At 40.4% G+C, this 71,598-nt stretch overlaps 5 protein-coding genes across 6 annotated transcripts in view; 4 read left to right on the top strand and 1 right to left on the bottom strand.

Moving 5' to 3' along the window:
• slf2 (SMC5-SMC6 complex localization factor 2) overlaps positions 1 to 2,832 on the top strand; it is a 15,612-nt gene extending 12,780 nt beyond the window's left edge. The window contains exons 20-21 of the mRNA XM_053333430.1: positions 911 to 979; positions 1,122 to 2,832. Of these exons, the coding sequence (XP_053189405.1) occupies positions 911 to 979; positions 1,122 to 1,589 (537 nt within the window). The 3' untranslated portion in view covers positions 1,590 to 2,832. The remainder of the gene's footprint in view (positions 1 to 910; positions 980 to 1,121) is intronic.
• A 10,743-nt stretch (positions 2,833 to 13,575) lies between these two features.
• Positions 13,576 to 15,410, top strand: LOC128372525 (free fatty acid receptor 4-like). The gene is made up of 3 exons (XM_053332619.1): positions 13,576 to 14,115; positions 14,198 to 14,329; positions 15,024 to 15,410. The coding sequence occupies exons 1-3, from the start codon at positions 13,576 to 13,578 to the stop codon at positions 15,408 to 15,410; spliced, it is 1,059 nt and encodes a 352-aa protein (XP_053188594.1).
• Positions 15,411 to 16,959: 1,549 nt separating this feature from the next.
• LOC128372524 (cone cGMP-specific 3',5'-cyclic phosphodiesterase subunit alpha'-like) lies at positions 16,960 to 22,493 on the top strand. The gene is made up of 22 exons (XM_053332618.1): positions 16,960 to 17,427; positions 17,696 to 17,848; positions 18,270 to 18,359; positions 18,469 to 18,609; positions 18,725 to 18,799; positions 18,902 to 18,966; positions 19,091 to 19,157; positions 19,269 to 19,316; positions 19,468 to 19,617; positions 19,889 to 20,032; positions 20,129 to 20,194; positions 20,303 to 20,449; positions 20,579 to 20,686; positions 20,783 to 20,892; positions 20,975 to 21,062; positions 21,212 to 21,312; positions 21,457 to 21,564; positions 21,659 to 21,722; positions 21,809 to 21,883; positions 21,975 to 22,058; positions 22,206 to 22,356; positions 22,453 to 22,493. Exons 1-22 carry the CDS (start codon positions 16,960 to 16,962, stop codon positions 22,491 to 22,493), a joined length of 2,544 nt encoding a protein of 847 aa, XP_053188593.1.
• A 4,964-nt stretch (positions 22,494 to 27,457) lies between these two features.
• LOC128373158 (leucine-rich glioma-inactivated protein 1-like) lies at positions 27,458 to 31,616 on the top strand. Its single transcript, XM_053333434.1, has 8 exons — positions 27,458 to 27,690; positions 27,862 to 27,933; positions 28,514 to 28,585; positions 28,676 to 28,747; positions 29,614 to 29,685; positions 30,120 to 30,289; positions 30,380 to 30,544; positions 30,678 to 31,616. Exons 1-8 carry the CDS (start codon positions 27,494 to 27,496, stop codon positions 31,493 to 31,495), a joined length of 1,638 nt encoding a protein of 545 aa, XP_053189409.1. The 5' UTR covers positions 27,458 to 27,493; the 3' UTR covers positions 31,496 to 31,616.
• Positions 31,617 to 32,932: 1,316 nt separating this feature from the next.
• Positions 32,933 to 63,444, bottom strand: LOC128373157 (serine/threonine-protein kinase MARK1-like). Of its 2 annotated transcripts, none has more exons than XM_053333431.1 (18): positions 63,311 to 63,444; positions 60,441 to 60,641; positions 54,848 to 54,901; positions 45,324 to 45,372; positions 44,683 to 44,748; positions 44,246 to 44,316; positions 42,045 to 42,101; positions 41,267 to 41,503; positions 39,694 to 39,813; positions 38,937 to 39,036; positions 38,655 to 38,767; positions 38,360 to 38,564; positions 37,473 to 37,654; positions 37,183 to 37,274; positions 36,728 to 36,868; positions 36,283 to 36,534; positions 34,714 to 34,758; positions 32,933 to 34,604 (listed from the first exon to the last, which is right to left on the bottom strand). In XM_053333431.1, the coding sequence occupies exons 1-18, from the start codon at positions 63,359 to 63,361 to the stop codon at positions 34,259 to 34,261; spliced, it is 2,382 nt and encodes a 793-aa protein (XP_053189406.1). In that variant the 5' UTR covers positions 63,362 to 63,444; the 3' UTR covers positions 32,933 to 34,258. The 2 variants fall into 2 exon arrangements, with proteins under 2 accessions (XP_053189406.1, XP_053189407.1); XM_053333432.1 differs by having other exon boundaries at positions 38,411 to 38,564.
• Between the last annotated feature and the right edge of the window lie 8,154 nt (positions 63,445 to 71,598).

Here is a 71,598-nt window from a genome sequence, read left to right as displayed (position 1 = left end):
TGCCAAATTTGAATGATTAAAAAAATCCCTAAATATATGAAATAAGGCTTCAAAGTTGTATAAAAAATTCTTCTGCTCCCAAATGCTGTGGGCATGCCCGCTGAGTTTGCTGAAACCCCGCCCCCTACCAAGTGTCATCTGTCAATCAAAGTCACGCGAAACATAGACGCTACATTTGAGAGCTTTCTGCCGCTAACTCAGCTGTTAGCTCGGCAGCTAACTAGCTAACTGTAGACTAATAGTAGTAGTAGTGTTAGATAAAGTAAGAATAACTGGCCACTAGGCAGGTTAACCACTGAGGAGAGCGGCCTCTCGGTCTTATATAGTGGGGGAAGGGCCAAGGTCACGCGGCACGCCACTACATTAGCCCTTTTTTGCAGGCTCAGAAAATCAGGAAAAATGAGAGGATGAGAAACAGTTTAAGGCTCTATCTCCACAATTCAGTACTGCACAGTTATCAGCCTTTTCACATGTTTTCTGTAACCATTTTCCAACATGGATAATATGTTTAGAAGTACGGTAAATCAATGACTTGACTTTACACAGACTTTAAATACACGAATCACAGAAATACACTGATGACTACAGACAGCAAATAACACAAGTCAAAAACATAATGTATGAAAAACAGAAAATTGATAATCAATTCATAATTTCAGTCATTTTTCAAACAAAAATAATAAACAGTTTCTCAAGCGGGTGGGGATGCTATTCTTCAACAACCATGACAGTAAATTCAATATCTTTATATTCTGGACTGAAATTGAGGACATCAGCTTTTCCTCACTTTTTTCTAACATTTCATAAACAAGATTTATTGAGAAAGTGAAAATTGTGAAAATAATTGTTAGTTGTGGTGCAACTCCAGATGCAGTGTGGTATGACTTCTAACTTCTTCCTCTTGCTCCAGGTAAAGGATCTGGTGGCCAGGATCTACACCAAATGGCAGATGCTCCTTCAGAGGACCAGGCCTCTCCATGTACAGTAGTCACACATACACACACATGAAAACTTTATTTATTTATTTATTTTTTTAAACACATTGCCTCTTAAAAAGTGATGTCAGTAGTAGTCAGTTAAAAGAGACTACTTATTTACAATGCTGTACTTTCCTCCTGCAGGGTAAGCTGTATGATTACTGGGAGCCTTTGCCTGTGGACATATTGACCAGTAGCCAAGAAGAGCAGGAGATGGACAACAGTGATGGAGAGGGTAGTGTGACAAAGGATAATTCTGCGATGGAGGAGGAGGATGATGAAGAGGAGCAAAGCAGTGGAGTTCAAGGGAATGAGGTTGCAATGGCTGCTGAGAAGGAGGCGAAAGAAGAAGAAAACAATGCAGTAGATCACACAAACAATACGGAGGGCGACAGGACCCAGGATGAAAAGCCAGAAGAAATGGAGGGAGACAATGCAATAAACAACACAAGTGTCACAGACAAAGAAACAGAACCAGTACCTGAGGAGTTGAACCAAGAGATGCCAGAGATGGAGTCTCAAGCAATAGATGAGCAAATAGTTGCTGAGAACGTCGAACAATCGGAGGGGGAGACTGAAAATCTGGTTGAGAAGGAAAACCTGACATCATAACAGGTAGCAACATGTGATTTTGTGTCAGACTGTCTATTTGTTGTCAGGACATTAATAGCCACTGCCTTAATGTTAAGCTCAATTTGCACCCCAAGTTTTATAGTTTTCCACGATAAACAAAGACAAATTTTAGTTGTATATTTATGAATATAACAATCCTCTTGAGGGCTGGAGCCTTACCTACTTTTGGTTAGTAAAGCAGAAGAAAGAACATATTGATGTGTAATGTCTTTTTTCTGAATCTTGCAGTTATGTGATGATGTTTTATAATTTCTCATAAATGGTTCATAATTTATTGCTGTGGATGTTTTTTAAAAAAGCTGACTGTATATATAATAAGTGTAGTTATATTATGATGCAAACTTGCATCCAAAAGAAACATGCATACATCTTTTTTAGCTGGACCCGCCACTGACCAGCCACGTAACCCAGAACACCTGTCAATCAGCAGTCACACGTTTTTCCATTACTGTTCAGTGTCGTCTCAGGTTAGGCTAACCCATAGTTGCTAACTTTGGAGCTAACCCCTTTCACTTTTTGAACAGTTGGGCAAACAACAGACTAGCACAATACAGTGATATTGTGATGTAAGACTAAATAATGTCATATTGAGCTATGGCGTATTTGTTTTTCCTGGTTTGAAGGCTGCATTACAGTAGAAGATGTTATTGTCTGACATTTCCAGACTTTTGTTTTTACCCACTTAGTCATTATATCCACATTACTTCCACATTATAAACCAAAAATCTCATTGTGTAAAAAATATTGTGATATATTAAGATTTTGTCCATGTCGCCCAGCCGTACAACAGATGTGATACAGAGCCTCCCAAACGATATTGATTTCTTATTTAATTGATATTTGGCGTCATTGTTGTGGACTAGCAGAGGGTCTTGTTGTAGGGCAAATGCTGCAAAATGTTTACAGAAAGTTTTCAGTTCAGAAATAGTGATCCAGTAAGTCATTACAGTTAAGCTTTTGTTAATTTTATTATTTACACTTGTGCACTTCCTAATATTCCATGTTAAAAATATCATCTCTGAAAAATGCCTATTTAATTAGCTTTGTAAATAATTTCCAGCTGCATATTATCTGATAAGTCTTGATCAAGACTGTTTGCTGACTTGTTGTATTGTAATTGTTCTGTTGAATTTGTGCATCTTGTTAAATTTCCCTTTGGGAAAATATTTTTTTAATGATTAAAAACTTTTTTACAGCTGTTGCCAATATAGAAAAATAAACATCTCACCAAAATACTTCATTTCCTTTTATAAGACATCTCAGGTAAAATGTAGTCTACTGTAGTCTGACGCATAGGTGCCTAGAGCAAGTGCAGTAAGTGCAGCAAATGCATCCCTGTTATGGTTTTACAATCACATTTTTTGTCTTTTTAAAAATACATGTCCTCATACAGTCCCTCATATCAGGTGATTATTTTTAAGCAGTCTATATCAATGTCATTTTACTATTTGTCACTAACTGACAAAAAAAAAAGGCAATTCTAACACTTTGGACCTTTGAGTTGGTTCAGTCAAATCCATTGCAGATCGGTCGGAGCAGACTGACAGCTCACTGACAGAATATGTCTTTAGGCATTTGCATTGACAGGAGTGACACATCTGCACAACTATCCTATTTGAAGTTTATGTTGTTTTTGTACCTGTTGTTCATTTAAATGTATGCAGTCTGGTGACCTTTGCTCCACTTCAACTTGAGCAGATGTAAATCATAAAAACTGGAAACCCCAGTGTGGTTGTGCAGAGTTTAAAAGAGTGACTTCATACAAGACTATTAAGTGGTACTTCCTCTACTGACAGGGTGGACAGTCAGACTTTACTCAGTGTCTAACCAAAGTTTCAGTTCTACTGTATGACTGAAATTAAGGCATTCATGATAACTGTAAAGAGACTATAAGAGTATTTTTATTATAAGATTATAAGAGACTACAAGAAGTTGAACTGGGTACTGACTTTGCTATAGTGGAAGTCATTTTGACAAGTTTGCTAAACTGCTGCATCACACAGACAGCATTTACCAGGCAGTGTGGGTCAAATGTCATGTTGTTATTATGAGCTGATGTGTTCACGTCAGTCTCTAACCTGTAATGTCACCGCTACAGTAGCTCCCATTTTGCAGAAACACTTCCAACAAAACAAGTGCCAAAATGGCTAAAATATGCCATTGTTGACAGTTTAGGTTAATTAAACCTGATATTAATACAAATACACAAATACAATTGTGTTCTTTGTGCAAAAAACAAAAAGCCCTGAGTTGTGAAAAGGCTGCTGCTTTAAAACATTCAGAATATACACATTATTTCTAAAAAAAAAAAAAAGCTCATTTTAGTCAGTTAGTGGAGTGATGCAAGTTTGTTACTTTTCCAACAAAGTTCCCTAAAGTTATCTTCAAATACATAGGATTGTACTACTGTGACAACAGATTATTGCTGAATAGAAAGACTTCACTTTTCAAGTATTCACAGATTTAAAATTGAAGGTTCACACCAAAATACATCAATTACTCTCTCCTATCCATATACACACACCGTACAATAAAAACACTACAAAGCTGACATGTAATGCTGGCATGTGAGCCTACTCTACTGCATGAGCATAGGGGACAGTCTTTGAAAACTAATACCAGTGTGAGTATCTTATCTTGAAAAAGCTTTGTCAATTTTTGTGTGCCATTTGGATAGGATTATTGTTTTTATCCAAAGATGCACTACCTTCTCAGCAGTATAAGCTCCACAAGAGTGTTTTTTCAGGATAACATACTGTACCAACACCTGCATGATTACACTGTGAGCACTGTGTCATTTACCATAGTTTTCAGAGACTGCTGTGTATGTCCATGGCCCCTCCAGTGTTACCAGAAGGGGGAAGCAGCCAAGTTCTGGTTTCTACTATTAGCTATCGTGACCAAAAGGATGTCATTTGGGCCCAGAGTTCAAAATAGCAGCTACATTTAAAGAGAAATTTCTCCATATTTACACAATCAGAGATTTAAGTAATGAACCAGTTTTTACATATTCATTGTTTAAATATAGGTTTGAGGATGTACAAATGTTACCAATTATTGAAAAAGTAGTACTGTAAGTAATTCATACTGACTGCAAATCCTTATTTTCAAAATTCAGAAAATGTCAAGATGCTTAAGAAGTGAAAGTACATCACAAATTCCTTTTGAAAGCAAATCTTTTCATATTAACAGTCTTCAGCTAACATTTAGTCAACTAGTCAGACAACTAAGCATCATGTGAAATCACTTCAACTCATATTCATATACTGATGGATGAGTTTAATTTACCAACATGGATGTCCACCTCCTCAAACGAGCCAAACACACAATAAACCTCCAAGCTTACTTTCAGGAGGAAAACTGACAGCAATAGAAAACAAAACAACAACAACAAAACAATAATAATAATAATAATGAGGTAAAACATCAGAAAAGCAGCGCTTATTGTCGAACACCTGACTTGAATGTGCCTAACAAATGAGATCAGACTAAAGCGGTTCCGTAAAGGACCGATCCACATTCTAGCAATCAAACTAATTCAAGACAGGCTCAAGTATTCCGACTAATTGCGTGTGCACGCCATTCATGAGCAGCCCACAACGTCGAACACAGATCAGACGGATTCACAATGACAAAATCCACCACAAATCTACCGCTGGAGACTGCTGCTCTGTGGCTCACAAGGCTGGCAGGAAGTTGCTGATGGATTGAATGGGTCTGATCTGTCTCTGAAGATGCACTCTTGTTGCAGTGCCCTGTGTACTATGACAGCTCTGTCATGTAAAAGCTCCTCAATCAAGGGACACACCTTGACTAAGGGAAACATGCATGTTGTGCATGGGTTGTGGTCTTTATATAGACTGGACCTTAATCAATTATAAGAAAAAGGGAAACGCCTAGACATACATCCACCAAACTTGTCTTAGTTTACTTTTTAGACATTTTAGACAAGTCGACTTCATGTGAACTGATTTTCTTTTTAAATGATGGTGATTAATGAGGCCATATAATATAGTATTAAATCATCTCTTTTCTTTCAGGCTAAACAGCAACTCAGGCTAAGCCTGACAATTAGCCTGGTCCAGACCAGGTTAGTCTGCCAGCATAAGTTGCTGTGGTAACTGAGCTTGAACTATGCTGAGCTTGCTTTATGGGAACCAAATCTGCTGGAAAATGAGCCAGACTAACGAAAGAAGCCTGGCTTATTTGGTAATCCTGCTTTATGGAAGACGGCCCAGGCATGAACAGTTTGAACTATCACAGCAAGCCAGAAGGAGTCGGAAAAAATCTCCGCTCCTTGTGTCACTGAGGAAAACATGAAAACATGTAAAATCCAATAAAAATGTGTACATCCTAGAGAATGTGATGTTATCACATACATCATAAGCATTATTGTAATGACGTGATGTCATCACATAAATCAAATTATTCCTTTGCAGTATATGATGTCATCACATAGAACGTTGCATAGATACACATACATCAAACATACACAATACCAAGAGAGAACACAGAAGGCAAAGAAACTCCAACAGATAAGAGAAAATGGCCAGCATGAATACATCTGTAACCAATACTCAGCCTTTAATTGAGTTAATTTGTAAAGACCTCAATGACCTTCATCAAAAAGTTCAAAAGGTCAGAGAACAGTTATGTAAGGAGATGGCCAACATAGTCCAACTTTGCCAAGAGGTCAATGAGACAAATAAACAGTTAAGCCATGAAAAAACCCTCACTGAAATGTATAGGAAGAGTGAACAAGAACAAAGCAAAGTGTTAGACTTGCTTTACCAAGAACTGGAGATGAAAGTTCAAAAGGATGAGGAAAACCAAGGGTATGACAGTGATGTGTATCTGATCCAGAAATCGAGTGCTAAGCAGGAAACCCTCCATCCAAATCATCATGGAGAGACAGCCTGCAGAACCCCACATTCCCAAGAGATGGAAAAAATGCAAACACAGTTGTCTTACCAAAAAGACCTTGTGGACATACACGTGAAGAGAGAAATAGAAACACAGAAAGAGTTACACTCTCTTCGCCAAGAACAGGATGATATCAAAGCTACATATGATAAGGAATGCCAGGCACATATAAGTGTCCTGCAGCTGATCCAAGAATTGAGAGCTGAGCGGGAAAACCTTTGTCAAGAGATAGTAATCTTGGAAAGAAATGCCTGTGCAAAGGACGAGTCTCATTGCAGAGAGCTGATAAAAGTGGAATCTCAGCTTAACTCGCAGCTTTCACTCAACCTTCGGTTACTAGAGGAGAGAGAGGAAGATGAACTCATCAGGGAGGTGTGTGGAGAGAGCCCACGCAAGATTTCATTTTGGAAGAGAGTCCATCACTTCCTGAGGTTGAGGAAGTAGATAAAGACACACACACACACACCTGCGCTCACTCACGCACACACACACACTAATTACTAGAACTAGTTACATCCACTCACCCGTTCACTCACTCTCTCTATCTGTCTCTCTCGCTCTCTCTCTCTCATACACACACATACACTGTCGGTCTCTCTTCCTCATTCACATGCACATTCACACTAACACATGCATCAAACACAAAAGTACACCCATTAACACACACACACACAACATACACACTTTCACACACAAACGCATACACAAGAGCCAGGAAAGAAATAAAAAGGCATTAAAGCAAAACAAACTTTGAAATAAAAACATTTTTCAAACCACAACCAAGTCGTTTAACACATCTGCAATTTGTAAAACATTTTGAACTTGACGTCTGCCAAACAAATAACACAATATGTAAAATTTAGGGTTGTCAATCGATGTCCTTTTGGGTTATACACAAGGGCTGTCCATCGATTCAAATATTTAATCATGATTAATTGCAAGATTTTCATGAGTTAACTCGCGATAAATTGCAAATTAATCGCACTTTAAAATTATTTGCTAAATGTACTGTAACAGTATTTTTCAAGTTATTATTAACATGGGAGTGGACACATATAGTTGCTTTATGCAAATATATGTTTTTTATTATTGAAACAATCCAGAACAATGAAATATTGCATGCTCCAAAAATCTGCTGTCAGTTATGATATTAGTTAGGAACTAGTTACACTCACCCCTTCTCTCTCTCTCTCTCTCTCTCTCTCTCTCTCTCTCTCTCTCTCTCTGTCTCTCTCACACACACACATACACAATCTGCCTCTCTCTGTCCCTCGCTGACACACAACCTAAGGTATTCCATGGTGGTGGCATGTAAAGTTTAGGTTAGTAGTAGGCTACCACAGAAACAATACCAGTGTAAAGTCAATTAGGATGCACTGTCGTGGTGGACACATGGATTACCTGGTTGAACAACGTCACTCATTTAATATTGTTTACTAATCTTTTATTTTAAAGTTATTTTTAATCATCATTTAACTTAACAGTTTGACTATAGAAATCACGTGAATACTCCAGTGTCAACAGCAGTCAACATCAGTGTTTAGCGGTTGCCTGTACATCGTTGCAAGGCTGATTTTTTTTTGTTTTTTCAAAGGTATTTTCTTGAGTGATGCTTGAGTGTCAGTCAAGAGTCAGTCCTTACCACATCACCGGACTGGGAACACCGCTGTACAATAAGCTGTATAGTTTTGATTTGTTTGTTTCGTTTGTTTCATTTTCCTTTACTAACTATAACTGCTACATTTGTATCCTTGTTGAGTATCCATCAGTCCCATGGGCAGATCGGATAACCCGTTGCTTGAAGTAGGTTATTTTCCTCACTTTAGATTTCAGGTACTTTATAAAACAAATATAATTCTCAAGTAAATTAATTTCTTAAAATCTATTCCTGTTAAATTTGAACAATATTAAAAAATATATTTTTTTATGACAGCTATTGATATTTGTTGTATCACTACTCAAGAAGTAAACCTGGTAATGACCAGAAGAAGAATGACAGAATGAATAAACATGGTGTCTAACTAATTACAGTAAATCACAACAGCTAGTTTACAGTTTAGTTGCTGTTCTATGGCTGCACTGATTGGAGATTAGACCTTGGATTAACCTGCAGCGAAATCATGTTAATCCCACTCTACAAGAAACTAATGTGCTGTAATTAAATGGAGCCAGCCCTAAGGAAAGAACCCTCAGTACACAAGTGTGTTTGATGTTGTTGTGAAGGTCCAAAATGAGCTATGAGCGTCAGGGAGCCGCTATCAATAAGCAGGAACTTCCGGGAGAGTTGGGATGTCTGCGTGTATTTTTACTACAAAGTAGCCTGGGCTATACGAAGTGTTTTCAGTTTCATTCATTTTTTAAGGGTCAGAAGTGTATTTCACATTTTAGCTGCCAAAGCTCTGCTGCCTTAGCTTAGCCTGGCTAACGCCAGACCCTACCACACTTGAGGTAGGGAATAGCGGGGAGCTGTTCATTTCCTCGTATTTGAGGCGGGATCAACGAATGTCGATCAAATGCTTCTGTACGCCACTGGACAAACTTACAGCCAATCATATCAACTATAGACGATGACGTATTCAGAGCGTGTAGGGAGCAGCGCGAACACATCCTTTTTATGAAGGGAAAATCATGTAGCGTAAGTTTTTGTTCTATTTTGAAATTGAACTTGCCTTCCAATTTATTTAGCCCACAATCTACTGCTGCTTCGAACGGTTGCTGCACCTCCGTGGCCGCCATGCTGGATGTAAACAGAGTCGGTCGTCTTCGCCTTGAGCCCGCCTCCCCGTTCTGTGATTGGTTCCCTATGTCAGGTGAAGATTTTGTCTTGGTGGCCATGCTAACTTTCTGAGCAAAGTGGAATGTCACTGGAAAGAGAGCATGGGTTTACCCTTTCGTACAGTCTATGGGTTTACCCAGGCTACTGTTGCTTTACAGCCTCTCTGGTCTTGCGCTGTGCTCAGTGTGCTGTGTGAGAGGGGGAGTGGCCAGCGGCTGCGGCAACAGCAAATGTGTGCTTATTTTACATATTTTATATATATTTATAGATATCTTTTACATTTCTTATCCAAACAACATAAAACTTGGCACTGCACCTACTCGTGCCCGTAGCAAGACATCTGTCACGTTTGAAATCAATCGGATGAACAGTTAGAGAGATATGCGAATAACAGACAGAAGGACAGACGTTCCTGTCATTTATAGATAGATGTATCGCTGTCATGATATTACTGAAAGTACCGAATGTCGTGAATTGACAAATTTATTAGAATAAAATATAGTCTGATTTCCATAACCAAACACACATAATGGAATAGCCTACAGAATTGGTCATAATTTCCAAATATGCCAGCCAATGCACAGAGGTTGGTAATGTTGAAAAAATATATACCAAAGCAACTTTTTCCTTTGGTCGACATTGACATTTCACTTTTTGCATTGACCTCAAACAGTGGTGGTTTGCCTCTTGGTTCCCACTCTTGCCTCTTACTAGATTTACACCACTAGATGGCAGCAGTTATTTTTTTGTGATATCCATATGAAGTAGTGAGGAACTCAACAGAAGAGGGGTTCATGTTCTCTTTAAAATCTAACAAACAAAATAAAATATCCTCATACATAGCATATCAAAGCTATTACTGTGACATTGTAGATATTTCACAGGCTTGCATCTTGAATTTATTTGAATGTACTTATTTCAAACATGAGAATACAAACAGATAAATAAAATGAACAAACAAAATAATATATGTGCAAAAAGGAGTAGGAAGAAGTATACCTATACATTCCAACTCCTTACTCACTGTTCCGCCATTAACTCATATATAATTTTTCATCAACTATCCCAAATTTATTTACAACCCAAATATTCACCTGGTGTTTAAATAGAAATACAACCAATCCATTAACACAACCCTTCCTCATCCATATACATCTTAAAAATATCCTTTTATATATGTTTTTGAACTGATTTATATGTGTGCTTAGTTTTAACTCCATATCCAGATCTTTCCACAAATACACTCCACAGATTGAAATACACACACGCTTCACTGTTGAATGAACACTTTGTTGTTGTTTGTGTTTTATTTAAACCTCTTTAATGCTCTTAAAATTATAAACCCCCTCTCTGTCACAGAAAAAAAGTATATTGCCTGGAAATTAATTATTTCTCACTTATTGTTCTTTTTTTGTAGTATTCATAATAATTGTAACTTGCTTTATAGGTGTTAGCCCATACTTCCACACAGTGATTCAGGCATCTCTTGTTTTCCCCAGAAATGCAATGCTCCTTGCCAGCTTTGTTCTTGCATAACTTACGTTAGGTTTTAGGCAGATTTTGTGGTCTTATATCATACCCATACATTTATTATCATACACTCTGTCAAAATTAAAATTGTCCGTTATAATTTAGATGCATCTGACACTCTTGGGTGTCATGCAAATCTGCAGGTATGCATGACTGTGTTGTATTTTGCTGTTGTATAATAGGACTGCACTTCAAAGAACAGCTATCCACCAGCTATATAACAGACCTCCAAATTCATCTCAGAGCTATAAGTGCTGTTTTGTTGCAACATAGTTAGCTGGAAAAGTTTTCCTCTGTTGGTGTTTGTCCATCATCAACTAATCCAGCTTCCAGTCATACTTTATTTTCAGTTTTACTTTCTATGTTTTGTGTGTGCCTGTGTATAATATACTGTACAGGCCCTGCTGGGTGTTTGTGCTTTTGAGTCATCCTCTTGACACATCTGTCTGTCTCTGTAATGTGCCTTTCATTCTTTTATTCAATCCCCCGAGGCCTTGGAGAAGAACAAGCTGTGGCTGGAATATGACCAGCAGAAAGAGGCCTACATGAGGGCACTTCTGGACAGAATTTTATGGCTAGAGAAGCAGCTGAACAAAGCAAATCAGGCCTGCTCACAGCAGCACAATAAGGACCATTCAGATGGTGAGTTAGAGGGGCAGTGGGCAGTGGGCACTCACCACTGTGGCAGCAAGGGGCAACAGACTGTCACAACAAGGGCTTTAAGAATTTTAGATTTCTCTGGAGCAGCCTGCTATGAACCAATCTGGTATTGCACTGCATTTTCAAAATCATATGATTTATTACTGCATGGTGCATGTGTAAGAGTATATGTAACATCTTTGCCCCCTGACACTACATTTAATAAGCTCCTCTTCATGAACACCATTGGTGTGTGGTAAGGCTCAATGAAACATTAGAACAATCCAGTCCAATTGTAGTTTATTATAAGTCTTTGTTGCAGATGATATTGATGATGATTTTTTTTTTAAGTCCCACTGTGCAGACCTGCATTATACATGGTAGTGAACAGGTTTTGTGACTTAATCAACATTTAACTATGTGATGACCTTTTCTGCTTCGTCTTCTCTTATCTTGCCAATAATTGATGTAAAAGTTAGTGGGTTGTATGAAAGGATAGTGTTCACAATTGCAGTGTGGGGGTTTGCAGCTGCATCACTTGAATTGTTTTTATTCAAATGGTTGATGAAGCTGTGTTTATATAATTATTGATTTGTGCAGCTTTAAATTTTAGTGGTTAGGAACAATGGTGATTTAATCACCCAGAATTTTTATAGCGCAACTGATGGATGACATCAGCTGCATTATAAAAACACACCCACCACCCCCGCAGCCCATTGGAGACAACATGACATCCTCCCCTCACAGCAGTTTGCTGAATGAAAGCTTCTTGAAGTGTCTCAACTGCTGGGCCAAGTATCCTGCCAGTCACCACCAACAACTGATGAACCACCTAGAAATCTGTTTAGAGTGAGATGAGCCTCGAACCTCTTTGTTTCTAACCCATACTGTGAAATCATTTCAAGTTATCTCAATAAACTAGTGTTAAGTTGCTGGAGTGTAAGTGTTTCTACCAAAAAATAAATAAAGCATGTGATACTTTGGTAGATCATGCCACTGATGTGACCATCACCTCATCACTTCCCATGTCTCACACTGTTCAGATCAGGTGAATAGCTCAAAACAGCTTGTGTAACTTAACCCCTGTCTTATGCTATTTCAGGATGTGGATTAGTATTGCTAGTCAACAATATGGAGAGTCAGAGGTCTGCGCAGTGGTGGAGGGCTTTAAAAGAGAACGTGACACCAAGAGTTAACCCCAGGCTAACAGCTTTAGAAAAATATGCTAATATGATTTAGGCACCTCTACTTACTGTACTTTGAGGAAGTGTCTTGTTGGAAAGTTTGAATATGAGCCTAGTCTGTCTGAGAGGCAACATTACTGCTGAGAGGGTGTTTATCCAGTGGCCTTTTCAGTTATCCACACCCGACCAGACAAAAATACTTTTAGAGAAAGGAGGATGTGTTTCAGGTAATTTATAAAACAAATAATTCTCAGGTAAATTAATTTCTTTTAATTTTAAAATCTATCCCTGTTAAATTTGAACAATATTAAAGATATATATTTTTATGACAGCTATTGATATTTGTTGTATCACTACTCAAGAAGTAAACCTGATAATATGAATGACAGAATAAATAAACATGGTGTCTAACTAATTACAGTAAATCACAACAGCTAATTTACAGTTTACACAGTTGCTGTTCTATGGCTGCACTGATTGGAGATTAGACCTTGGATTAACCTGCAGCGAAGTCGTGTTAATCCCAGTCTACAAGAAACTAATGTGCTGTAATTAAATGGAGCCAGCCCTAAGGAAAGAACCCTCAGTACACAAGTCTACCTGTGTTTGATGTTGTTGTGAAAGTCCAAAATGAGCTAAAATAAAAAGGTAAAGGAAATGTGACATGGCACAGAATAAAAAAAATAATAATTAAAAAAAAGATTAAAAGAATGAAGCAGACAGAACATCTTGTAATGTTTGTCTTCCTCTCAGGAAGAGCAAACACCATAAAAATGGTCACCACCCTCCATCCCTCCTCTTCCTCCTCCCATTTCTCTTGTATCAGTTAATGCCTTATCAGCATCTTCTCCTCATTCACTTTTCTGTGAGAAACCAGTAGGAATCTCTGATCTTAAAACCTTTTTCGGCTGATATGGATATCAAGCATCGCACTCATTTTCTCCATTTGAGAAACTTCACATATTTTTCCTTCTTCTCTGAGCTGCGCCACTCCGATCATGTTGCCACCACTATTGTCGAGACATTGGTTATCTCCACTATCTTTATGATCTCAGTGGCAGCCAATGCAGGAGCAGCAGCCCTGGTTACCTGGGAACGCAGACTGCTGGCCAGCAAGACCATCCTGACCCTCAACTTGTTTGTGGCCGACCTGCTTTTTGTCAGCATGATCCCACTGATTGTGGCAGTACGGTGGACTGTATCCTGGACACTAGGGTATGCAGCCTGTCACACTGTACTGTATGTCGTCTGTATGAGTGGCTGTGTTACCATCACTACACTGGCCTCCATCAGTGTGGAGAGAGTCCAGGCTATCCTTCAGCTGCAGACTGTCCCCACTCTGAACCCCAGGATGGTGACGGCCACCCTCACCTTCATCTGGGCCTTTTCTGCACTCACTTGCATTCCTCTCAGTCTGTTCTTCACAGTGATGGAAGTGGATTTCACTGAGAAGGTAAGGATGGATTGATCAACAAAAGGAAAGCTCCCTGCTCTTTAAAGTACTTATTTTGTGTATATGTTGTGCTTCTCCTCAGGAACGTGTACACATCTGTACCCTCAAGTGGCCTGACACAACTGGAGAGATTGTGTGGAATGTAGCCTTTACGGCTCTGTGCTTCCTTCTGCCAGGACTCACCATTGTGGCCAGTTACAGCAAAATATTACAGGTGGGTTTATTGTCTGTGTGGCTTGGTCAAAGGATCAATAGTTATCATTTATAAAACTGGAACATTGAGGTCAGAAATGAAAGTGATGCAACATTTTTCTGTCCATCAAACTCATCACTGTAGACTGATGATACAGAAATATTTGCTTCCCTTTTCTTGTTTGCCCTTTGCCTCTTTGATTTTGTACACACTCATTTAATTAATATTGTTCATTTAAAATGTTGAAATTTGATGTTGAAATTTACATGTGCAACAAATCCCATGTCAATCAAACTCATTTAGCATTTAATGCTAGGTCATGCCCATTCATTTACAGATTTATTGACACTTCTCTTTGTACCCTCTGTACGCTCTATTAATTACTGAGGCTGAAAATGGAGCGTGTGTGTGTGGGCTCAGATCTTTGCACTGTCAATATTACATTGTGCAACCAGTATTTCCAATGTGGACATTAAAGTGATACAGACAATAGGAAATGGGAGGACTTTATGGATATTTTAAACACATTGGAGTCACCAAACATTAAGTACTCTATGCTCCATATGTACCAGTAAATCAATTTGGTTTCATCATATCTCCTTTTTCCACATCATAGAGTGTCACAAAGAACAGAGTGCCAGCATTATGAAATCAAATTTATTTGTTTTGTCATCACCATCACATTAATGATTTCTCCTCTTCCCTGACCCTCCAGATTGCTAAAAGCTGTAAACGAAGGCTTCAACACAGAGACAGTAACTCCCCTGTTGGAGACTCAATTGAGTACCAAGTCTCCCGCCAGGATATTAGGCTGTTCCGCACTCTGCTGGTCCTTGTGCTCTCTTTCTTAATAATGTGGAGTCCTATTTTCATCATCACCTTCTTCATATTGGCAAGAAACTTCCTGGGCCACCTGCAGGTCTCCTCTACAACGTTCTTCTGGGTCGTAACATTCACACTGGCCAACTCAGCCCTCAATCCCATCCTCTACTCTGTTTGCCAGTTCAAAAACAGCTGGCGCAGGCTCTGCTGTGGCTCAGTTGTCACTCCGCTGAGAAAAGGGCCTCAAGCCAGCCCTCGGGCACAAGGGGTGCATCCATGATTATCGTGACTGTGTTATTAAAAAGGGAATTCAAACTCACATAAATAAGACAGTACCTTGGCCACATGCCTGGTTTGCAATACATCTTTCAGCCACTTTCTACGTTTTTCAATCCACAAAAATGCATCTTCCCTTGAAATGCCAAATGAATGTTGTCACCTATATCTTTTTTGCTAATACACATGCACATGTTAGTTAGCTGAAATACTCAGCTTTAAGCTATTTTTGCCACAAACATTTTCAATACTGAATTGATTCTTAAATTATCACAAATAAATCAGGTATTCAGGTATATTGTTTAGGTTTTTAGGTTTATGTTATAGTCATATACAATGAAATTCAACATATGAGACTTTGTCAGGGATAGACAAATAAAGACCTGGACTTATTTATATATTTTTTGTTTTGTTTTTTTGTCATGCCATTGCCTACATTTTTTGTCTAAATTTAACACATTTGTGTCTCATCATCAGATTGTACAAATGAATGGCAGTTTGCCTGCAAGCAGGAGTAATTGAACTCTGAGCGGCATTTAGAAATGCCTTAATCCTGTCAATGGTTAAATGTAGCTACTATCTCACAGTGGCCCCAGAGAGCCAAGAAGAATAACTAATTTCTCTCTAGTGGAGCAACTAGATGATATTCGACCACAGAACTATTGGCTGTAAGTGTTCATGCTGGCCCGGATTATTTCAGGCTGCTTGATGTAACTTTTCTTATTATGGTACAGTAGCATTGTGTAAAAAACAAAATTAAAAAAAAACATAACTGAGGCTGAAAATGTGTTTTTTTAAAAAGTGATACTCTGTGGTCTATGGGCTCTGAAATGGATTCTGCCCTCAAATTACTTGTTCTCATACCAAGCTTCCTAGACACCATAAGACACTTAAATATAGCTCTTAACAAGTGGTCAGTGGTTCCCCTGGCCTTCTTTGTTTGACATTATAGTTATGGTATTATTATCCATGTCCTCCTAAAAATCATACAGCAGGTCTTTTCACCACCATGTCTGTTCATTTATTTTTAAATGAATCAACAATATTTGTAATGCTGCTAATGCCTCACATTTACAGAGGAAGCGCATCAGTTATCTCAGTATGTTTTCAGATATATTCAGGAAGCCTACAAGAATCAATGCAGTCTTGACTCGTTGCTCCTTGCCCTCTGCTATAGTGTAGGTCATACTGTTGTGCCATAATACAGCTTTACATCTTTAACTGTGATGAGATTAGCCCACTAAAATGACAAGTAGCTGGATTTACAAGTTAAGAAAGCTCAGAGGCTTTATGACTCTTGCGTCACAGTAAGTAGTGCCCCCTTGGATCCCCTTACCAAGTAAGCCACTCACTACCTTCTGTTCTCGGGGGGAGACAGTTGAACCTGCAGCTTTGATCCTGTGTGCACAGAGGAGTTTTGGAGATGCCTCAATAGGGACTGCATTGCAACATCTTCTGAAGGCCACTTTCACTGCTCTGCTCTCCATCCATCTATCCCACTAGGAACATCTCTGCACAGCTTCAGAAGGGAACTTCATCCAAACTTGGACAAAATGGCAGACAAAGACACTGTAGAAAAGTTCCTCGACAACAACCCCCAGTTTGCTAAGGAGTACTATGAAAAGAAAGTCAAGGCAGATGTGATCACTGCTGCCTTCAACAACCAGGTCCAGGTTAAAGAACCAGCCTCTTACAAGGATGTCACTGCCATCCAGGAGGCTGAGTTCATATTCGAGCTCCTTAAGGAGATGCAAGGCAACAACCCGATGGAAAAAGCCCTGCATAAAATTCTCCAGAGAATTGCCCTGTTCATCCAGGCTGATCGTTGCAGCTACTTCAGCTACAGGTCTCGTAATGGAATACCTGAGCTGAACACCGTCCTCTTTGATGTGACGCACAATTCTCCGTATGACAGAAATATAGTGAACCCCAATTTAGAGATTGTTTTTCCCACTGACATGGGAATTGTTGGATATACGGCACACTCCAAGAAGTCTCTGAACATTGCTGATGTGAAGAAGGTGAGCAAATGAAAAATATTAAGTGCACCATACATTTTTGTAAGGGAACAAACTTATGAAAAAAGGCTATCATGCTAATTAAAGAAAACATAGAATATGGCTGTGAGTTTGTCACCCATTAAACTGCAGTTTTATACAGAGATCAAATAATCTGCATTAATTGTAATTTCTGTTGTTGTGATGCCACAGCATGCATGTATGACTTTTACATGGATCATGTTGGTATATTGTCACATAACCATTAATCACTCTCCTGTGTTATTTTCAGGATTCTCACTTCAGTGACTTTGTGGATAAACAGACCAAATATACCACTAAATGCATGCTCACTGCTCCCCTTATGAGTGGAAAGGAACCCATTGGTGTCATTATGGCACTCAACAAACAGGGTGCTGATCAATTCTCAAAGGGGGATCAGGAGGTGAGTGTACAGGATGTTCATTTTTAATAACAGAGTATTCATAGGTGTTATATAGTGTGTTTCCCAGAATGACTCACAAAAGACAAAATCAAACAGGTTGAACTTGGCTGGGCTGAGAACCTGAAAGTATGCCACTGAGGCTGCAGGGTGTTACTGCATGTGTTGAAGTAGACATACACAAATCCAGTATGAATCTGACACTAATTTTGACTTGCAAGTTAAAATGGCCCACCAACTTCCTGTCTTTGACCTGTATATTTAGAAGCTACACTTGGTACTATGGGTCACCCTTATGACAGCTCAACTTTTAATCCAGTTAGGGAGGGGAGGCTCAGACATTTTTTCTGTCTTGTATTTATGACCTCTTTGTGAAACTTGAGATCATCCAAGTGACTGTGAAGATGTGTCTTTGTCATTGCAGCTTTTTAGTAAATATGTGAACTTTGCCATGATCGTGGCTCTCCATGCCCACACTGCTAACATGTGGGATGTAGAGTCCAGGAGAAGCCAGGTAAAATTTCTACTACCTTCTTTAAAATAGATTTATTTTTTATTTTTACAGCTACATTAAAATAATTAATGCAATAAGTCATAATTAAAAATTATTTTCCTTGCCATAGGTTTTGCTGTGGTCAGCCAGCAAAGTTTTTGAGGAGTTGACAGATATTGAGAGGCAATTTCACAAAGCCTTATACACAGTGAGGATATATCTCAAGTGTGAGAGATACTCTGTGGGACTCCTGGACATGACCAAAGAAAAGGTGCGTTGAAAAAAATAGTACTGAGAGTACTGGCAGTGCTTGGTTTGAAAGATTATGACATTTAAATTAATTATATAATGCAGTGCATACCAACATGAGACTTTTTCTTCGCCAGGAATTCTTTGATGAGTGGTCAATCAAACTAGGAGAACAGGAGCCATACAAGGGCCCAAAGACACCTGATGGCAGAGTAAGTCCAATGTTTGTTTGTTACTGTAACATTATTCTTATCCACCAATATGTGAACATTTTAAAAATATCCAAAAACCTTCTTTTTGTCTTAAACTTTCAGGAAATCAACTTTTATAAGATTATTGACTACTTGCTTGAAGACAAAGAGGAGATTAAAGTTATCCCGTAAGTATCCCGATGTTCTGTAACACTTGTATCTGGCCTTTGTGCAGTTTTATTTGCATATTTTATAAGATTAATTTGTAGGCCAATCAGACGTGCAGTTACTCACTCTTCACTGAACTCACAGCGGCCCTCCTGCAGACCACTGGGCTCTGGTCAGCGGACTCCCTTCATATGTGGCTGAGAATGGATTTGTAAGCTCAACTTTTGTTTGCTAAAAGTTCAGACTATTTCAAGTTCAATAAGTAGTGCCATTGATCTGCTGCTCTTAAAACACATGTACTAACTTTTTTTATGTCTCCTAGATCTGTAATATGATGAATGCTGCAGGAGATGATTATTTTACATTTCAGGTGAGACAATCAGTGATATTCAGTGACTACTGACCACACAGCAATCAGTTCAATTTACTCTGTTGTTTTTTGTTTTTTACAGCTTGGCAAACATTACTGTGACTGTTAATGACTGAGATCATCTTGATTTTCAATTTGATTCATTTGACAGAAAGAAGCAGTGGATGAGACTGGATGGATGATTAAGAATGTCCTCTCCCTCCCTATCGTCAACAAAAAGGAAGAAATTGTTGGTGTTGCCACTTTCTTCAACAAAAAAGATGGCAAACCATTCGATGAGAATGATGAACAAATCGCAGAAGTATGCAGAACTGTCTCTATCAAGCTCTTGTTTATCTTGTTTTACACCCAGTGTGCTTTTATATTACATTTAATTCTATAATTTCTAAAAACAAGCAAACAAGCAAAAAACATATGTCATGTGTTTAATTCACAACAACTTAAGTAAACTAGTTATAGTCCTTATTTTATTTATTTAGCTGTTTCTATAATTGAATTTAAAAGATAGCTTATGTTGAAGAATTGACTTATAATTATGTAATAATTGAAATTTTCTTTGTCTTTTTCACCAGGCTCTAACTCAGTTCCTTGGCTGGTCCACTCTTAATAGCGACACATATGACAATCTCAACAGGACAGAGTGGCGCAAAGAGATTTCTCAGGAAATGCTCATGTACCAGACAAAGGCCACACCAAAAGAAGTGCAGACCATTCTGGTAAGCTGCCCCAGTTCACTCGAATTATTTTAACAAGACTGAAAACAGATCAGTAGATCACGCTCCATTTAAACTGCCCTTCCCCTCCTTCCTAAGAACACTGAAGAGAAGTTTGGATCTGCACCAGAGGACTGTGACCAGAAGGAGATGTACAAATTGCTGGTGAGCAGTGTGATGTGTCAGTGATGTGTGGCATTTCTTTTAGACTACAGCACTCCTCATGACCTTTGTGTGATGCCATCATGATTTGTTTGTGCTTCCCACGTACAGAGAACCAGCATCCCTGAAGCCAAGAATGTGGAGCTGTTAGAGTTCCGCTTCAGCGACTTCCCCTTGTCAGAGTTTGAACTCATCAAGTGTGGCATCCGCTGCTTCTTTGAGCTGGGGGTGGTAGAGAAGTTCAAAGTCCCAGCAGAGGTATGATATAGTCTTGAAACCTGCCTCTGAAACACACCTCTTAAACTGCTATTTTTGTTTGTATGTGTTGTGAGGTTGTTTTTGGCTGAACTGAGGTGTTGTATTTGTTTTTCCTCTTCTGTCATGCAGATCCTGACAAGATGGATGTACACCGTTTGCAGGGGATACCGTGACATCACCTACCACAACTGGAGGCACGGCTTCAATGTTGGACAAACCATGTTCACTCTGCTGCTAGTGAGTCAGACCTCTGTTACTAATATTCCTCTAATAAAAGATTCCTCGCTTTACTGTTTGTTATAAGGCAGGGTTGTCTTATCTACTCCTCAACAGACAGGTAAACTGAAGAAGTATTACTCTGATCTTGAGGCCTTTGCCATGGTTGCTGCTGGATTCTGTCATGATATTGACCACAGAGGAACCAATAATCTCTATCAGACAAAGTAAGACTCCAGTGGGTTATTTTCAGGCATACAATGACAAAGAATTATTGAGAAGCTGAATTTTTTCCCTGCACTCTTTTAGGAGTTTATCCCCACTGGCAAAACTGCACAGCACCTCAATTATGGAGCGACATCATCTTGAGTACAGTAAGACACTGATGGAGGATGAGGTGGGTCCTTACAGTATATGTTCACATTTATGTGTTGAAGTAGTTGTGCTTTGAAATAAACAAACTTTGTGTCCAGTCAGACTTTTTGGGAGGGTTAACCCTTAAATCTTGCCTGGTGTCTAACCTCATTCTTATGATGTTGTTCACAGAACCTGAACATCTTCCAAAACCTTCAGAAGCGTCAGTTTGAGACAGTGCAGCACTTGTTTGAAATTTGCATAATTGCCACTGATCTCGCACTCTATTTCAAGTAAGGAATATCAGATGTTTTGTTCCTCTGAGAGTATGTTATGTCCTACTGTTGACATTAGTGGTATTTAACAATTTTAGTGACTTTTAACAGACTTTGAGGACTTTTGGAAAGATCTGATACAGCAGCTTTCATGTTTTTCAGGAAGCGAACAATGTTCCAAAAAATTGTGGAATCTGTAGAGGGTATACCTGAGGAGAAAGAGAAGATCAACTACATCTCCAACAATGCAACCAGGAAGGAAATTATCATGTAAATACTTTGATCATATCTAGACTGTCTATTCCATGTTGATGCAATAGCTGTCATTCACAAATGTGCTTTATTGTTGTTGTATTTTCTGCAGGGCAATGATGATGACAGCTTGTGACCTGTCAGCCATTACAAAGCCATGGGAGGTTCAGAGCAAGGTGTGTTAAATTCTTTGGACTTTCTACACTGAAACATAATAACAAGGCACAGGTTCTCATTGCTCTACTGGTGATGTTGGTCCTAGGTTGCTCTGATGGTGGCAGCAGAGTTTTGGGAGCAGGGAGACCTGGAAAGGACAGTTCTTGAGCAGCAGCCTATTGTAAGAGCTTTGAAAGATCTTCATTCTGTTTCCTGTCTACTGTATGCTGTCAAAATGTCAAAATAATCATCCACTGCTTCTTCCTCTTTAGCCAATGATGGATAGAAATCATGCTGATGAGCTACCCAAGATGCAGTGTGGTTTCATCGATTTTGTGTGCTCCTTTGTGTACAAGGTACCTTCATATATAATTAAAAGATTATTGAGTGTTTATAGATACAAATCTGTTCAATTTATATAAGTATGAATATTTTATGTTGCTTTTTGTCCAAAGAAATTCCTCGTGCAGCCTCCATCTCTCCTTCTTGTTGTTCACTTGCAGGAGTTTTCTCGCTTCCACACTGAGATCACCCCGATGTTTGATGGGTTGAACATTAACAGGGGAGAGTGGAGAGCTCTTGCAGATGTCCATGAAGCCAAGATGAAGGCTATTGAAGATGAGAAGAAAAAGCTGGAAGGTGGAGGTCAGCAAGGTGAGTGTTGAAATCCAGCACCTTGTCTCACCACCGGCTGCTCATTGCACATTTAGATCGGTACCCTTCTCTAACTGTCATTTGTTCCTTTTGCAGATGATGATGGCAAGAAGTCAAAGACATGTGTTATCTGCTAGAAGCATTTATGAATGTTTGTCGGGATGTGTATTTGTACAGTGTGAGTTTGTACATGTAAGAAAGGTTTGCAGGGAAAGGCTTTCAGATGAAGGAATGTGCAAAATTCCTTAACTATTATTTGTATATACTGAAATATTTAGTGCTTCTGATACAGATTTATATATTATATACTATTATATACCACTTGTATATAGTAGTATGAAAAGAAATCATTTTAAATTTCTCTCGTAAACACTAAAACCTCAAAAGAATTGAGCTTTCAATCGTGAAGAATCCATATCTGTACTTTATTATAAATGTTTATGCCAAATATAGTATACGAATATTTAGCTCTCTTACTCTGGCTTTGGACACAATGAGATTAAATCAAAATGTAAATAGAAGTATATGGCTGCATATATGATGCAGTTGAAACTGTTATATATACAGTATGTATTTTTGGTATATAAATAATATAATAAAATGCTCTCATTTTGTAGATAAGGAGCTTAAAATGTTGAATTGCTTTTTTGTTTTTGCAATTAGTACTTTCAAAATTTCAAGCATATGTCCCTGGCAAAGGGGGGAGAGATGTAAGAAGATTTTACTGAATTGGATTTGGTTATAAGCCTGTTGGAGCCCCATGGCTTTTCTTTTTAAGTCTCTTGCTTACATAAAGTAAAAATACTGCCGTCTTGCTCAAATCAGCATGCGCAGACTACATGTGACGTTACAAGACAGGAGGGTGTCGTGGAAAAACTGTGCAGCATGAAGAGCTTGAAGACACAATATACAACTATACTGGAGTTGTTTGAGTTTGAAACAACACACCAATTAGGCAATTTGCTGTGATTTTGAAAGAGCTCAAATGTTAAGATTTGTTTTTTCCAAACCCTGTCTCATAGATTTTTCAAAATAGAGCTTGTGACATGGGTAGCACTTAAGGCAGGATATTGTCAGATTTGATTGTATTTCATTTTCTAATGCAAGTGTTTGCTTACTAATAAAGGTCAAGACCAATAATATCACAAATCACAAATTGACCTCTAGGGCCTTTACAGTCTGTGCAATATACTCTGTCAGATTCTGTCATGATACTGACCACAGAGGAACCAACCTAACAACTTTGAAACTCAGCAAATTCAACCTTTGCAATCAAACTTCACTCTATTGTGCTTGAAATATAAGCAATTTTATGTGCAATCATGTATAAGGCATCAAAAATGTCAATAAAGTTTATTTTCAAATCATGCCGGCTTTCTACATAATAAGTGCATTTTAGCCAAACTGCACATCAGAAAATTGGAACAAGGGCACAAAGGATATAGTCATTTTGTGCCTCATTTCAGCTGCAGCCTCAATGATCTCATGCAGGCACACTCATATCACTGCTGCCCTGCTGCTTCTTCTACTGTCAAAATCAGTACTCAATAAGCCCCAACACTTATAACCTTAAGAAAAGCTCATTTTTAATTTTTAGTTTTTCAGTGATTCACAGGATCTATAAGAGTTACAAATTACTTTTAATAGTCCAATATAGACTAATATCTTTAAGAGGAAGTGTTTACGGTCTGCCATGAGTGATCATCCCTTTTAATATGATTGGCTCTGGCAGGCGACTGACAGGTGGTGTGCAAGCTTCAAAGTTCATATAAGAACCAGAGAGCATCTCAGTTACAAAAGCCCAATGCTCACGTCACAGGAGGTAAGCCAGCTTTGTGAACTGACAGGACACCTTAAGTGAGCATGCAGGTCTAGAGGTTAAACAGCAAAACAAGACTGATTGTGACATTTCTTATGTCAAACCACATAAGAGAAGTGGTTACATAGTGGTTACAATCCATAACATATTTTAATACTAAGAAAAAGACAAGGAAATAAAAATGGAAAAAAGAAAACAAAGATTTTAAGATAAACCTTTATTGGACTGTATTTTTAAAAACCTACTATAAATTAGTCATTTAAAAAAAATTGTGTTTGTTACAGGGGAACCAGAAAAGAAGTACAACAAAGAGCTGTCTATAAATCTATCGGCCTCTGACCTGTCAGCAGCCTTTATTCACTCTACACTTCCCTCTAGTGGGGAGGTTAGCCTATCAGGGCTTCACAGTTTTTACAACATCTACAGTCTATCCAAAATGTAATGTTTGCATAGGAGAAAATGTTAGATAAATATTGCTATTATTATGTTTGATATGACACTTAAGAAAGCACCGCCTAAACTCTGTTGGGACTGTTAGACTTGTATGAACTTCCGCTTATTAGGATTGGAAAAGTACAGAAATGTAGTTGATAGTGATTTTAATTATGCAGCCCATACATCAATGGAGAGAGTAGACAGGAGTCCAGGACGTCTTGTATTGAAAAGGTTTATTTACTTCATGAAGGAGAAGTGAATGAATGATCAGTACACATTATGTTCTGATGCTTCCTTCAATTCTGAAGTTTTTCTCCTCTGGGGATAGACTTTAAACCACACAGATAATGCCCAAGGTTGAGCCATGCCCATATATGGGCAGATCCAACACATCTACAATATACAGAATTTAGTCTACTGGTCTATAGACAAAACATTGCTTAGACCTCACTCAGGACCTTTGTCCTACATCCAACTACTATATCTATATCAAACCTCTGACTCTAGTTGCCTCTGCCCCATTCAGGGAAAGCAGTCAAACACATATCTGACCTCGGCTGCTATAGCAACACTATCAGAATGCCTCCTGTTTTCCCCAAAAGGAGCAGACTCACTGCTTACCACTATCTCAAGGGGAGACAGTGTCTGAACCTATCATTTGGTGAGGCCTTGCTATGACCACAAAGCCTAGTTTGATCCAGTGCATATTAATGATGGAAAATTCCCTAACAGTAGTCTTCCCACAAACCCAGCTGGTGTTTCCTGTTATTTAATCTTGATACTATGTCGTAAATTATAGTAGCATTGTATTATCAAAGGGACGCCTGTCACAGCTTCATTCATGTAATAAGACTATAAAAGAACTATCGCTTCATGTATTTAGTCAGACAACTCTGTACCACTGTGTATGACTTGTCTCCTTGCTGCAAGACGAATAAACACTCAAAACTTCAGTGACTCTGTGCCAGTTACGAAAATTCTCTCAAAGAGAATTTTTGTAACAGAAAAACACATTTGTTTTTAATGCTATATTTATTTTAGATTTAGAGCTATTTTAATGATGTAAATTTGTTACTATCATAATTGGTATCAATTGTTAATTACAGAAGGCAAATAACACAGATGCTCCAAGTCCATCAAAAGTTTGATAGTTTCAATAGCAGTGGACAACACTGCAGTCAGATAGTTGCTGGACAGTGTCTGTTCTATTCTGGTGATGAATGATGACATTTATGAAGCAGAGACAGCATCCTTATCATCTTGCAGCATAACAATAATATCCAGTGTTCGCCATTTAGTCCAACAGCTGCTTGTGGAAAAAATGAAGACATTTTTTGCTTTCTGTCCCTTCAGGCTTCTACATGTCCATATTGAATATGTCCTCTCAGAAGTACAGAAACATATTTAATAGTCTCTCTCACAGTAACAGCTTTATTCTCTAAAACAGTACAGCAGCATACCACAAAACTGCTTCCAGAGTATGATCTTGATCCTCCCCCTGATTTCATTTATACAGGCTCAATTATATTATCACAGTAAACAGACATTGGATATCAAATGGTCTAATCACATCAGAATCAGAGCAACTGGAGGTCCAGAGCAGCATGTTTTTATTTAGAGACCTTTTTTAAACAACCCCCCCCCCCCCCCCCCCCCTGCACATGTTTCTTCCTAGAAGAGTCTGGCACATGCAGGCCTGGCTGGCGAAGAGAGTAAACATATTAATCTTACAACTCAGGAGGAAATTAGATGGTGACCATATAGGGCTGCTTCCAAAAGGTCTGGCTACTCATAGTCATGTCTGGCACAAAAAGAAAAGACCAGAACTGCAGTAAAACAGTGTTGGTAATGTTTTTAGCAATAAAATACCAACTAATGAAAGGCTTTTTAAAATGTGGCTTTGTGGAGTGAAATAAACATGACATCATGCAGAAAAGGAGCATGGGAGCAACTCTTAACCTGTCCTTTGTTTGTGAGGGGATGTAGGGGGATGGGTTTATTTCACTGAAGCAGACCAGCTGTCAGTATGACAGGAGGGCTTCCCCACGCCCCTCCACAACAGGGCAGTCACATTTTGCGCCCATCAGTTGCCATAGAAACCACGCACAAACTAGGAAACAAACGCCAAATGTGCAAAAACAAACAAACAAACAAAAAACCCTATGACAAACAAAAAGAGCTGTACGTGAGCAATACATTCAGGTTATAGGATGTTGACTGTCAAGTGGGCCATACTGGGCCAACATTACAGCTATATTTTCATGATGACAATTCATTTTCACCGGGTTTCCCTGCCGCTTCCCGCATAGAAAGCCGGTGTGCGTCTGCGCCACAGGCAGCAATCCGCTGGCTCATGTCAAGGCTTCTTTTTTTCTTCAGCTGATTCACGAAAAATTACACAATTCCGTCGCCTATTGGCTGCAATCCGCCAGAAGCTTTTGCACGGAGAGTGTGGCGTTTGCTGAAATCATAGGCGTGGTTTTGGATGGAGATGCTCCGTCTGCTCCCGCTGGGATCTCCACCTGCCCTCACACGGCGTCTGTCACCACGCCAGCTGGTATTTTTCTGAGCTTGAGCCACCACAGCGTGCGTTTGATTACATTTATACTGGTCAGAGAGGATAGCCTATAGGTTTTTTTCCGGGGGTGTACGCGTAATTACAGCGCCGTGGACGTAGGCTACGGGGCGCCTGGATTACAGTCTATGCTCCAGAGCGGCGGTGGTGGCGCACAGAACTTGGCGAAGATAAACAAGAGCGGACAGCGCATCGTTTGGCCTCCAGGCAATAGCACCAGCAGCAGAGCGAAAGGAATCACAGCGGTGACCCTGGTTCATGTGTAGGGCTGTTCGACGCACAGGTCGTGCCCGCGGCGGTTCGCAAGGATGGAAAATACATGCAAGATGCCTAAAAGATTGCCGTGGCTTGGCGTACTTGTGTTGGCGTCTGTTTTGCTTGTAGTGGACAGCAAGAGAGCCAGGCAGCCTCGCTGTCCCTCATCATGTACATGTACCAAAGACAACGCGCTGTGCGAAAGCGCAGGACTGATCCCTCGCAGCTTTCCCACTGATGTCATATCACTGTAAGTCATATTGATCGTTGTTTATAACGAAACCTCTGCCCGTGCTTGCCATGACAGGTTTACCAATGTAAGCCCTGGTCTGTAGTCGTGAATGTGCTGCTGCTATATGAAACAGTCTGTGCTTTAAGGATTAACAGTGTGAATAGTGTCTGCTGTATTTTTCTTCCACAGATCTTTCGTCAAGTCTGATTTCACTGAAATCCCAAAGGAAAGCTTCATCCACACGCCTGCCCTGCATCTCATGTGAGAAATCTCTCTTGAGCTGTTTGTCTTTGTTACATGCTGTTAGTCCCCAGTGAAGTGATCAACGCCATGTTTAATGCTGAAGACATTCTCGCCTTTACTGATGCTACACATGAGAATCTAATGTATAGCGTGGCTGTGTGTATTGTGTTGAGGAGCTTAAACAATGTCAATTAAGGAGGAAATGACTTCCAAACATGCCTTTCATTTAATGTTAGAATTTTCTGTCTACTGAGTGTTGCCCCATAATGTATCTGTGTGTATTGGAGGTCTGGTCTGGTATCAGACTAATGGGGAATCCCTCATCTTGAAGAGGGAATTCCCTTCACTCCTGTCTCATGAGGTATTGACTGAGTCACCATGTCCTTCAAAACAAACATGTAAGACTCCAAATGGAGCATTGATCCTTGTATTTGATGTATTTGGGTGACTGTTACAGGAGAAAAGAGTGGGTTTACTATTGAGATCCAATTTTTAGAGTATACAGCTGCATATGTGGGAGGACAGCTTGTTATTATCCAATTTGTGATCCTGAACAGTAATATAATAATAATATTATAAGTCAGATCTCTCTGTGCAGCCTCTTCACAGCCAACAACCTGGAATCTATAAACGAAGATGCTTTTCTTGGTCTTCCTCATCTGGAGTATCTGTGAGTAGACAACACAAATGTACTTCATATTCTGTTTCTAAAAGCCAACTTTCCTCTTTCCTCATGCGTTTATTTGAAACCTTTTTACAGATTCATCGAAAACAACCAAATCAAATCGATATCACCGCATGCTTTCCGTGGACTGAAAACCTTAGTGCATCTGTGAGTATATAATTCTGCAGGAAACATAGCACCATACAAATTACTAGGATGTAATACTGATTATCTTTCTGTAGGTGAGAAAATATGAAGAGATGTGTTTGTTATTTCTATCAGTTGAACATGTTGCAATTTGTCTGTAGGTGCAGGGAAGCAATGTTTTAATGAAAAGTTGACAAAGTTTATTACACAACACTCATTGACATCGACATTTGCTCTAAGCAGCAGTTAATAGAATTATAAAGAAAGTCCTTCCACTTTCACAATCCAACTTAATAACATTTTGAAGCTGAACACAGATTTAGTAAGATAAGTAAATACATTGTCTTAAATCCTACATTGTGCTGGGTGGGAGGATCAACCAAGATCAAATTACCCATATCCATTTCATTTAGACAGAGTAAAATAAGTTGAGGTAGTCTCACTTGGTTGGCAAAGACCAAGATGTCAAACATGAAGTCAAGTGTTATAAGATTGAATTCAGCTCTACAAAAACCTTCTTAACAATGAAAGCTACTTTCCCCCCTCTTTTTGTTACAGAGAAAGCCATAACATAGCTGACAAAGCACCTCTAAAAATAGCTTAATATTTCCTCAAACTCACAATAAGCAATGTTCCTGCCTTCAGTCTCCAGGGAGGCAATAAACTCTGTAACAGATATCCGTATCTTAAACTGAAAGGAAACACTGCATAACCACATCCACTTTTAGGTTTTGTGAAGTGCTGCCTTCCCCTCACAACATAACACAAACAGTTGAATATGTGTATCATTTGCATTTAGTAACATAAACAGGGAAGGATAGTAGAGGTTAAAGTCGAATATCTGATGAGTTGTCACAGTGTGGCTGCCATTTTTCCCTCTTTTCCAGGAGTCTGGCTTATAATAATCTTGAGACTCTGCCCAAAGATTTGTTTAAGGGTCTTGAGGCCTTGACCAAAGTGTAAGTATGAATTTTATTCTTACATAATAAAAAAAGATGAATTATATTGTGTTACATAATGTATAATTGAGCTTTTATGAACAATGAGCCCAGTCTATATATAGGTTGCTGCATCATTATTCTACTTCAGCCAAGGCTCGAAAAGTGTGTGGGCAGCTGGCGCATATAACCCCATTAAAATTACATGTGAGGAATGCAGTGAGGAAGAGCGATATGCAATTTATTACCCTCTGAAGATGTTCAGCTCTCCTTTACCATCCCTCTTGGAATTAATGAGAGCAGAGTGTGAGCCTGAGAGGGCCAGAGTGCAAACCCAGAAATTATACTTCAGTGACGGCAGAGTTAGAGAATGAAAATGCATTCTGAAAGCTAAGACCATTGTTGTCAGGCTTTTGAGGATTTGGAGGCTAGTTTGGTGGTTTCTCTGCCTTCAGTGACCTGAGAGGGAACCAGTTCATTTGTGACTGTAAGCTGAAGTGGCTGGTTGAGTGGATTTACAGTACCAATGCAACCGTGGACCAGATTTACTGTAAAGGCCCAACCTCACAGCTGGACAAGAAAATCAATGATCTGGTGCCACAGTCCTTCGATTGCATCACCACAGGTGGAGTAAAGACACTTGACACCATTATCACAAATTTCTCATGATTGGCTTTTTAATGTTATTTAAAGTGTGTTTTTGTTTCTCTCACAGAGTTTGCTTCCTATCAGTCCCTGAAGTTCGAATCCATATCTGTGGAAGCATTTTCCTTTGGGAGTGACCAGTATGTGGTGTTTGCTCAGCCATTCATTGGGAAATGCAGCTTTCTGGAGTGGGATCATGTGGAGATGGTCTTCAGAAACTTTGACGATATTGACAGTAAGTAAAAGTAATTTCAGTATTTTGTAATGTCATTGTGAATGAGCTATATAAGTTTAAAAGAGAGGGAAGGTGAAGTTGGCAAAGTAGTCACTAGATGGAGATGTGAAGATCCTTTCTTTCTCTTCACCAGGCACATCCACAGTGATCTGCAAACCTCTGGTGATTGATAACCAGCTCTTTATCATTGTGGCTCAGCTGTTTGGTGGCTCACACATCTATAAGCGTGACACTTCTGCCAACAAATTCATTAAGCTCCAGGGTATTGACATTCTCACAATCCGCAAACCAAACGATGTTGAAACTTTCCGCATTGATGGTGAATCCTTCTTCGTGATGGCGGACAGCTCCAAGGCTGGTTCCACCACCATCTACAAGTGGAACGGGAATGGTTTCTACTCTCACCAGTCACTCCACCCGTGGTACAGGGACACAGACGTTGAGTACATGGAGATCTCCTCCAAACCTCACCTGATCCTTTCCAGCAGCTCCCAGAGGCCTGTCATCTACCAATGGAACAAAAGCACCAAGAAGTTTGACCGACGCACGGACATCCCGGAGATGGAGGATGTCTATGCCGTGAAGCATTTCCAGGTCAAATCTGACCTCTACATCTGTCTGACCCGCTTCATTGGCGACTCCAAAGTGATGCGCTGGGATGGGGCCCTCTTTCGAGAGATGCAGACCATGCCCTCTCGTGGCTCCATGGTTTTCCAGCCCTTCCCTGTGGGCAACTGGCAGTACGCCATTCTGGGCAGCGATTACTCTTTCACCCAGGTGTACCGCTGGGATGCCAAGAAGGGTGAGTTTGTCCACTTCCAGGAGCTGAACATCCAGGCACCAAGGGCCTTCTCTCCAGTCTCCATAGATAATCGGCAGTTCCTGCTGGCCTCCAGTTTCAAAGGGAAAACTCAGATTTATGAGCACCTGGTTATTGATCTGAGCAACTGAAAGATTGTTTTCTTGACTAGGATTTCCATTATTTGAGTGTTTTTTGGTGTTTGAAATTGGTTGTTGCAACAGGTACGGTGCTGAACACTGAGAGGGATTATCAGTTGATCCTAACTTGAGAAAGGCAGACATTTCTCTTATTTATTTTTAAAATCTTCCATTGAAATCAGTGCATGATAAACTTGAAAAGATAGAGGCTTGTATCTCAACCGAATGTATTTGGCTGAGATGCACACTGAGTTCAGTGCATGCATCTCAAGTTAGGATTAGACCCAGTATGCTGCCAAGATATTAATGCATGACCAGGGCCTCAGAAAGGCCATCTCATCCCGATGAATACAACATCCATGTTCATTAATCCATCAGTCTAAATCTAGCATTGATCAGTAGGGTTTTTTGTGTGTGTTCAGGCATTCATGTGACTCAACAATCTTTATACATTTGTAATCTCATATGTTTTATCTACAGAAAGTAATAACGAAATGATACTTTTTAACCTATTAACATGCTGAAGGTGCAGTGTGTAGGATTTAGTGGGATCAGCAAAAATGGAAAATAACAGTTATACATTTTAATGATTATATTATCACCTGAAAATAAGAATCATTGTGGGGTTGTTTTTTTTAACCTTAGAATGAGCCCTTTATATCTATGTAAGGAGCAGGTCCTCTTCCACTGTGTCTACCATGTTGCATCTCTATGTTTCTACAGTAGCCCAGAATGGACAAACCAAACTTTGGCTCTAGAGAGGTCCTTTAGTGTTTTTTGCGAGTTTCGTGGCCAGCATAGCCAGCACAACACTAGATGCCACTAAATCCTACACACTGCACCTTTAAACTGAACAAATCTGCCAAAACAAAATGTTTACATTTTTCTGTCTTTCCACTTTTACGCGAAAATGATTTGTAAATGAAGCTTTTGTAAGTTTTAAGAGGGACCATGCCAATTAAGATACACATTCGTTAAGGAGATTGCTATTGTTTTATGTTAATTATTTGACGAATTATCAACAGAATTGTTGTCTGAGAATCTACCTGTGTATTCTTGCAATTTATGTTTTTATCGTTGATGATTTGTATGATGTTTTAGGTATTGAAAATACAGTTTTTCGTATGTATGGAAAACATTTTTGGGCATGCTTGGAACTATTTTGATTGACGTAAAGGAAAAACTGAGGAAGTTGTTCATAATGCTAAATGTGTGCAAAATACATCAATAGTGTCATGATTAGGACTACATTATTGACTAATATCATGCTATTTAGAGTGAATAAAAGTTTACATCATTAACTGTTCTCATCTGAGCTTCCTGCTGGTGCTTTGTAGCATGACATGGCAGGTCCTCAAAGCAAAGCAACACACTAACACATCTACATCATTGCTTAAAGTTGTGTAATTCTGGATTCAGCCATGAGACATTGAATAAAATAAATACAAACAAATAAAATCCTTTTTATTTTCTCCAACAAAGTGCACGCCTCAATTCTACAAAGCAGCACATTACAATGTAATGGAATAAATACAGTAAAATTCGCTGAATTAAAAAAAAAAAAAAGGGAAAAAAAAGAAAAACACAAGCAAGGAGATACACAAGTACCTGCACAATCACACCAGTGGCAGGAATAAATCAGGGTCTTTAGAAAGGCTCCATGAGGCTTCTTTCTTACTTTCAAGGTGCTTGTTTGACTTTTCATGCAACTTCAGTCCATCCTGTCCTCCGCTTTCTAAAGGAAACCAATTTAAACCCTGCTTTTATGTAATTGAGGACTACCAAACTAACATGAAAGAAATACAGGTGCATACTCTCATGTTCATACACATCACCCTGGAAAACTTGTGCAATCGCAGCAGGATCCCAAATCACCTACCTACTGCTGAGAGAAAATAAAGTGAACACATTTTTCAGTTTTAACTGAACATACTACTCAAGTCTATGTGGTGCAACTTAGTGTTTTTTTCCGTAGGCAAATAAAATATAACATAAAAGGCAAGGGAGCACATCCCTTAATATTCCACAAAATAATTTAGAGCTCTTAAATAAAATTAAAAACACTATTTTCATATGGTGGCTCTTAAAAAAAAAATTTAAAAAATCACAGACCAAAAGGATAATGCTCTAAGAGACATCAATTATATTAGGAAAGAACTCAAATCCCATGAAAAAAGACAGTATTGACAACAAAATTCTGTACAGAACTCAAAATCAATATACAATACAGTACCTGCAGATGTTATGCATACAGTACAATTCTCTTTTTACATAGTTTTAGTATGGGCTCCAGCCTGATCTATATACTGACTTAACACAGGTGGAAAAGCGGCTATTTTAGCTTTCAGTAATTTAAAATGGTTATTCAGCGAGGAGAGTAGATTTTGTAGTAGGCGTTTAGAAAAAGAGACTGAAAACATTATTGCAGGATGGTCATCTTCAGTTGCATACTGCATGTGTTACTTGAATGTGTCCTATGACAAGGAGCAGTGGACTGATGAGAGAGACAGAGGGCTGGACGGAAGAAGAAAAAAAATGTTAGGTGTTTTTGCTATCTCTCCGTCACAGAGGTTAAACCTTGCGATATCTCTCTGATCCACTACCCTGTACAGTACATTCGTGGCCAGTATTACACACTACCAGCCGAGTCCACCCTGATTCTCCATGGTGAGGACCTTCAGTGCTGAATTTTGTCCAGCAAGTCAACACTAATCCAGTGATGAGATGAGACTGTGACCAGAGCTCACCAAAGACTGACTGGGACTCCATCTGCTGTCACAGTTTGAGCTCATTGGCAATTTTGCAAGCAATATTCTTAAAGGCAATGGATGTGCCTGATATCCTCTTGAAGCGCACGCCATTGAGGGAAAGGCGGGGCAGCTTGCACACCTCCATCTCCCACTGCACCAGGTTGTCCTGGCGAGCGTCGCCATGGACGCAGAAGAGAAGGAAGCGTTCACGCTGCTCATAATCGCAACTGTTGGCGTCCAGAACCTTTCGGATTTCTCTCATCATCTCGGCAGGCTCCATGGAGGAGGTGGTCTTCATGCTCCAGGTAAAACGCAGTGAGCGGGGCTTGGAATCCCGACCCACTTCCTCTTTAGGATCACCAGACGCACTCCTACAACAGAAGACAGCAGAGCAAGAGACAGAGCACAGAGAGAAACATTGAAGCTGGTAGAGATTGCTTACAGGCTCTCTATGAATCTACTTCTCAATCATGTTCTCACCTTGATGTTTCTGTCCTGGCACTTGCTTCTCCCTCACTAGGTACCCTGAAATAAACCAAGAATACACGATTACTCCTGTGAGCTAAACATGGGTTCCACCACCCTCTACCAATACCACCCTCATCATCACCGGACAGGGAGAGGGGGTGTCAGGCATCATGCCAGGAAAGAATCCACACTCCTGGGTATCAGGGTTCAGCACACAATGAGGTGACTGTGACATACAGGCACATACTTATTTAGCTCCTTCACAAATGCATCATCCTGTCTACTGTACGCAACCTTTCCTTAATCCCCAATGATCTGTAAGGAGTGGAAAAGAGCTGAATCTTGAGTTCGGCCTCCACAATTTGACTGATCTTTTCTCTTTTAAGCTCAGCATGAAGACGGGGGAGAGTAAGGAGAGGAAAGCCAGCAGCCTGAGAAGCAGATATGGTGGCTTAGTACAGGAGAAGCCGATGAGCCGTAAGGTTTGTTCTTGAGGCAGTGGACACAAGGGAAGGAAGTACACAGCATAACAAGGGTGTCAGTCAGTAGGCAAGGATGTCGTGTAGTGGGCATGTACGTAAGGGGTTAAGTAAACATGGGCGAAGGTCACAGTGGGCACAGAGTTGTTTTTTGTCAGGGGGATGAGGTGCAGCAAACGTTGTATTCTCCTACCTCCGGGTAGACCTGAAAGACATAGCTCTATGCAGGAAGAAAAGGAGAGAAAGCTGTGAGCCTCTACTGAATGGGCCAGCATGAAGGTGACTACTGTACGGATGAGGAGGCTCCATCCCTTCTGGTCAAATTGACAGCAAAGGGTAACAGTGAATGCAGAATAAGCAAAAAGGTTTGGGAATCAGAGATCACAGAATATCTGTTATAAAGAGGCAGGAAGCCTGTGTTTGATGCTAACTTTGTTTTCACTGCTGAAAACCAATTATTTTTGTGTTTAACCGGTCACAGAAAAATCCGTAGATCTGTTTTTAAGTCTCTGAATGCACTTTAAAGGTAAATAGATGACTGCAGTGTACAGCTAAGCTCAATTACTGGATATATACAATATCAGCAGTTATTCTATCCCACACAAAATGGAGCATTTACTATAATTGACGTTTTTTCCCAGTTTGTCCACTACTAAAAACAATACAACCAGATGAAATACAACAAAAAAATTACAGCACTTAGTTTGGTTTGACTAGTCATCCATGTTTAGAAGAGTCTAAATTTGCATTTCCCTAATTTGAGTAGAACTACTACTTGATCCAATTGATTCTCAGTAAAATTAACGGTAGAGCAAAGACCTGTTATTAAGCTCACCATCTAACATCTAACATTCAGACAGCATGCAGAGACATAAAAAGGAAAATAACAATCATCCCTTCAATTTCATGAGCAGTGGTACATAAGTGTAAAGGCAGTATAAAGTGGAGCAATCTGTCTTCTTATTCCAGAGGAATTTGAGGCTGTTTAGACTCTCAAGCAAATGTTTGCAATTTCAATATTTATCTCACATCAACTGCCAAAGTGACTGTAAGTACCTTAAAGGTGCACAACCTATATGTACAGTCAGATGTCTCCACTGACCTGCGGACAAACTTGGAGGTGATCTTGCTGATGATACCAGTAGAGGTGCCCCTTCGTTGCTGAGCAAGAGCCCCTGTATCGTGGGACAGTGTAGGCGAGGCCGGGGGGCCGTTGTAGGTGGCACTGCGTCGGTCTCTGAGCTGAGCCCCATGGAAGGTGCTACGACTGGTGGTGCCACGAGGGAAACGGTTCTTCTCCGGGGTGCTAATACTGTGTGCAGATGGAGAGGTGGACGGACCCCGTGGAGAAGAGCTGCAACACAAACATTATAAGAGATATAACCATGTGTCAAAAGATCCTGCATATCAGCACGCTTGCAAACAATACAGTCAATCGTCATTTTCGCCACAACTGGACTTTCATATTTAAATACACGAGTGGCTTAGGGTGATCATCCTATAGCCTCTATTATCACAGGTGACAATGGCAGGTTCAGGCTGCTCACCTGGCTTTAAGCTCTGTGTTGTCGTCAATGGGGGGCAGTGTGCTCTTTGAAGGGTGTCCTGACGATGACATGGACTTGGTGTGACGAGGTCGTGTCGAACTTATTGCAGTCGATGGGGTGCTCCCCGACACCTCAGTTAAACTGGGACCAGAGGACAGATAGTATTAGCACACAAGGACAATTGCATCTCACCAAACCTGCTCATTTGTTCTGTATTACATAAATTATATTGTGCACTGTAGCAAAGGAGAGCTCCCACACTGAGTCTCCAACCACTGTTTCCCAGACCACACACAACTGAACTAAGCACCCAGCCAAAGGGCCAACTCGCTAGCCAAGGGGACAGCATGTCATCTGTGGCATACACATGACATACACTTTACACAGCAGGTTACAAGAGGAAATTACTTTGATGTCAAAGATCACTAGATGAGCAGCAATGTGTTTGTATTTACCTGCTGTCTTTGCCATTGGGAATAGCAGAATAGCGGTCAGTAGAGGATCGTTCACACACGTATGTGTTCCTGCGAGTCATTGATCCATTGGTCTGTTTGTAACGAGAGACACCAAAAAAGAAAAGATTTGAACCTAATAGTTGAATGCTTTGGTTGAAAAAAAAGATAATACAATGAGGCACAAAAATATGAAGTTGTTATTTCTACTTACCACCTAATGGCCATATTGTTTATACATATGTGTACATGAATGCAATGCATGTGTATGAATGTTTACTCTATTCCCTCACCCCAACAGCACTTGTAGTTTTCTTCCTCTCCTGCACTCCTAATGGTGAGGCAGGAACATCTCCTTTTGAAGTGCTGAGCTCCAGCCGGCGTGCTCCATCCCACTCCTCCCTGTGGTCACTTTCCACACTTAAAGCCTGGCCACGCTTTGTGTACGATACTGCTGGGGGCACGGATGGACCCACTAAGAAAGACAAACATAAGAGAACGGATTTACATTAATTCCACTAATGATATCCTTATTTCTGCCACCTCCAATACTAGGGTTTTTTAAAAAGCAAAAACAAACAGACAAGGAAAGTGTCTTCGTTACAACATCAAGCAAAGCCACTCAAAGCCACAATTTGCATTTCATCCCATCTGTCAAATGTTATACTGTGCAACAACACTTTTTTTCAATATGTTTTACAGCTACAGAAGCCAAGGTGAGCAGGTACAAAGCAAAGCTGTTCACTCCTCATGCTTTGAGGTGCTGTTCCTGAGGAAGCTGCAGGAAAGCAGCCAACCAGCAGATGGCGCCAGACACAATGGCCCACATAGGAGGAAGCTGCTTAGCAACCAGTGCAGTATTCAGGCTGAGTCACACATTTGTACATTTAAGCAGAAAATTACACAAAGCACAGAAACTATTTGGTCTAGGTTTGATGTACTGCCCTTTTTCTACTTCCATTCAAACCTAGGGGATGGAATAACGTGAAGCTTTATCAGCTTTATATTGTAATATAAGAACACCAGTGAAGCTGGTAGTGCTGTAGTGCCTTGCTCAGGAGCACATCATTATACTGGTATCTATTCATTGGGCCAATCCTCAGTGACTAAGAGCAACTTCCCCCTACACAACACACAGCCAGCAGCACTCTCAGAGCTGGGAAGGACGGGGTTACTTTACTTGGCTTCTCTACGACACCACCACCACCACCACCACCATCATCATCCCCACCATGATCACTGTAGCGGCGCTGCTTCTGATTGGCCGAGATGCTGCGAGTGACCTTGGGATGGGCGGGAGAAATGCTGGAGCTGTTGTTGATGTCACTCGTCGGTCGCTGTCGCTGACCCAGGATGCTATTGGTCAGTGGCTCGCTCCCTTCAAACTGACATATGAAGACAGAGGAGGAGGGTTACGGTCACATGACATTACAACTGGTGATGATGTAAAGATGGTGTAAGACAATGAAACTAACCTCTGGAGCTTTTCTGCCCAACAGTAGATAAGTGGCCATGACATCATCGTACTTCTGGCTTTGAAGAGACTCTGTGATCTCATCTTTAGGGAAGCCCATCGTCACCATGAGCTCTGTGGGCAGACAACATAAATCACAGTTAATCCTGGACAAGACATTAAGAGTGACATCCACACACACACACACACACACACACACACGCACACACACGCACACACACGCACACACACGCCCATACACACATGCGAACACACGGGCGCTCACACAAACAATCAAAAACACCTATTCTGGATGAGTCACTGAAGTCCGCCTCAGGCTCGATGTAAGGCTTCAGCTCCTCCTCCTCATGACCCACATTCATCCAATGGTCTTTCATGATTTGCTAACAAAGAAACGAGACAATTAGAACTCGTGTGTATCTAGTGAAATTAGTTCTGTAATTAAGTTCTGTAGTTCAATCATTAATCTCTTAATTGCAGATAATTAGTCTTCTGTAATGATGCAATATGACATGTAAGTGCACTTCAAATGAGAGATGGATGACTTCTTTATAAAATCTTTCTGATCACCAGTTCAGCTGGGGCTGAACAATAAGGAAATCAATTGTTATTATTGGTGGAGAAATCTTTATTATTGAGCTTCAGCCTGGTCCTGAATGCAGGGTTGGTATTGACTCTGCACAGAAGAGTATGAATTGAACTGACAACTACATGATGTTTGCAAAGGAGAAACAAGCTATAATATTTTGTTGTATTATTCCGGTTTTACTTCTTAAAATGCTTGAACAAATTCCATTTAGTCTTATTATTTCAGTATTCTTCAATCACAGAATAATGTAAGACCCCTCTTTGATTGCAGATGAATTATGTTTCCAAATTTCTATCTGACAGACTGTAAATTGAAGTGCTCTGTTGGTTTATAATTAACAACAGCAGTAATTACAATTCAGTGCATAATTTTAAAGCAGGCTGCTATGCAAACCATTTGTGAATGGAGAACAAATAACTGCGAAGATGTAGATTCAAAATACTGGTAATACCTCCAAACTGCCTCGTTTGACAGGGTTGAGAACAAGTAATTTCTTCAGTAGGTTTTCACAGTCTGTGGACATGTAGAAAGGAATACGGTACTTTCCCCGCAGGACCCTCTCCCTCAGCTCCTACACAACAAGCAACACACAGAAAGAAGGATTAAATCAAATAAAGAGCAGTGAAATGTTCCTTTAACAAAGGGACAACTAGAGATCACTCTCAAAGGAGCTTTGAAGATTCATACAAATTTACCAAATGTGGAATATTTCCTCTTTTTCTTGCATTAATTGCCCATTAAGTATTTCAAAACTGCTGCATTATTAATTCAGGGTGGATAAACCTAGCCTCAATGTATATGACAGAAATTGGAAATCTCACTTTTTATTTGAAATTAAGTAACCCGGTTTCCAGTTGATGCATGTAAACATCTTATCTCAGTTAAAATAATCAGTTTAGTTTCATTCTCCAGATACAAAATGAAAAAACTGATAATGACACCAGGCTACAGCACTTCCCTGTTTATGTAAACTCAGACAAGAACAATTATGCAAATATGTTGAGCATTATTATATTTTTCGCTATTATATAGTTTTATTATTGGGAGTATATTGGAAGTAATTAATTTCCCCCCACTGCAGAGACAGCTGCATCCTTTCATAGTTTAACTGATTTGGAGGGCAGATTAAAGGTCACAGGATGCTTCAAAATAATTAGACTATGTGTATCATAATGTTAAACATCCCCTCCAGACATGTTTCAGGACATATAAAAATCATCTGCTTGGAATATTAACTGAGTCTGACATGTTTTTTTCCGCAAAAGTTACATTAAATTTTCTCATTCTCCCTCATTGAAAAATCCAGAATCTGTCTTCACTTGAAGGTGTTGCTTTTGTTTGTACACACAAAAACTGTAGCTGTATGAAGAATGAACCAACTACTTTCACTTTGAAAGGGGGGTGCAGAAGCATTTGACAATTTGATAAGCACTCTGTCTGAAGCATATCAAGCCCTGTGTGTTTTTGGCACAGGTAATTATCATGTATGAATTGCTTTACTCATGGTAAAAGTATGGCTAATCAGAAAGGTACAGTGTTAAAATTAAAGGCAAAAAATTTAACATGACTAATGGCGCTTTTCCACTATACAGTTCCAGCACTACTCGGCTCGACTCAACGCGGTTCCAGGAACCCCCCGGGAAGAGGTGGACGAAGTAGCTGCTTAGGCTGCTGCCCCCGTGAGCTGACCTCGGATAAGTGGAAGAGGATGGTAACTGTTTGATTCTTGTGTGGGACGGCTCATGACTCTTCCAGTGAAGACTCTCTGACCAATCAGTGGCCGGCAGTCTGTTGACGTCACATTTAGTATCGGCTTGGCTCGCTTGGAACCTCAGCAGAGCAGGTACTAAAAACGTACCAGGTACCAGGTACTATCCCTAGTGGAAACGCAAGAAAAACCGAGTCGATGCTAGAACTGTATAGTGGAAAAGCGCCATTAGACCTCAACTTTTTAGATTAATACATTATCTGTGCACTTTTAACAAAGCCAATTACACATCAGAAAAAACATAACACCTACATACCTTTAGGTTCTGTCCGTCAAAGGGCAGTGATCCGCTGACCAGTGTGTAGAGGATGACTCCAAGGCTCCAGACGTCCACTTCTGGTCCATCATACTTTTTTCCTTGGAAGAGCTCTGGAGCAGCGTAGGGTGGGGAGCCACAGAAAGTGTCCAGCTTACTGCCTACAGTGAACTCGTTGCTGAAGCCAAAGTCAGCTATCTTGATGTTCATATCTGCGTCTAACAACAGGTTCTCTGCCTAAGATGTGGAGAGATGTGGAAGATCAGGGTGTGGTTTGACAGATTATCAGCACTGGCAGAACATGATTGATCTGTGTGTGTTTATCTAAAGATAGACATGCGAAATATGGATAGCATGACAGAGAGTAAAGCCCCACTGGGACAGGATTTATTTCTCTTGGGGAGGTGGGACGATTTAACCAAAATGACAGAAAAAAATAAAACCACCAGGAAAGTAAGACCCCCCCCCTAAAGAATCATCAATGAGATGTCGTAATATCAGCTACAGGCAGGAAATTGTATTCTCGTTTTGCTGTTCTAAGCCTGTATTTGTTTATATAATGGCAAATTTAAGTCATTAAAAGAATGCCCAATTTGCCATTAATGGTTCCTGTTTGCAATGGAGTCATGGATATACAGAAACCTATCACTGGATTACTTTGATACTGAAGACAACTTCAAAATGTGATGATTCTAAGGCAAGTTCTATGATTTCTAAACAGCTTTATAGAGGTTTATTCGTCTGAATGGGGCTTTAGAGAGATCATTTAGGTCCTCACCTTTAGATCCCTGTGTACTATCCTCCTCTGGTGACAATACTGCACAGCAGACACAATCTGAAATACAAATACACATGTTGTAAGACACTAAGAACAGGAATGTTGGGTAAGAGTATCAGTTCAAATCAGTTGTTACAAAGTGCATTACAGAGAGAGAGAGAAAAAGATGTAGAGTTGTATAAAAGATGTATAACATGCAGATGTGTAATCCCTGCAGGAGACACAGGGTCATGTCCCTCTAATATATGAAACATGGCAATTCGTTCCCCTCAGTACTTGTAAGTGACACAACATCAGATTCTTTATTCGGTACATTAGCATGTGTGCCAAAGCTTTGGGTCCATTTTGTAGGTCCTGAGGGCCGTCACTGCTTCAGCTCCAAATCTGGTGAGCGTGGTCCTCAAACTGGTATTTTAATGTGACAGAGTGGATTTTAACGTGGAGCATCAGAAGGACTGGGGAAATATGGCACTGCACATAACAATATGTATACAGGCAGTGAAGTTACTTTCTACAGTAAGCAGAGTGGTTTCTGTCTCTAGGGTTTCATGTTTTTTCTTCACATTTCCACAAAGGGATTGGTCTATGATGAAAGTTAAAGAAAGTGCAATTGCCACATTTTTTCCAGGATCCAGTTAGCAGAGATGCACACACCTAACACAAATCAACTTTAATATATTTTGTTTTGACTTCTCTCAAGTATATTGCATTTATTACATAACTTATTGAAATGTCTATCAAAATACAGCTATTTATGTGATTCAGGCAGGTCTGAAACAGGTTACATTACTGTCTGAATCTAACAAATAAGGTGTCGCTATCTACAACCTGGGAATTTGCAGAAACATGAGTAGGAATGCTGATGTTCTGTTTGTTGCTCACATCTGGCTATGCTGGCTGTGACTTTATTAAACACCTGCATTTACACACCTGGCATCACAGTGGTAAACTCAATTAACACACCAACAGGATCATTCATGCTTATTCATGTTCTGCTATACATCAGATAGACTCGCTTTTACACACAAATTCCAAGTTTACGCTGCGAAACTGTTGATGTGGAATAAAGCAGCTCTTCTGGACGAATCCTGAACTTCATCATAGCTGTCAAGATTTTTTATTTTAGCTAAAATGGATTTTCAGTGTTGTAATTATGTTCTGGGACTAGAGTTATGTGTAAAGTGCCTTGAGATAACTTTGTTGTGATTTGGTGCTATACAAATAAAGATTGATTGATTGATTGATTGATTGATTGATTGAGTTGCAGAGCTGCTCATAAAAACCTCTACTAGTATCTCTCCATTCATAAACATTTAGGTTTATTTGTCCAGGTGAGTGACTGTCTCTGATATTGTTGCCTCTCAATACTCAACAAACTTAATTGTTAATGAAGACTATAAATAACGAAGAGACACTCCCCCACCAACTACACCCACAGCCCATACCCACTTCATCTCCCCAAAATTCTTACAGAAGATTTTGCCCTTGATAACAAACAAGATGTAAAAAAAAACCAAAAAAAACACCACACAAACAGAACAAACCACAAAAATTGTCATAGACAATTAATTTTGACTGAAAGTCTGGGCTGTTATAATCTTTATTGTAGGTTTAGGACCTGTATGCAAATTAATGTTGCACTTTCTGTGTGTGTGTGTGTGAGCTGTTGCTATGACAGCTATCCAGGAAATCTCACCAACATAGCTACAATATCAATCAAACAGAAAACACTCTGTTCTTTGACAGATATGCCACCCACCTGTGTGCACTCGGGCATGCTTTTAATACTTTTAGTGTTGAGCACACAGACACCCACACTGTTTCACACATAGTTCATCAGAGTCATCAAAGATCATCCATGAGAGATTTAAAGATGAACAGTGTGGACATGAAATAACTGGCTTATCAAGATCTTGCTTTAGCTATACTGAATAATTAGAGGATTGAAGTGCTGATTCTACTCATTGTCAGAGTGTGAGCAGGTAAGAGGTAAAAACATGAAGTGCTGTAGATGCCTCATTGCTCTTGTGGCACCACTAGGTGTCAGAGCAGCCTCTATAAGGAAGTTGTTCTCAACCCCCCCTTCTCTTCGACCAAGCTATCTGCACTTCATCTTTCCTCTGCAGTCGGTGACGAAGCTTGATCTTGGTGCATGCAGTCTTTGCTTTGAATGGCCTCACACTACAATACTGATGACTCACCTGTCTGAACTTGGCCCTGGCCTCCTTCTCCTTCATTCTGCCATGAGCAACCAAATAGTCGAATACCTCTCCTGAAAGCAGACAGACAAAATATACAGTTCTCAATCAGACCACTGTCATCATGTGAGGTTTGCTGTAATCATGTAATCATTCATGTAAGAGTTTGTTAGATAAAAGCATCCACCAAACGTGATTTGCAAGTATTTGAGCTCAAGTTACAGATTTGTAAAGAGTTTTCTGTGATGAATACTACATTAGAGGCAGCTTAAACTTGTATGACCTCATGGCACACATATCTACTGTCAGTGCTTTTGTATGAGTACATGTTTATTCAAATGGTTCTCGCAACCATACTGTGAGGACAACCACCAGAAATATGCTTGCAAAATCAAGCAAATAATACACATTTAGTGGATATGCATTAATGCTTCACTCACCACCACTAGCGTACTCCATCACCAAATAAAGTGTCTTCTCAGTCTCAATCACCTCAAACAATTTCACTGCAGGAGAAATTGGAAAAAAATGGCAGAGGGAGAGAAAGAATAAAAGTTAAGAATCAAATAAATTAGCAACTTAGCAAAAAACATTGTTTTGGCCAATAAAGCTTCTAGAGTCATTGGAGCTCACTGGTCTGGTTAGAGTCTCGACAATGCATTAAAACAAAGCCCTCAATACTTTAAAAAGTTAGTATCTTCCATAAATCTACATAGCAATAACTTACAGTTATTAAGAAAGCATTAGCTTTTAGCTAATGCTACTGTTAAGATCATCCTGGTGCATACATTAATTTCTATTTGATGCTTTATGGAAGATATCTCTCACTTGTGGAACTTAATTTGGTGTTATTCTTATTTTAAGGACAGAAAATCAGATGAACCCACTTAACAAAAAATCAAATAGAGTTATAAATACTGTTCATCTATTGCTTTTATCATAATATATTTATTAGAAGGAAACAAACGGGATCATTTGGATATAAGTGTGATCTCTGATTTTTCAAGTTATGTTGGGTTTACTTGGTGCTGGGTGTTGGTTTGAGAAGTTGTAGATGTTGTATATTCCTGTTTGAACTTACCTATATTTGGATGATTTAGTATCTTCATTATTCGAACTTCCCTGAAGAGCTGTGAAAACACAGAGGAACATTTAATGCATCCAAAAACTTGCAAAATGAGTGTCACCTCTATCTCTGCTGGAAATTCACTGGTAGATTGTTGTTAAGCACTGATTAGGGAGCCGAGCTACAACAAATTCCACAGTACCAAAGTGTGTGTTCCTCTGTAACTGGATTACACTCCACAGGAACATGAGAGGACCTGATGATCATGGGGCTACTGTACTATGTAAAGCAATATGACTGATGCAGTGTCTACCCTGCACTAAACCCTACCTAGTGCCTACACAGATAAGGAGCAGAATTACAACTCCACCAACAAGCTGTAGTCCAATCGAGCCGGTGCAGGACAGGGTAGCTGTGCACAGGCGTCCAGCCAGTTAGCCATCTGCAGCCTCATCTTCACATGGACACACTCAAAAAAGAGCAGTAAAATCATTTTGATACTTTAGTTGTGCAGTTCCAAAAAACATAGCAGAATTTAAACATCTAATGAGTTTTATATTGGTACTGCAGAGGGGAATGTTTCTACCCATTCTTGGAAAATTCTACTTTCTTCAAGCATCATGTAATACAGCTGAGTACAGAGGCAGAAAGGAAAGCATACAGGGATATAATAATCTAAAACCATGTCTTCTCTGTCTTGCCAGTGACTGTTCATGTCATACAAGCCCCTCCAGCCACTTAGAGGTCCTGTTGAATCATTTACATTACTGCTGATTCCCGGTTGTGCTGCACCGAAGCTGTGTTGAGCGTTAAATTTCAACACTCACTCGACTACAATTTAGCATCTACTGTACTGCAACCTGAGACAGAACACAGATTTTGCTATTTGCTGACCACTTTGATTAAGCTAAAAGGTTCCTGAGTGATGCTTTCATCTCCTGTCTATTTTAAAATGACTGTTAGGCTACATGTTATTATCTAACATGTCAAATCAAGAACTGGAATGGGCAGTGGTGATCTATATGCATGCGTGTGTATATCAGTATATATGTGCAACTTTTCTAAAAGGCCGTTTAGGTCTTATATAAGTGCTGTGATAGTCTATGTTTCTAGGTCATCAAGCACAGCCATTATACCAGTGTGAGCAGGCCCGACTCTGTGGGACCTCTCAGCTACAGTCTGGTTCAACAACATGCAGGTATTCTCTCCTCTAATTCTTTCCTCTGTTCTCTGTCTGTACTTGCTCGCCTGCTTTCTCTTTCTGACACCTCTCCCCTCATTAGACCAAGCACACATACACACACAAATGCACACATACAGCATACAGAGTTGCTGCAAAGGGCTTAAAAAGTCAGGCTGGAAATATTCTATATATTTCTTATTTTCAACTAATTCCCTAAAACACATTTATCTTATCTTATTTATCCCATCATGAACTGCCTATGTTGCTAACCCTGATACAGCTTATTCCTCTGAGCCATAGAGCTCCATTGTTGTCCCAAAAGATCAAAAACACATCACTTGTTGTTCCTTCATTACAATGATTGTGGGCACTGTGGTTTATTTTGAGTCAGTGCCACATTCAGTACACCATCCTGCTGCTGTAAATACTCAATAGGGCACAAAATGCATATCCATTCGCAGTTGCAAATAGGCCCCAAAAAATGCACAATTTACTCCTGTCTGAGTAACATTTTCTAAAATGTTTTAAAAACTACAATGCCCAGCTATGTATGTGTATGCGTGTATATATAATATGCACACACACACACATATACATACATACATACATTCATATATCTATGTATATAGTCACTAGTTATGGTTTTAGTTATTTAGTTATCTTTATTGCTTTTTCTGCATTCTTATACTGCTTTTGCTGCAATTTTTCTTTGGGAATTCATAGAGTAGTTAACAGTGTATTCTATGAATAATGATAATATAATAATGACAGCTATCTGTTTAACTTTTTAATATTAAACATTTTAGAGAAGTGTGTGCTAATGCAGTTTTTAGAGTTTGACTTTGTTATGGGACCATCATTTTTGTCCACAATTCCTGAATGGCTCAGAATAGGGAGTGTCTCCTGTGTGGCAAACCCTGCTCTATATTCATCAGCTGCTACAGTATGTTGGCCTGAGAGGTTCCCCCATGGTAACAAGTCAATTAGAGTGGAAACACACTGACACAATAACCAGAAGATGTCCTGCAGTATACAAGAATAAACACATAGGTCAAAACCTCAGATATGCATGCATCTGTGCACGTGCTCTAACATGTGATGCATCTGTCAGGACAAAAATTCTTTATGATTTTGAATGAGTGATGGACTAAAGATTCAGTGTTTTATCTTAATCTCTATCTATGCCTCATTCCGTCTCTTTCCCTCTCCCTTGTTTGCGTCATTGCCCTAAAGCCCCTCACATGGGAAGCACGCGTGCAGCCACTTGGAAACAAAATTTAGAACAAATCTGAGAAGGGCTGTGGAAAACAACGACAACAAACACAGTGCCTGTCAATACAAACTCAATAGGGATGTTGCCACCATGGAGGCTGACAGGAGATAATGAGTTTGGGACCTTTGATCCAGTCTGGTATTAAAGCCAATAATATCTACTGGCACGAAGGGGAGTCGCAGCATGGTATAAAGCAGTTTTTAAGGTTGTTCTGGTCAAGGTGAGCAAGTACTGAATGTCTGGGCTAAACTTCCTGTGAGGCTAAATTACCTTTTTTAGCCAACATGATTAAAAACACTTGATGCGGTTGAAGAATTGAGACAGTGATGAAAGAAAATGATTATAAGACAAGCTGCAAAAACAAAATATGTATCACACACACATGAAAACACACCGTTTCCAATGCGCCTGAATCTCAGTAGTCTGTGCCAGTGACCTACTTCCAGCCACCCAGGGGCGCCCAGACTCCCAAACTAGCCTTAATTACAGCAGAGTCCCCATGCAGAAGGAGCAGAACAGCAGATATCAGACTGGGAACACTTACAGGAACTGGCTGGACTATTTCAGTCACAGCAGCACAGCTGCTCATTCAACATGGAGATTATTGATAAGATGAGTAGCCTGGAAGCCCTCATCCCTCTAACAAGTGTAAGCATGCATGTTTTCATGTGCACAGATTCAAAACCATACATCAGTAAGTAACCACGGCTTTGTTTGTCAAAGAAAGACAGCAAAAGACAGAAAGGCAAACATACTGGCAGACAGATGCATTGAAAGCCTCACTGACATTCAGACAAACTCTCCTGTCCTGTCCTCGACTCATGAGTCACTGAAAATAACCCCAACAAGAAAAGGCATTTTCCTCTGCTTCTGCAAAGATATGCCACTTCTTATTCATTAGACAGCAATAGACTTGGCTTTGGCAAAAAGGCCATGAAAATAATCAAAGCCACGAAAGCACTGAAAACATATCCACATGTAAATCCATGCATACTGTAGCAGCCTCAACATTAGATTTGTTTTATGATTCATCTCGGACAACACTGCTGTCTGTCCAATCACATTCCACTCATCCGAACAATATCAAAGCTCCCTTCGCCCATGGGCTCCAACAGCATTTCATTGGCTAATGCAGAGTGGCAGGTGCAAGACAGACATAAACAACAGCCATTAAGAGAGCTTGACCCCATGGTGGGCTTTTTGCAACTGGCAGAAAGTAACTACAATCACACCACCACACAAGACATGAAATCTGTTTCTTTTTTTTTTAGATATTCTGGAGAAGGTCAGTGTTTCTATCACTTCATTTACTTTCTTCACTCTCTGTTTTGTGCCACTCAAGTAAATGGCTTTTCTGAATGTGACTAGCATATTAACATTTTTAACAGAACAAGCTTTAATTGTGTGAAACAGCATGTCTACAATAACATGTCTGACTACCCAATCATGTAACCTTTAGTAGTTCATCGCTCTTGTCATCCTCACTGAACTGAAGTAATGAAAAGAAACAATTGTTATTTACAGATTAGAAAGGGACAGATTGTGGTGGGATGGTGGGATGAGAGCAGTGTTTGCTCACTGAAAGAGGGGATTAACAGCGAGGCCTATTTTAGGGCTAAAATGCCTAAAAACCATGACAACGTCAACATCCATGACCGCGGATGACATGTGATGCATTTCCTGTGGCAGATCTAAGGAGGTGCTTTAGAAGCTCAGCTGACCTCATTTCCTGTTAGAGTGAAACCGCTACAAAGTCACACCAAGCCAGAGGACGCCTATGGGCCATAAAGGAACAGACCCCAGCTTCATTCTAACCTCATGACTCATTCTGGGCTCTACAAACCTCTTTTAAATCAAATACACACAGGGAAACACCAGACTGACAAAGATAAGCTAAACAAAGTTTAGCAGAATTTCATCCCTGCAATGTGAACCTTAACTAAATCCTAATGAGAGATAAGTGTGAAGACGCCTTTGTTTGCATGTGTATGTGAGTGTAATTACGAGGATGGGTATGCATGAATGTGTGTGAAACTCTAAAAAGAACTAAGGTTCTGCCAGCTCAAGCTTTCTAGATAAAGCAAGGGATCTCCTCCTGTGAATATCTGTATGTGTCATGAACGCTTGTGTTTGTATGGCTGTATAGGATCTGCCAGAGCGCTGGCTGTACCTAGAGTGCCAGATGGTGTGCCCACAGCCTGGCTCCTTTGAGACCATACAAAAGAGAGATCAGTGGCATTTTGACAGGCTAACATGTAAGAGCCGTTAACTGTGGAGCAGTGATGTGGCCAAATCAGACCTTTCAAACCTTGCTCACCCACATCGACAACAAACAAGATCACAAACAAAAAACCTTAGAGCCAAATGTCTAATCATCTTTGAAGCAGAGCAAGGTCAGCTTAGACACCAGATTTCCAGACGCACCACAGAATGCTTCAACTTCTGCTCTTCATGCATGTAAAGATGCCTGAGTCACTGAATCAATAATTATGCCCGTCTGTTGCTCTTATCCGCTTCTAGGAATAGCCTGCACAGCTATACAGAATGCCATATTTAACCATGAAAATGTGCACTGTGGTATGATCGATGTACTGTCCAGTGCAGAATGAATACAATGTCATTCATGTTAAGAAAAGGAAAATCCTTTCTAAAACAGAATTTGTGTATGGCTTCTTGAATTTAACCATCCATTCATCGTTACATTTTCTTGCCGTTTTCCCATGGTCAGAGTCATGATTGGAACAAAGCAGGCAGAACAGCCCAGACACCCTCTGGGAATGTAGTAAAATTCAGTCTAGACTAGAAGACTTGAAGAAAAATGAAAAATGAAGACAGCCGCCAACAAAACGAGCAACTGAAGCAAAAATGCTGAAATAACTGATGTCAGCAAGACATGTTAATGTCACTGAAGACCGAAGTTGTAGAGGGTACCCTGTGGGAAATCTCAAATGCAAGACAATATTTCATTTTTTATGATTTTAGATACTCTGCAATGAAGTTGACTGAAGGATACAATGGTCCACAGTACTTCTGTGGATCTGTTTGTTTATATCACAGTTGTGGTTTTCAATTCTTTCCTCGAACCCTCAGCTTGTTAATTCTAGCTGTCCGATCTGAAAATCATTGCTATTATCTTCAATTAGGTGTCTGGAGAGACAGAAAACTAGCAGCACTACAGACTCCATGGACTAGGAATGAGAAATACTGAATGACAATGTTTATGTTTTTGTTTCTAGCTCAGACTTTATATTTTCCTAGATATTACTTAGCCAGCCCAATCAGAGCAATCAAGAAAATCTGTATTAAAGGTTATGGTGGGTAATTTTCTCTATTTTTCTAATGACAGAAAAATTTCATGTGCAGAGCCAAACCTAAAATGGACTGATCCAACTTAAAATCAGCCTGATATATCTTATTCCTCTGTGCCGTAGACCTCCTCCATTGTTGTCCAAAAACTACAACAACTACAAACTTATTAACACTTGTTAATAAGCCACTACACTTTACTGGGTGACATGTTTCTTCACAATGAGGCTTATGGTCACATTAGTTTGTTATATACATGGGAATAGGGTTCCAATTTACATAAGTTCTTGAGAAATGAACAATGTCTGGATCTGACTCTGAGGGCAACAGTGATCATAAGCGCTCACTTCAGGGTCAGAGCCTGATTTCTTTATTTCCTCCAGCCATTGGCAGGAGAACACAGGATTTGAAAGGTAAAAAGTGGGATTTCTGTTGCATATGTAATCATGTGGTCCAGACATTTTAAGAACCAGGTATAGAGCACTTCATTTTCTAATGCTAACTTCATACAAGTTGAAAAGACAAGGAAAAATATAAATCCTATACAATATGAACTATATTCCAGCACATCCACAGTGGCCTTTGTATTACACAGAGCTACTCTATGGAGACTCAAAAGGTGATCACTGTTATTAGTCTTTTTGAGCTGTTTCTAAACAAACTATAGTGTCTATACTCTTTGTAATGAAGGATCATGTCACCCTGCAGTGGTGCTCACTGACATGTTTTTAGTAATTTGTGGACAACAATGAAGGTCTTCAGCACAGAGGAATAAGACAAATCAGGCTTTGGATACACACACAATACTTTTAAGTAGGATTAATTCATTGTTGGTTTGGCTCTGCACGCAATATTTTTTGACATAAAGAAAAATATAGAATATCATCAGCCATATCCTTTAAGGTGGATGTTCCCTTTAATTCAGCCATAGTGGAGCTTTTACAAGAATGGCATAGGACATTGAGTCAATGAGAAAATCAATTCAATCCAGGAGACGACTGCTGCATTATAAGAGAAACTTCTGCATTGCAGATGGCACTTCTGTATACCATTACAGCAATCTATAGGACTGAGCAGAAGACATTAAAATATACAGCTACATGCATTTAGTCTCCCACACAGGCAGACAAACACATCTCTGCACTCAGATACAGATACATAAATGCATTAAATATAACAAATGAGCACACACACACACCAACGTGCCTACACGCTCTTACATCAATAATAGCTCACCCCCCCCATAAAACGCCATGAGACTTATACATATTGACCCTTTCAGATCTATTCCATTCAATATGTGAAAGGCCCACTGAATAATTAATCAGAGAGACCTGATTGGCCCGCAGTCACACATGATATGTCTGCCCTGCTACTGACATGACCCATCAGGCATGCTACCACTAATGACCTAAACAAGACCCAAATAGTTTAAGTCAAAGTCAGTTTATATTTCAATCTAAGAGTCACACACATGCACACACACCGCCTTTAAATGTTAATTACCCAACTGTGTGAACAGATTATAAACCACATAATGGGATGTTTAACAAAAGAGCTCACACAACAAAATGTATCTCAGTCAGATTAGATGAGTGTAGAAGTGAGATCTTGAAATTCTCACAATGCCTTTTGCACTGATTGGCTGACAAATTGCACTTGGATCCCATTAAGATCTGAGTCAATTACAGATGTGCTTTGCTTGTGGAGAACTGTGCTGGAAATACCCTGATAGGCTAAAAATGGTTCTTGTTTTTAGGCATCAGATTGGCCCAATACAGTTAATCAAACTCTGGTGATTAGCCTCCAGTAAAACTCATTCAGACCGATGTGAGATGGCAGAAAATTTGGGAAGCGAACTGTTATTATTTGGTCATTAAGGTACTTCCAACTGCTAATATTTTTTAACCCTGGTGACTCAAAGAGAGATGGAGGCTTAGAGATCCATCAAGACATTAGCTGCCGTTTATGTAGGTGTGGTGCTTATAAAGGTCCATTATTATAATGTGTCACCATGATGTTGCTTAGCAATTTGCTCATCTTTTACAAAACACTAAAATTAAAAGAGCAGCAATGCTGCAATTATGTCATGACCATGAAAAGAATGCCTGTCAGTCAGCTGTAATATTTTTAGATGTAAAACACTAAGTAGGTGATGTTGGCTCACACTGTAGCAGTGGCCGCTTTCCTTCCACATGGTCTAGTCTGATGAGGATTTTAAGTACACTATACTGCCAAAAGTATTCACTCACCCATCCAAATAATTGAAATCAAGTGTTCCAATCACTTCCATGGCCACAGGTGTATAAAATCAAGCACCAAGGCATGCAGACTATTTCTACAAACATTTGTGAAAGAATGGGTCGCTGTCAGTAGCTCAGTGAATTCCAGCGTGGTACTGTGATAGGATGCCACCTGCGCAACAAGTCCAGTCGTGAAATTTCCTCGCTCCTAAATATTCCACAGTCAACTGTCACGAAGTGGTAGGCCACGTAAAATGACGGAGCGGGGTCAGCGGATGCTGAGTGCGCAGAGGTCGCCAACTTTCTGCAGAGTCAATCGCTACAGACCTCCAAACTTCACGTTGCCTTCAGATTAGCTCAACAACAGTGCATATAGAGCTTCATGGAATGGGTTTCCATGGCTGAGCAGCTGCATCCAAACCATACATCACCAAGTGCAATGCAAAGCGTTGGATGCAGTGGTGTAAAGCACGCGTTCACCATCTGGCGATCAGATGGATGAGTCTGGGTTTGGCGGTTGCCAGGAGAACGGTACTTGTCTGACTGCATTGTGCCAAGTGTAAAGTTTGGTGGAGGGGGGATTATGGTGTGGGGTTGTTCTCAGGAGCTGGGCTTGGCCCCTTAGATCCAGTGAAAGGAACTCTGAATGCTTCAGCATACCAAGAGATTTTGGACAATTCCATGCTCCCAACTTTGTGGGAACAGTTTGGGGATGGTCCCTTCTTGTTCCAACATGACTGTGCACCAGTGCACAAAGCAAGGTCCATAAAGACATGGATGAGAGAGTTTGGTGAGGATGAACTTGACTCGCCTGCACAGAGTCCTGACCTCAACCCAATAGAACACCTTTGGGAAGATTTAGAGCGGAGACTGAGAGCCAGGCCTTCTTGTCCAACATCAGTGTGTGACCTCACAAAAGCGCTTCTGGAAGAATGGTCAAAAATTCCCATAAACACACTCCTAAACCTTGTGGAAAGCCTTGCCAGAAGAGTTGAAGCTGTTATAGCTGCAAAGGGTGGACCGACGTCATATTAAACCCTATGGATTAAGAATGGGATGTCACTTAAGTTCATATGTGAGTCAAGGCAGGTGAGCCAATACTTTTGGCAAAATAGTGTATGTGTGTGTGTGTGTGTGTGTGTGTTTGTGTGTGTGTGTGTGTGTGCATGTGTGTTTAATGAGCAGAAAAAGCTGGATTTGGACTCAGTAATCAGGAAACGGCCCCAAACCCTTCGCTGTAATTGGTTATGACTGCTAGACAGGGGTAAGTGACAAACAGGCAGGCTGGGGTATTTTTAGCTGCTACTAACCGCAAACCAATAGAGTCAAGAGGGGGGGGTGGGGGGGCTGGAGATTAAACATGCCTTGTGGTCTCTCCTACATCTGATTACATTATGTAAAACAGCACATCCTGAGTTCAAAGAGTGAAGAAGCAGAGTAGCAAAAACTCAGGAATGACTAATGGAAAAGCCAGGAACACTGACACTTAGACGTTAATATTACCATGTGGCCATAAAACACTGACACAACTCACCTTCTGTAGACTGGTGGGATTCAGCTGGGTTTTGTCTATAATCTTCACAGCCACCTGGAGAGACAAGAAAAGAAAGGAAAAGAAAAGAAAGGGAAAAAGAGAGAAAGATGACAAAAATGTCAGAACTAATGCCTGGATTTGTATTTCTATTTTTTGTTTTAGTTGTAAAGTAAAAGCGTGTGTTGAAATGAAATCTCATTATTCTGCTGTGAGGAAGCTTTGTCAAAACATGTCACAGCTGAATCTGTAAACTGAACACACCTCAAAATGATTCTGTTTGTGAAGAGATGTAGCTTTAATAGGAAGAGATTTAAAGAAAAAATGTAATATTTCTTTTTGTTCTTGATAATAAATATAAAGTATATTGTATGTAAATGTATTCACACACAGGCAGACAGAGAACAGCATAAGTAAGTAAACTGTTCCTCTGTGGTTGCCAGGACTGTGTTTGTATGACTCTGCAGGTCTGTTGCCTTGGCAGATCTTGCTGGGTAGCAGTCTGATGATCCATCCATCTCAATAATCACCCCAAAGTGCACACTGAAACAAACCTGTTCCCCTTCACTTTCTGAGAGCTCAGCAACTTTTACAAAGCCACTAGAGCCTCAGTGAGCCATACTGCAGACTCACCAGTAAACCCATATATTATGCAACAAATGATGGACTGAGCAGTTTTACAATGTAATGTAATTACACTGAAAAGATACACAAGGCCTCTTTGTCATCGCAAAACATGCATGATTCACTACAACGATAATTAAACAGTTTTATTACTTAAAAATTACAGCATTAATGTGAATGCAACTTGTGCTGGCAAGCCCAGTCTCATTAAAAGGTGAACCACACAATCTTTTTTCAGCCGAGCTATGGAGAGTGCAGCCCTGTGAGGATGCCACTGCTAGTTGGTTGCTGGTTGGTTGGTTCAAACCACTTTGGAGCAGTGTAGCCTCTTTGGGCCTCAAAAGGAGTTTGGACTCTTCAGCTGCACGCAAAGAGACCATTTCACAGAGTTTTAACTGTGTTTGTGTTTATTCTTTTTTTGCAGTTTGTAAATGTCAACAGTATACAGGAAATAAACTCAGATCCAAGCTATTTTCTAGCAATGCAGTTTCATCCAAATGGGCTGCACATTGTTTTTCACTGTGTTTTAGTAGAAGTCACTGATTGTTTTTTAAATAACAACAAAAAAACAAAAAACACCAGAATGAGTGTGAAAATGATACAATGGGACACAACTCACAATGGAAATGGAGGAACTAATCATTGCTAAAAAAAAAGTTCAGTTGGAACTTCCCGTGATTGGGCTGGGGCAGCAGACTGAACAGTTTGCAACCAACACCGCATCCTGACATACAGTGAGCGAGCGAACCGGCAACTAAATATCGTGCGAAACTGTCCTGATATGCAACGTGACAATTTTATAGCGAGTATATTCCAAACTCTCATTCATGCTTGCTGTTCTCTGGGTTCTCTATCTGCTAGCTAGCTTGTCCACATTAATGACCAATCTGAAAGGTTGCTGTGGCATCTAGCGTGTATTGTGTGATGTCATATAATTGCGACAGCAACAACAAACCCTCGAGCTTCACTTGAACGGAGCCATCTCCCCAAAGATTAATTAAGAAATTGGATTTGTCCTCTGTCCAAGGACTGATGTTTTCAACGTCCTCCATTGCCTCTATTGATATCAGCTAGCAACAACAACTCGGATAAGCGCGGGTCTGGTGTCGCATAGAGTGACATAGAGTAGAGACGTAGAGAGACGTCACGGACAGTCGAAACCGACACATCTGTCCAAATGTGATTTGAAACTACCTCCCAAAGGTGGTTTCAATCTGGTTTGCAAAAAGTGGATTTCATGTGATTTATGACTGTTCAGACTACATAAGAGCCACCTGGTTCCAATGTAGCCTGGGTAAACCCATGCTCTCTTTCCAGCGACATTCCATTTCGCTCAGAAAGTTAGCATGGCCACCAAGACAAAATCTCCACCTGAGATAGGGAACCAGTCACAGAACAGGAGGTGGGCTCAAGGCGATGACGACCATAGAGCGACTCTATTTACATCCAGTATGGCGGTCACAGAGGTGCAGCAACCGTTTGAAGCAGCAGTAGATTGTGTGTTAAATAAATTGGAAGACAAGTTCACTTTGAAAATAGAACAAAAACTTGCGCTACATGATTTTCCCTTCATAAAAAGGACGTGTCACGCTGCTCCCTACAAGCTCTGAATATGTCATCGTCTGTCGTTGATATGATTGGCTGTAAGTTTGTCCAGTAGCGTACAGAAGCATTTTATCCACATTTGTTGATCCCGCCTCAAATACAAGGAAATTAATTAATTAGCCAGGCTAGTTCAAATCTAGATTGGCTAAAACTCAGATTTTGACAAGACACCTACAATGTAATGCACCGTTACAATTACAAATGAAAGCAGTTCTTCTAACTCAAATGCATGCTGCATTGTGGGACAACAGCATCAAAACCACACTGAAGAAGTAAGTAAACTAAGCCCAGTTTTTCTTGAGGGAATCCCCAGAATGACATTCCGATATAGACGTTGCATCTTTCACCTCTCATCTCTCTGTAGAAACGAGTGAAAACCTCCCATTAGGAAATAAATTACGAGATAAATGCTTTAATTGCGATTCATAAAAACAGCACAACTGTCACTATTTCCTTATGAGAGCTTAATAAGCATGCTTCAGTGGATGCAGACTCAGACTCTAATCCCAAGAAACCTGTTAAGGGGAAAACCAGGAAGCAAATTGCTGAGTCATACTGGAGAAAATGCAGTTTATTTAATCATCAAGGTTTCCCTAAGATCTATAAATTGCTGGTACATTTTATTTAAATTGAACCTGGAAACTACAGTGCATAATGATAACAATGCTCCAAAAGGAGCAGAGTCTAGCAATGAGAAGAGAAAACAGAGTGAAGGCGCGCTGTGTATAGACACACACAGTACGCAGGTGGTGTCAATTTGCAGCCTTTCTTAGGTGGGCAGGTGCAGAGACAGACCTCGCTCCCTTCCTCTCTGCTTCCTCCTGTCATGGACAAAACTCGGGTGGAGGCATGCATGAATCTGTATGTATGCGTGAGTGTGTATATGCGTACCGGCGTGTGTTTGCAGGTGTCCTCATGTGTCACTCTATTGTTCCAACTTCCACTATTCCCTCTGCATGAGTAAGAGATATTCATCACATTTCCTCTGCTCTACACTGTACCAATATTTCCCTTGATATTTCCCTTGTTGTTCTTATGTGTTTGTTCTCCCTTCTAATGGATTTGAGGGTGAATAATTCAGCCCCACAGTGACAGAGGGGGAATGTGCATCACCGTTAATTATTCAGCGCATTTGTAACACACGGGCCATATGCGCTGTACCGTAAACAGATCTTGTGATTGCGCCCAGATATAAAACACGCACACATGAGGGGAAACTTAGTCATAGCATCACTTGCTGAAGTCCTTTACATGTTCCTCTGTGCTTGTATTTCCCTCTGAGCTATTTTTCTCCACAATCACAGTGTCATGATCTCTGTGCACTAAAGGGAAGTATCATAGCAGAGTCAGGTCAGGTCATATGTCATAAAAAGCTCTGACCAATATTTGTTCCAGCTTTCTCTACGTTGCAATGCACTCTTCCAGTGGGCCTTTTTGCATTGCACAGTTTATATAGATGACCTCAATAACAATTTGATTTGTTTCTCCATATTGTAATTTCACTATTCTTGCCCCTGTCAACTCTGTATATCGGACATCAGCTGCATGTCTGTCCTGGGAGAGGGAAAGTTTTTTTCTTCTTTTATCATTAAATGTTTTTTGTTTTTTCTTATCATAATCAAGGGTCTAAAGAGTGAGGGTGTTGTATAATGTACAGATTCTCAAGCCCTCTGACTAAATGTTTGATTTTGGGGTATATAAATTCAAATTACTTGATTAGACTTGAATGAAATCCATATGTAAATTTTCATACTTGCTACCTAATAGCTACATTTTTTGTCTGCCTATTTCTTTGTTCAGCTGTATGTCTATATTTGGTTCTCTCAGTTCGTTTGTTCTCTGTAGCATCTGTGAGTATATTGAGAATTACTGAAAGCTGGAGTCATTCCTTTTATGTGTCAACATACTCTGCCAACAAAGTATGTCAACATTTTTTTTGATATATCATAATACGGAAAATGTTCTCAAACTCAAAATCATAAATAATCTAATTCATTGTAAATAAAATTTACTGTTTCACTGTTGCACTGCACCAGAAAAACTTCAGGTGTAAAACAAATATATTTGTTTGCTCGTTGCAATACTTATAATACTAATAATAACATGATATTGTCATTTAGATATTTATGTCGATAATTTATATTTATTTATATTTCAGTTAAATTGATAAATTGATTAAGGATAATATTGTACCTTACACCACAGTGGAAAAGAGATGAGGGCATACGGCAGAGTTTCCATCAGTGGACCTGAGTGTTTGTCAATGTGTTTGTGTGTGTGTGTGTGTATGCGCGCGCACATGCACGCGCATACATGCGTGTGACGTGTGCCCACACCCTGTAGTGATCCTCTTCAGCAGATAGGGGACAGTCTGTCATGTAGAAACAACTGCTGCTCTGTCTTATCACCTTTTTGCTCCACAGAGCTCTTTTTAATGTTTTTCTACAGAGTTAAACTCTTTTTTTGTTTTTATTTTAGCTGTGAGCAGAATCATTGCTAGTTGGAGACTCACAGGACTCTCGTTAAGATAGCATCGGTTATAATGTGGTTGTGTTCTTTCCACCTGTTCTCGCTCTCTCTCTCACTCTAATCCATGTCTTTGCATTCTGATGAGCCAGCAAAGGCACTCGGGCACACAAAGCAGCATCTGACCTTCTCTACAAACAGTGGATAGCATACCCAATACGCCTGTTAAACATTCACATTAAAGGACATTGGATGGACCAAACTGTTACTGCTTTGACCTGGGAGAATATTTATGCCTACAATACACTGATATAACCAAATATTTGATGAAACCCAGAGGATTCAAGGATGCGAGTGGCTAAGAAATAGACATGAGAGGATGTTTGAGGTCTCTTAGAACAGTCAGTGAGTGCTGTGTGTTCTGCTGAGTGAAAGACAGTGAACAGATCACAGGTCATTGTTTTCTCCTTAGGGAAACAGGAGCTTTAATTACAGACACACCAAAGCAAGGCATCTATCACTTTGACTGGTCAGCAGTGTATGAGTGTGTGTGTGTTCGTGAATGTGTACGTGTGAGAGAGACAGAAACACAAAGCTTGATGTGAACAGACCAGGATGGCTAACATGGTCAAGTACAACATGACATGAGATCCAACAAGTCAAAAAATGGTTTTAACTTGGAGAAAATCAAGCTCTCATATACATAATACCTGTTCAAACATTATATTTTAGTTTTTTTTAAAAAGCTCATAAAGAAAATAAACATGTCCTTGCTCTGTTGGATGCAAATGTAATTCTAGGGATAGGGTTAGGTAGCAGATAAAGTCATGAAATATTGAGGCTGAAATAAAGAGAGATAAAGAATGAATCATATATGAAGAAAAGAGCAAACTTCTCTCACCTCTCGTCCAGTCAGGACATGTCGTGCCAGTTTAACCTTGGCGAAATTCCCCTTCCCAATGGTCTTGAGGAGGCGGTAATTACCAATGTGGGGGTGCTCTTCTGTAGAGGTGAAAGAATTGCGACATCGTGGCAGGCTGTGGCGGCTTGCAGACTTTGTTGGGGGAACTGGGGGTTCAACAAAGCCATCCACCGAAGAGTGCTGCAGAAAAGACACATGAGTGGAAATCAGAAACATCCTCACCTCCAACCTGGAACATTGATTTACATAGACACCAATACTAGAAGTCCCTGAACCTCACTCGCTGTTTGGCACTCTCCAAAAGGAGTCTTCCTCTTGCTACATTGGCTGCACAGACAGATGATGCAGCAGAGTGCTGCAGTGGAGGTTTGTGTGTGCCAAAGCTGGGATATTCCCTCTGCAATCAGAGATGAACCCATTAACTGAGATTCAGTTCCAATAAGGGGATCTAATGTTGTATGTGTGCAAACATGCATACGTACATGTGTCTGAACACACGTACGAATGCATGTATGTATACATTAAGTGGTATCCTGTATCCAAGCCCAATGAGGAATTATGTGTGAGAGAATCACATTACCTCTTCTCCCTCTGTGACACCTTAACCTCCTAACCTAAAGACCTTATCATCCAAAAGATACGACTTGATAACAAAAGAAAGAGAACTCCTTTAACTTTTTGCTTCTGACACCTACATAATGTCCAGCACTGAGTCAAGAGTTATAAAAGGAGTTATAACAATGTTAGCGGCTCCAAGGCCAAAATCGGTAACAACAAGTGTCCCTGTGATATGGCATGTGAAGGTGAATTAGGAACAGCTTGCTGTAAGTACAGCCAGCGCTGGCACAGGCTATGCACCGTCTCTGCTGGTCTGTTCTCTCTCCTCTACAACAGCTGCTAATGTCAGTCCAGGTCAGAGATCCCATGATCCTCTGCTCCTGAGTACCACGCCCAGCCAGAGAATAAAGCTTTAGTCTGGTTACCCTGGCTCCCCTGCTCCTGTTTCACCAGGGAAATGCTACACCCTGCAGGGTGTGCATCACCCAAGCTAGCCTACATCCTGACAGAGGGAGAGCTACACTGCAGGATTCAAACACTCCCCAGTGTGTGTGTGCGTGTGTGTGGCAGACAGAGAGAAAGTTGACCAAGGAGAAATTTTGATTAAATGCCAGTCAAAGTCAGCACCTTTGTTTCTAATGCACCACCACACTCTCTCAGAGCTCCATGACAAAGCAATATACAGTATGCGGCTGGTCCACACTTAAGGGACTGAAATTTTATACGTCAACTTTAGATCTGATCTATATTTCTATATGCAGTCGTACACTTAGCCTGGCTCCAAATGGTCTAAATGAACCCAGGAGCATCAGGTCAGACAGGCGATTGGAAGCACTACTGCTAGATTTTTACAAAAAGTTTGTTTCACTTTTCCATCCATTAACTCCAAACCAGACAAAAAGATTCAAGCACACACGGATATTACGTCTTCAGAGAGGCCAGACATTAAAAAGTAACACACACCTACGCGCACACACAAAAATAAGAAAGTCAGTAAAGAGTTTCTTCTATTTTGCTGCACTAAAAGCCACTCATCTCTCTGAGTAATAAGCTGTTATGCAATGCAGTTCAGCTGCTAGTGGGCCCTGAGGCTGCATGCTGGAGTCCAGCACAGGCAGGCTAGGCTGGCTGGCTACTGCCAGTGCTGCTGAGGCAGTGATTTAATAGCCGCCTAGCAGTCTACATCTATGTCTGTCAGACCTACAGCCACATTAGACTGTTCAGTTACATTTGCACTCCCCTAGCATGGTGCATTACTGAACACTGGCTGAGAATTTTCTTGAGGATGGTCGATATCATCATTTGAAGTAATCATTGGGGTTTGTAAAGTTTGGCGTTCCAGATACATAACCTTTAAAATACTGCTTCTAGCTATTTCCACTGCTCGTGCTTGTAACATAATGTAACACAAGGAGGCTTTAGTCTGTGCCTAGTCTTGTTTCCAGGAAAAAAATCAAACAAACCTAGATATGTCAGAGCCTGTCAGCATACAGCAGTCCTCATTTGGACTGATCTAAAAAATAAAAAAAAATATTATATTTTTATATTATTATGCTGTGCTCTGTGTGCACGTGCGTGAGCGCGCGTGGCGGGTTGTGTGGTCGTTCACAAATTCCTTCACACGATGAATGAGAAATCTCCAGCGTTTGAAGCAGTCAATTTCTGTGCCCTGTTAATGAATACATGCCTGTATGCTGCTTCATCGTCGTGGCAGCGAAATGATGAATAATAACCCTCATCCTTCTCCTCCTCCACAGCACTGAGCGTGCAGTTACAACAGGGCCCAATAGGTGATGGATGTCACATTGCGATGCTACCAAGCGTTGCCATTGGAAAGTAGGGCAACATCCTCCCCCACCCTCCCTAAATATTGACGTTGTGGACCAGAAAATACCCCCAGTTGCACGTGTGGAGCAACACCATTTTCTCACAGGCCACATAAAGGCACCGATTAAGTCTTAGTGTTAACATTCAAGCTTTGCATGTGCCATTAAAGCCAGCATACTGACGCAGTGCGTTGTCGAGGCTATTGTGTTCAGAAACTGGGGCAGACAGAACCAAACTGCACCTTTCTTCTGGGTTATTCTAAGCTCCATGCTTTAATTCCCATCAGAGGGAAGAAGGGAAAAAACCCGGTGTGCTCATTGGTCGAGTCGCTCTGCAACACTATAACACAGCTGCCATAAACCTGCACAGCAGTGCGCAAAATATAGGCTACCAAGATGCCCAGTCATTACTATTCTGCTCCTACGTCCGGTATCACCTCGCTGTCTCTGAATAACACCACTTACATTCTCGGTGTCCCGCTCGTTCACCGTGGGCAATGGCGTTCTGGTCGACATCTTGTGCGCCTCACAGGCCGCTCAGCGATGCAGCGGGCTGGGCAGAGCAGAGCAGACACGGCGCGGTCCGTCGGTGCCTCCGTCCCCTCTTTACATCCCCTGTAAACACCGCGCACAGCGGCCGTTTTACCGCAGCATAGCGAGGACAGGGCCCAGCCGACACGCCAGATTTTCTTGTTGGCTTTGTGCACTTCACTTCAGGTAGGCTAGTGGCAGACAGAAAAGGAGGAAAGAGAGACTGAGTGAGGGGGGAGGGGGGTGGGGGGGCAAGAGAGAGAGAGAGAGCAAGAGAGAGAGGGGGGCAGGCCAGGAAGATGCGTCGGTAGCGGACGGGTCTGCGCAGCGCATCTCAAACCTCCCACCAGGAAGGATGGAGGGACCTCTCTCTCTCTCTCTCTCTCTCTCTCTCTCTCTCTCTCTCTCTCTCTCTCATACACATACACTCCCTTTGTCTCCTCTTTATAGCTCATTATTCAAGTCACCAGAAAACTGTTAAGCTCACAGTTGAAACATTGTAGATCAGATTTAAACCAGATCCAACAGAGGGAGTGTACAGCGTGTCCATATTACAACCTGAGGATTTATTATTAACCTGAAATGGTCATGTTTCATCATGAACATACAGATATTTTTGCAGAATAACTGAATAAAATGTTTCAATTAAGGCTAGAAAAATGTAAGCAAAATGCCCTGTTTATTTTATTTATGTCTTTATTATGTTTTTGATTTGTGTCAGTTCCTTAATTTAACCATAATAGTTCAGTGATTCTGATGTACTTGTTCTTGTGTTGTTTGAATGGCAGTGTGGTAAACACAGTCCAGAGACAGGCCTAGTTCAAGGGTAAGGCCTTTGCGTCACAGTAAACTGGACCGACTTTGCCATCTGTTGGATCATGACAGCATTACACCTCCTGTTGTTCCTCCAGTCATCACTGACAGTATTGTAATAAGTGTAATTTTCCTGAGTGAGGTGAGAACAAAAAAATGGCTGCTAATAGGAGACAGGTTTGTATTTCTCATCCATAAATCATTACCTGTTTTTTTCTGGGTGTGGTGATGATGGTGTGTGCATTGAGGTGTGCATACGCGCTTTGTCCACTAGGTGTCATGCTGCACCTGCAATATGCTGCACATCTGTAATACTGGACATATGAGGGCCAGACAAATAACGCCATCGCTCATCGGATTTTTTGAATTACCATCAGCTCTTATGTTCTGTCTCCTAAATCACGAATGCACTGACGTGTTGTATTGTGATTATGGTCAAGCAGTGTAACAGAAGTTAATTTCCATTACTGAGTCCCTTGTCTGAGATGTCACATCTTCTTTGTCTCTGCAGTATTATTGTGGGATCCAGACAGACAGTGCACCTTCCTGAGTGTTTCATGACTGATGGTTTGTCTCACACAGCAGAGAGGCCCCAACCATAACAATGGACACAGCATGACATAACGTATCACAATAACTGATGGATATAGGACCTGAAAGCCACTGAGAACATTAGGTCTGTTTTTATGGCTTTGAGGAATCTGTAGTTTATTTTTCACCAACTACAAACTCGGTCCCATAACACCAGATCAGAAAGACCGCCCCCCTTTCCCATCTGCAGACTCGGGGTCAGTTCTCAAATAAATTTCATTGAGAAATGTTTTGTCTTCATAATGTTCTTAGTTAGAGATACCAGAACAATATGCAAAGAGATAAGATAGTTCAACAAAACAAATCGGGTCCAACACTGAATCTTGGCATGTAGAAGGGCATTTTTGGAATTCTGCATCTGATCCCAGGATGGACTGGATCCCAACATAGCAGATCTTATCCCCTCTGAGCCCTAACAACTGGGACCAGCTAAATGATTCCAGCAATGCACATCCTTTTAATAGTGAGATATTTGGCTGTGTTTTGCTTGAATCTATTTTAGATTTGATAACATTCGCCTAGTTTTGTGTGTATGTGTGTGTGTGTGTGTATATGTGTGTATCTGAATTTACACATTCACACCACTGAAATAAAATGAATTCCATCTTTTGTTTGTGTTTATCCGAATGACTCATTTGTGTACTTGCAAAAGTAAATTTATCTCTTGGTCTTCTTTTGAGCTGAAGCCTTCAGGATTCTTGTCATCAGTGCTGAAACATTGTTTGTGCCTGTGATTTGCATTCTGTACCTGAGTTGCACTGCTGTGGAATGTAATGGGCACTGACACTGGTTTAATGAGTGCATGTACACCCAGGGCCAAATGCAATTACATGCTCTCACAGGCAACCATCAAAAAACAGGCAGCTGTTAACAGCCATTCATCGCGGATGGTCATGCAGTTAACTGTATTTGTAGGACAGGGGGGTGAGAGGAAAGAGTAGAGAGACAGAGAGGGGGTAGGGGGGCTAAATTCATTATGAGACAGATAGCGGAGTAGCATCTGTCAGCACTGGCACTTTACCACAGCTCTTTTTGCCTGACTCAGTTTCACCAGTGAGAGTCCAGCCACGCTTTCCACTCAGTAAAATGTTTGCACACATCCTGCAGAAGTGTGGGAAATACCGGGAGCACAGAGGCCGTTCAGGAAGGAAGATGTTTTGTAGACTTTTGCATGCTCACATTAGGCTTATGGTCTCATTTATTTGGTCTACAGCTTGAATAAATGCAGTCCCAACTGTCTCACATGTTACAGTTCTGATCACCAATCATCAATTTCAACTATAAAAAGAACAAGGTGTTACAAATAAAAGAAGTCTTCAGCAGACATTCCTGCTTTGGAAACCTGTTAACTGCACACCTTACAAGGCAGAGCTTGCACTGTGCTGTCTGCTCTGACAAGTCAATAAAACCCACTGGTATGCTGAACATTTTTGGTAGGCAAGATAGATATGAGGCTGCAGTGGAATTTGATCAGGCAGGGAGCCAGCCTTCTGTTCATTACAGAGCTTTCCAGCCGTCACACACCCTCCCAGTAAGCACACCTCAACCTGAGGAAAAGTATTACTGACTGGCACGTCAAGAGCCTTCACCCACCCTCCGCCTCCCCTCACCTGCCTGTCTTCATCGCTGTCACACATGCATGTGCTCACGCCCACACACGCTATAGTAGACTACATACAGTGCATGCACATATGCACTCACTCTCGATTTATCCCAAGTTGCATTGGGAGGGATGGCAGGAAAGTGGAAAATATGAAAAGGCTTGAAACTCCGGGGCAGATGTGGGCTGACAGGGTGGGAGAGATGGAAGTGGAACTGGGAGTATTGTGAGATTTAGCTGCAAAATAGTTGCTTTCCAATATGTTTTGTACCACTGTGATCTCAGGCTCCAAGTTGATAAGATGACCTTGCCTATAGGATGATCATCCTTGAACTATGTCCTGCTTAAAGGTTGAATATGTAGAATATTTATTAAAAGCTATATATTTTTTTTAAATAATACAGCCACGGGGCATTTTGAGGGGTACAGAATGAAAGTATTGCTTTTCCATTAAAAAAAAAATTTAGTCTGAATTAATATTTTTAAAATTTTTTGAGGGTTCGACAATGACGTTCTGACACGTTCTGTGTACATTGTACCAGCCAATTAGCGGCCGGAGTTGCGGGTTGCCAGGGTTGCCTGTTGTTCCGGTGCAGCTACTGTAGGCTGGCACTGGGTGAAATGGAGTTGTAAACAAGCAGAGCCGTGTTGGACTTACTAAAACCAGCGTTTTTTGCTCTCAAGTACAACTTTTCATCACAAAACTTCGAAGGTAAGACAGAATATCTGTTAGTCGCTGTAAATAAGTGGTTGTTTACCTTTGTATGCTGCTGGTTCACTGAGTTTTTAGCGCAATAATAGTGGTACTGTTGAACTCACCAGGGTCTTAGCTTTCATATGAGATGCTATTTGTTTGTGTACCATGAAGTATCAAAACGGTAGCAATGGAAATGTGGAGAGTGGGTTGACTTTCTGACGCTATTCGGATTTTGATATTTGATCATTAACCTCTTAACGCACGCTGTTCCGTTCACGGGACGGGACGGATGTTAGGAGGTAGCCACACGTTCTTCTGAATGTTTTAAACACCAACCCTTAAACATATATACTCATGCCGTACATTGTTGGAAAGCTTAGATTGTTCTGATTCATTCAAGACCACTCACGACTTATATGGTTGCTCACAGCCGTAATAGTATTAGCGATTAGCTCGGCTAGCCACTCAGCTAAGTGAGAAAAGCTATAATGCCTACATACCTTCAAAGTCTTCCCTTTATCCACAACGATAATCTTATGACTCAGCACTTTCTGTACAGCTCGCCAAATATCCATTCTTGTGAAATATGAAATCCGTTTTCATAAAACCGGAATACTTTCCTCAATATGTCCATGTATTTAGTCCAACACGTAATGTAATAACACAAATAACAAACCATATACGGTCCGTTTACGTCATTTCCTGACCTGCACGTCCATCTCAGAGTACACGTGACTAGATGTTTACGACCGTGAGCCTCTCCTGCTTCTGACGACACCACACACAAGCCAATCGGTGTTTAGGATTAGGCAGTACATGCAGAGACATTGCTGCTACTCCCACTGGCGTTACAATGTAATGTACCTCGGTGGTTTCAAGTCAGTTACAGCGAGGGTATGTTCGCTTCCTGTTTTCAAAATAAAAGCACCAACTCTATCGTTATGGTTTTCTTAATAATAAAAGGCAACGGTTGTTTTATTTTGTGAAAATGACCGGAAGTGCGTTACTCGCTACGGCTAACTTGAGTGGCTCCGAATTCGCAGGAACAAAACTTTAAGCAGATGTTATTTGGACAAATTAGCGTCACATTGTGGATCTAAAGGGCTACTTTCTCACCTAAAAAGGTTAGACATGTGGATAAAGTGGTATATTTACAGAGTTAGAGCTAAAATAAAATCCGGCACCGGACCTGGCAACCCGACTGCTGGAATTACTTTTTGGTTGTTGCGACTACGATCTCGAGACATTAGATGGCGTTGTTCTGCTCATTCTACATATTCTACCTTTAAGCTTGACTTTAGACCCAGCAGAGCACAGCTACACACTCACCCATCACTCAAGAACACTTTCTAATACGCCATACCTTTTAAATGAGTTACAAATAATTTAATAAACCATGGATAGAGAGAGCCTATGGGTTTGTGAAGAATCCCTTTTTGACCATCTGAACCAAAACTGTTTGGTAACAACTTAAATACATTCACACCTGCAGACTGCTTACTAAATAAGTGAAAACACTTGTGAAGGTGGACAACAGGAACCTTAAAGAATTCAAATTGAGTGTTTACCTTTCTAGTCCATGAATTCTCCTCTATACAATTAGAGCATCTAAATATATGTGGTGTGATATTTTGTGAAGATTGTAAAGCTCTGTGGGCTGTATAAATGAAGGTGACTTGACTTTATCTTCTGCACCTGACTGGTTTTCTTCGAGTTCAACTTATTGAGAGCAGAGAGGCTACTCCTTCCTCACAATGTCACAGCTATTTTGGAGGGTTGGTGGGTTTCCTGTACAACTTCGACCCCTCAACTGGCTTGCACTATACCACTGAAAAACATAAAACACATACATTTCTTGGCAGCACATCAGTGTCATTGTCGTAAAATGAATCCGTTCTTATCATGTTATACTTGCATCAGCTTACCTTCTCTTGTTTTTTTTGTCTTCAGCAACTTAGTGTGTGTGCATACACAGTACTATAGCAACAGCACAAACCTTGTCTCATTAAACACATTTTCATAAAACTAGCTGTAGCCTAACATGATGCACTCCAGGTCCAACATACTGTATTTCCTTCCTCTGACCCAGCTGCTAATGATAAACATCACACTGTTGAGCAGGCCCTCTGAGGAGAAATATAATCTTTTTCCCTGATATGAACTTGTATCATAAAAGGCTATGCCATTTACTGTTACTGTACTTGGGGATAATTATCATCCTTGTATATCATGTTTTCCCTTGTAATTATGTCATAATTCAAAGGCTTCCCCGGTGAGCTAAAAACGGTCAGGTATGTCATCATATAACAAACTCTTCTCTGAGGAACGGGCCTATTAATTGTCAGGATATAATTACATTCACAACACCCTGAGGGCCCGTCTCGTTTAGTCATCTAAGAGTTACTGCTCCAAACTATAATTAGAGAATGTAATCACACAGGTATGGACCTCCAGGATTTATTTTTCAGCATGACTGAAGGCTGATTGAAACGACATCTGTGGTTGGGCACCAGGCAGGAAATGTTTACGACCTGGCACGTGTTCAACAGCCACATGCAGTGGCACCAGGCGGCATACCATACCAGCAGAGTTCATAATTTACATACACAAACATGCGCACATGGATGGGTGGCTCTGCTAATTTGTCTGACGTGTGTATATTCTTGTTACCTCAGGAACTATTTCTTGACTGGCATGCATTTATGTGTGTGCGTCTGCCTGTGAATGCCCTCGTGCGGTTATGCCACCCTCATGTGGCACTTTTTGCCAGTGTTAACAAGTGACCTCATCCCATTATGTCTTTCCGATCTCAAATGCCATCCAATAAACTACTCATTTCTCACCTCTTCATGCACTCTCTCTCTCCATTAAAAAAGCTCACTGACACCCACTCAGCGAGACCTCAAGACAGGCCAGGGAGAACATAAAGTACCTGCACACTATGAAGTGATTTCCAGTGAGAAATGATTAATCACTTTCAGTAAATTTCAACAACATTTTGTGATGTAGACCAAATACTTAAACTTGGATAACTTTCAGAGGAGTGAATGTATAAATGAATGAAAGAAAAGAAAGTGTGCCATGAACTGGGGGCACTGAGTTTGAAAGATAAGCAGTTTGAACATGCAGCAGAGGTCTAATGAAAGACTGTATTATTGCATATTGATGCAATATACATATTGTTGCATCACGGGAATTGTAGGACCCAGTGCTTTTGAAGCTTGACTTACACTGGGGGCTTTGGGTCAGGATATTTCAGCCTCAGCTCCTTCAATGTTGACCATATTTGTCTTTTGAAAGTCCTTCAATTGCAATAATAAATCACTTGAGTATCTTTAAAGGTACCATAGGGAGATTTTGACCACTAGTAGCACTATGAGCATATGCATATGCAGGGACCATACATAATCTGGTTGCTAGTTTCACATTATTTGATTTATCAACAGTTTGCGGTGGTAACAATGGATTGTATATACATATGCGTATCCACTTCCTGCTTTCCTTCCTATGCAAAACTAAAACCAAAAAACTTCTTTGTAGGAGCTTCCATCTTGCTTGTGTGACATCATTTGGAGCAAAGTCTGCACAGCAGAATCAGGCAGTGGGATGAGAGCCCACAGGACATGCCCCCTCAGCTGCTGGTTTAAGAACGGCTGTCACAGCTGTCAAACATAATGTCACACCCCCTTTTTATACCGTAAAAAAATAATTAAAAACAAACTTATTGAAAAATGAGCACTTGGACAAGTTGTGTTAAGAATGGCCTGAAATGACAGAAACCATCTTTGTGAAAAACGTATTTATTTTGTTGTTGGTATTTTAATTTTTTAGATTCCGCTAACATGGAAGGAGCGGAACTCATGACCTATACTACAGTCAGCCACCAGGGAGCAATCAAGATGTTTTGGCTTCATGTTTCAGAGGCTGTCAGGAAATCCATCTATAAAGTCAAGAGTAGGAATGGTTAAAGAAACGTGGCTATATGTCAACAAAGGCGAGATAGAAGAAGACAGCGAGCTCACAAATATGGTTGTAAACACAGCTGGGTTTAGATATTTTAAACTAGCATTGCAGATGTTGTATGAGGAGGGAAATGCAGTTAACACATTTGTTAAGCCACAAAGATACAAAATGTGATTCAATGAGTAACACTGAATATTAAAAGAAAATGACACAGGGAGCCTTTATGTGTATATTGTGCTTATATGGTGCATCTTTGTGAATAAAATTGTGCTTTACAAGTTAGAAAAAATTAATAGTTGATCATTAACTCAGAGAGTTACATAGCATGTGAGGGGGTCAGTGGGGGCCCAAAGCTCTTTTTTTAGCCCTGAGGCTCCTTAGTGGATTAATCTGGCCCTGCCTATAAATTAATCAGCAGGCGAACTGTATTTTGGTGTTCTGGACTGTATTTTTTCTTTCACTGAAATACATAACCTGACCTTCATGTTTTGTGTGGTAGAAAATCATTACACTGTAGATTCCTTGAGGATGAACAGTTTATCATCTTTACTGATGTGA

This window comes from Scomber japonicus, chromosome 14, assembly GCF_027409825.1.
Source record: "Scomber japonicus isolate fScoJap1 chromosome 14, fScoJap1.pri, whole genome shotgun sequence".
NCBI classification, from domain to species: domain Eukaryota; kingdom Metazoa; phylum Chordata; class Actinopteri; order Scombriformes; family Scombridae; genus Scomber; species Scomber japonicus.
This window is presented reverse-complemented; position numbering and strand designations above follow the sequence as displayed.

Excerpts from the sequence above, each read along its gene's own strand:
- LOC128372525 (XM_053332619.1), top strand. The coding sequence starts at position 13,576 with ATGGATATCAAGCATCGCACTCATTTTCTCCATTTGAGAAACTTCACA. Across the intron at positions 14,116-14,197 it reads AAGTGGATTTCACTGAGAAG|GAACGTGTACACATCTGTAC; the intron begins GTAAGGATGGAT and ends GCTTCTCCTCAG. Across the intron at positions 14,330-15,023 it reads GTTACAGCAAAATATTACAG|ATTGCTAAAAGCTGTAAACG; the intron begins GTGGGTTTATTG and ends CTGACCCTCCAG.
- LOC128372524 (XM_053332618.1), top strand. The coding sequence starts at position 16,960 with ATGGCAGACAAAGACACTGTAGAAAAGTTCCTCGACAACAACCCCCAG. Across the intron at positions 20,893-20,974 it reads AATAATCTCTATCAGACAAA|GAGTTTATCCCCACTGGCAA; the intron begins GTAAGACTCCAG and ends GCACTCTTTTAG. Across the intron at positions 21,313-21,456 it reads GATCTCGCACTCTATTTCAA|GAAGCGAACAATGTTCCAAA; the intron begins GTAAGGAATATC and ends CATGTTTTTCAG.
- LOC128373158 (XM_053333434.1), top strand. The coding sequence starts at position 27,494 with ATGGAAAATACATGCAAGATGCCTAAAAGATTGCCGTGGCTTGGCGTA. Across the intron at positions 27,934-28,513 it reads ACGCCTGCCCTGCATCTCAT|CCTCTTCACAGCCAACAACC; the intron begins GTGAGAAATCTC and ends CTCTCTGTGCAG. Across the intron at positions 28,748-29,613 it reads CTGAAAACCTTAGTGCATCT|GAGTCTGGCTTATAATAATC; the intron begins GTGAGTATATAA and ends CCTCTTTTCCAG.
- LOC128373157 (XM_053333431.1), bottom strand. The coding sequence starts at position 63,361 with ATGTCGACCAGAACGCCATTGCCCACGGTGAACGAGCGGGACACCGAG. Across the intron at positions 54,902-60,440 it reads ATGTCCTGACTGGACGAGAG|GTGGCTGTGAAGATTATAGA; the intron begins GTGAGAGAAGTT and ends TTGTCTCTCCAG. Across the intron at positions 42,102-44,245 it reads CCAGGGCCAAGTTCAGACAG|ATTGTGTCTGCTGTGCAGTA; the intron begins GTGAGTCATCAG and ends TTTGTATTTCAG.